The sequence below is a fragment of the Medicago sativa genome, chromosome 7, assembly GCF_051527215.1.
Source record: "Medicago sativa cultivar Bolivia chromosome 7, Bolivia_mono, whole genome shotgun sequence".
NCBI lineage: Eukaryota > Viridiplantae > Streptophyta > Magnoliopsida > Fabales > Fabaceae > Medicago > Medicago sativa.
The window spans coordinates 15,605,762-15,676,399 of NC_140755.1; the positions used below are offsets into that span (position 1 = coordinate 15,605,762).

Sequence of the window (70,638 nt, forward strand, 5' to 3'; positions counted from 1 at the left end):
ACACCCTTTAACACCATAATTTAATTTTATAATAGTTTATAAATTCAACAGTGTATAATACCACGGTAGCATTGCAGAGGAACAGTTGCCATGCCAAATTCTCAAATATCCTCACTTGTCTTACAAAGTAGCATAGGGAAAAACAAAGACACTCACAATGTCAACCGATAATGGTGCTCTTAGAATGATTGGCAGGTACCTTGCAATAGTCCAACAGTGAGGTGGAGGAAATTTTAATAATCCTAACCGCTACTCAAACTCTAAATCAAACGAATTCATTTATTTTAGGCAATTAAACAACAACTTTTGGAACCCCTAATCGTCGCTAAAACTTAAATCAAACAAAATTTGTTTACTTATTTAATTTATTTTTAGTTATTTGTTTTAGTTTCATTTTTTGTTAACTGACTTGATTTTTATATCTTTTGTTTATTTTTTATTTTTAAAAAAGACTATTCTACTTTGTTAGTTGTTTTTGTTTAGTCCTATATTTGTTTTATTTCTAAATTTAAAATGAAAAAGATTATATTTTTCCTTGTTTTTTGTTTTACTTAGCTTCTAAAAATACCAAAAATATTTTAGTACTACTTTTGTTTAAGTTTTCTCATGAGGCTTTACTAAAGAATTCTTGAGTTTGTATCAAGTGTGGTGCAAATTCAGGTATCTTCCTATTTGACTCGGAAATCGATAAAACTATAAGAGCCATCCGAATATCCATGCGGATAGCTAAAGAAGAATCAAACAAAGCAGCCACTATTTTAATTCAAGACTTCTCATCTGACGAATCAGAGATGGAAGAAGTTTCTTGCATCACACTTGGAGATAACAGAAGATTTGACCACTTATGTTAAGGTTTATAGATGGTCATCTTTCTTTAACCGGAATCGTTACATATAATTTTTTTTCCATGAGTCTTTAATTTGTGAGGGATCCTTATGGTATCATGGTTAAGTTCTAAGACGCATGTGCGATGTCTTGAGTCAAATATGTGAGAGTGTAAGTCCTCACTCTAGAAACCATACCAATGTCTAACGGATAATTGTGGTGCAACTCCAAGATAACTGAGAGGAGCAATATCTAAGCGGATAATTGAGAAGAGAAAACTTCAAGATTCTAAACCAACACCATCAGAGCAACCCAAGCGGGTTTTATAGTTGATTTGATTTTTGTATCTTTTGTTTATTTCAAAAACAAATAAAAAGATTAGATTTTACGTATTAAGTTGTTCTCATTTTTTTTCTTTCTAATTTTAAAATAAAAAAATTCCATAAAAAGATTTGTTGGGATTGTCCCATGGAGATGCTAATAGTTCCCCAAAAGGAGTAAACCATCATTTGAATCCTTGAAAGTGTCACTCGGCATCAGACCAGTCCCTGAATCAATTTAATGAATAAAAAACTCCCCAATGTATGTTCTGTTAGTCAAACACATCCAAAACGTTGCTGTTAACGACGTTGATGTGTTTGTTAGACTTGCCAATTAAGCTGCATTGTTGGCCTTCCACATTGGCAGGGACTTAATTTCATATGATAATAAACATTGCAATGGTCATTTGTGTCCCTCCTTTATTGTCACTTCTCTTCTTCTCTCCTTCATCAAACAAACAATCTGCAATCTTAGTTTCAAACCCTAAACCCCATTTTCGTCCCTAATTTCTCCTCTCCCATTTTCAAAGTCAATACCCAAATTGAATTGAGTATGAATATGGTGGGGGTGGGACGATGCACAGAAACACCATGGGCAGCAGAAAATCACCTTCTGGTTCTTGAAGTATGATGCCAGTCAGGAACATGATTTCGGGCTAGATTTGTTTCTATTCTTTCTTCATTTTCCCCTTCCCCATTCATCTCCCTTCATCACCCATACCATATTCATCTAAATCCAGAAAGCTCCATCCACCAATAATTTGTATCAATCCCAAATTTGTTGTAGATTCCCACCCCGAAATTCCCATCATTTGTAATATTTTAAAGCATTCATTTCAGCCTAATTTCTAATAGACCGGGAAAAATTTGGGGTTATTTAAAAAAGAAGAAAATTTAATTAGAAATTTGATGTTGTTGAGATTGTTGGTGTTGATGAAGTTTAAATTTTTGTTGTTGCTACTATTAATGAAAATTTATTTAGAAATTTGTTGTTGTTGCTCTTTCTATCTCATCATTTCAGTGTTGGGGATTTGTAGTAAGTTTTTAGCATGGATTAGGTGATATTGTTAGAAGTGGGATTTTGTAGAGTTTTTTTTGCATCCGGAACTCTTGGATTTTGATTATTATATGCTTTTGTTTTGGATTAATTAGTTGATGGTTTTGAAACGGAGAGAATTATAAACTATCGATTTTGAGTGTTTGGATCCAAAATTTGGGATTTTGTTGTTGTTTTGTTGGGTATGTTGATGCTTGATGGAGGTTCAAGAGAGGGAAGGGGAACATGATGAAGATTGATTTTTTCTCATCTTTTCCCATAAGATGAAAGATTCATTGCTTTCATTTTGGTCTCTCGCATATGTGGCCATCCAGTAACAGAGCATCATATGATATTTTGGCTATCTTTTTAGTATTTTTTTCTTTCCATTTGAATACAATAAAATGAGAGTTAGATGATTTGCAAATGATTTTAGAAACATATTGTATTGTTTTTACTCGAATCTTTGTAATTCTGTTTTATCCTAGATCATGCAACTCCATGGTGTTTTGAGTGTTTTGTACTGAGGAATCATGTAAATCATCAAATCAAGACATCATGTGAAGGATCAAGGATGAAGAATTGAAGATCAAGGGTTCTTAGAAGGTTGTTGAAAATAATACAAAGTGAAGAAAATTCATTTCAAGTTCCTAGGAGTTTTCAGACGAAAGAACAATCAAAAACGGGAAGAAAACACAAGAAATCGCAGCCAAGGAGCTGCCTCAGGAGCCATGTGCCTGCACCTATGTGCCCTGTGCCCGGTAAAGGTACGGGGAAGCATTTTGCTACTCTCCTAGGCGCCATGCGCCTGGTACCGGGTCAAAAGTCATTTTTTTCTTGTTTTCCAAGCTGAATCGGCGAAAAAAGCCTAGTTTTCTATACTTAAATCCTAAGCAACCTTATGCTATACATAGAGACCCTTGCACACTATTTTATTCATTCATAAAAATTGACGGTTCAGAGCAAGGGTCAAGCATCAGAGATTCAAGGCGAAATTTCTCCTCCTTTTATTCTTGCTAGGGTATGTTTTTCTTTTGTTTTGTTATGATGTTTGTTTCCATGAACAACTAAACCTCTTGATTAAGGTTCCATGATGAACCCCTTGTTATTTGTTTGAATTTATTAATAAAGTTTTTATTCAGTTTATTTCTTTTATTGTGTTGAGAATTAAATTAAATTGCTGTCTGTTCTTAATGCTTTTTGCAACTGGTTAACTACGAGAGTAACTTTGTAAATCGATCTGTAGGGTAAAAGTAGGAACTGACAACCCGAAATCTCCAAGTTCATTGGCCTTTACAATGACTTAATACTTTTTAGGTTAAGTTTATGTTGTCTCGGTATGCTTTTCCTTTGTTAGCGTAGTACATGACCCCGGTTGGTCCTACACAAGCTAACCTAGGAACTTAGAACGAGTAGTATTGTCGTTGCACATTAAATCAATGACCACGAAATAAATTGTTTAATTTCTCAAAAGGTAAATTCCATTAAAAGACGAAGGGGGGATTCTAGGAAACCCTAATTGTTGTTAGTCATCTGAATCTCAAAAACCTAATATTGCATTGGGCAGGGCAATTAAACCCTGCAATTCTAATCATCTACTATTTTCCGTTTTAAAATAAGTTTTGCTAATTATTGAGTTGAACAACAATCCCTGTGGAGAACGATACAACTTATTATTTGTTACGATTTTGTGCACTTGCCAATTCCGTCCATCAACGTGGCAAAAAATGGGACACATCATCATAGTTAACACCAAGTTAACGTTTCAAACTAATTTGACTAACAAAACTAACATTGAGGGAGTTTTCATAATTTCTATTGATATAGGGATGTGCGTTAAAACAAGTGACACTTTCAAGGACACAAATGGGGGTTTACTGACCCCAAAAGACATTGGACCACTAATGCGTTCCTCCACATCGACTCATGCTCGATGTCTTCGAAATGTAACCATGCATACATATATTATTGTTTTATGTTATTGTAATTGTGTTAGATTCGCTAACTTTTGGTTATTAAGAGTGAAATTATCTTTACCCTTTAAAACCTTCATTCTATAGTAATAATGCATGCAAAAAGTTTTTTAGGTACTAACAATACCTGGAATTTAGACAAGCGGCTGAAATTGTCTTAGATGTTTGTGTAGGTTGTGATTCTATTTATAACGGAATTAGGTTGCTGATATTTCTGCAAAATAATTGTTTTACGATTTGTGTTATTTGTGCAACTTGTGTTCTTCCAGAAACTGCAATATAAGGGTGGTAATTTTTACTAAAATAGGGGATTGTAACGATGGAATTAGGAAGGGTAAAATGTAAAATGTTTTTTCCTCTGATTTTTGTTTGTGATTCTGTTTTGGATGTGTTTTAATCGTAGTCATGGTTTTCATTTGTGTGAGGTATAAATCTTTGTGGCTTCCTAATTGTACCTTGAACTAACACTATCTATGATTGATATATTTTGTTTTACTATCTTATGCAACAAGGTATCAATGAAGATGATGAAAAGAACATGTAGATGATTAATTTCAAAAGGATGACATATATGATGAATTTCAAGAGGACATCGTAGGGGATGCATTTCAAGAGGACAACATAGAAGACGTTGATTTTCATGAGAACGACATAGATGATGAATTTCAAGAGGACGACGTAGATGATGATGAATTACAAGATAAAGTTGAATGATGTTACTTGAAAGCATTCAATTTGAACAAACTATGTATATTGCTAGTCGTGCACTTAGTATCAAGTAATGTTTGAACTTGTTTACCAAGAATTAATGTTTGAACTAGACTTTATTATAACACAACTTTTGTTATTGTATCGTTCAATCTGATCTTGTTTGAATTATAATCAATTATATTTTAAAAATAATTGCAAAATGTTTTTATTTTTATTTTGAGTATACAATAAAAAATAGTTGCCTATAAGCTATGATGACATTTTTTTTTTATAAGTTTTCTTACTGTTTCACTATAAGGCAACAATTAGTATTTATAGCCACCTATGGCAACATTTAAAAATTGTTGCCTTAGATGCCACAAATAATCCACCCATATTCTTATGTTTTAGGCGATGTTTTAAAAGAGCGTGCCCTAAGAGCATGACAAAGGGACGCCTTATGCAGTAGGCAACACTAACAGGAGACGCCTGAAAACTTCGCATATTCTTTCAGGTAACATTTTTCATTGTTTTGGCAAATCAATTATTGTTGAAATGGAAAAGTGTTGTAGTGGGTGCTATTGTTGGAAATGAAGATTGAAGTAGCAAAGCCTTTGGAATTGAATGTTGACAACAAATGTGCAATAAATCTTGCAAGGAATCATGTCTCTTATGGTCGTAGTGAACATCTTAAGACAAGGTTACACTTCATTAGAGATCAAGTAAGTAAAGGGAGACTGGAACTGTTGCATTGTCCTACTGTTATACATGAAGCATACTTTCTAACAAAAGTCATGAAGCATGATATGTTTGAGGAGATGACGAACAAGATAGGTCTCGTATCTTTGGAGCATTTGAATTAAAGGGGCATCTTGAGTCTAATTCAAACGTGTCTGTTTATTAGTGGTTAGTTAATATTGTTAAGAAGTTATTACAAGTTAGCTTGCATTACAATAACAGTCTATATGTATAAATGTTTGATCTATTGATGAATAAACGTAGTGCATTCATTTTCTCTAAAATTCTCCATATTCTCTATTTGGCTTCCATTTAAGAGTGGTCTAATAATTGAGTCTAATTTCTATTATACATGAGTCAACTTAGAAGCAGATATCAAAAGTAGTGACTGAAAATACCGGGGAACGAGAATTGATTGAAAATTTTCTAGGAAGACTTAAAACGAAGTAAATAAAAACAAAAACTAATAAACCCAACAAAATGACGCTAATTGTTATTATTTTACAACTGTCACAAACAAATTAACTTTATCTCATGATATTTTTTTAGGGTATAAAGATTAATGCATTTCATTTGTTAATAAGTGATAAATACAAGACGGTACATCATCTAATAATTTAAGGCTAGCTTTCAATAGGACCTACAGACATCCTCGTTCGCTTGTCTCTGACTAAACTCTATTTTTGAATTATCAAAATTAGACTATACCTTCATGATATTTATACATTCATTTTTTTATTACGAAAATAGACTCTTTATGGACAAACAATGCCTCTATGTTGAAAATCGAAAAACACAAAATATATTGATAATAAAAGAATGAAAAAGAACAGAACCCAATTATTACCACATATTGTGAAACACAAAGAAACTACCATATATTGATCCATAAATTCATTTCTTACCCCTTCTAATAATTCCGAAGTTTGAACCAAGTGAATGCAATGCCTAACCTAACTAAGGTATAGCTTTACTTCACTTTTCTCACCGTTTCTCCATACATTTCATAAAACACATTTAATTATTTTACATGATTATAGTTCATTGAAAAACCAGTAATAAATTGACACGTTTGGAATCCATTTTAAGGTATGTGACGACGTTCTGATACACTAGCTTACATCTGTCTTCAACAGTGGAAAATGACACAAACTTTTTTCACTTTCATTTATTATAACTCTTACACATTTCACAGCTGTCACCACGCGCCACTATCCACCACTCAGATTCGAATCTAAATAGAAACAAGTTTTGAGTGTAACACACGCGCTGTATATGCATCTGGGATAAAGTTTTTATTACTATAAATACCATAACATAGAAAAGTATGGGAAAAAGAAAGTTACATGAAACTAGAAACCCTAAGCTAGGTTCACTTCGATATTTTCTCTGGTGGAGATTGAAAAAATATATAGAAAAATAAATAAAAAATAAAAATCCAAAGGTTAATAAAGGAAAGTTTATAGAGTACAATGACTCAAAATATACTTTACTTTTTCTTTCATCTATAAAATATCTCATTGTTTCTCTTATAGTTTTCATATGTTTCCTCTTTCTAGGGCTTGAAGTTTGTTTCATTTCAAGTTGAAGTATTAAACTTTCTAATGTTTTCACAAATATGGTTGTATTAGGGTACTGACCCAGAAAAGAAGAATCATCATAAGGTACCAAAGAAGAGAAGGAAAAAACAAGAAAAGTGAAGAAAGAGGTAAATATTGTTCAAAAATAGAAAAAAAAATATATAAATAATTGATAAAAAAATGGGAAGAGGAAGAGTTGAGTTGAAGAGGATAGAGAACAAGATAAACAGACAAGTTACATTTGCAAAGAGAAGAAATGGTCTTCTTAAGAAAGCTTATGAACTTTCTGTTCTTTGTGATGCTGAGGTTGCTCTTATCATCTTCTCTACTCGTGGAAAGCTTTATGAATTTTGTAGCACATCTAAGTATGCAATCTTTCTCTCTACATATGAATTTTTCTTCTTGTTTTTAATTTTATATTTTTGTGTTTTTTATTTTATAATTTGTGAAAGTACTTTCTCTTTTTTGACCTATTAGATCTACATGTACTTGCTTCATTATTTTAATTATATTTTATTTAGAGCTAGCAAAGTTATAGCTTCTTCTTAAACATTTTTAGTTATTTTTTAATCAATTTTTTGTATCATTTTTATAATTATTTTTGTCCATGAATTTTGATTTGATTTTTTGTGTGTGATATGTTGCAAATGATAACAGATTTATCAGATCTAGTAAGATTGTACATGATCTGATGAATATCTAAAATGTTTATGTCCTTTGTACGGTTACTTTTGGTTTAGATTATTGTTGACTGTCTTTGTTTTATTTTTAGGAGGTTTTTTGAGATTAGGTTTTAACCTTTTTCATTGAAACATTGCTTTAGAGCTTATAAATTTTAGATCAAGATTTTCCTTGTTTTTTTCTTAAATCTTAAATTAAATTTTAGATCATGATTTTTATTAATTTCCATGTTTTCTTTGGAAGCTTGGTTAGGTGACTCTTGATGGACAAATTCAATTAAGTTGTTTATCTTTCTGGATAATACTAACTACTTCTAGTTATTACACAAACATTCCTCTGAACCATAGAGTAATGCATTTATTAAAATTAATATATATTTATATACTTCTGGAAAAAATTGTCTTTTGTTTATGAGGAACTTTTTGCAGAAAGGAAGGGGCTATTAGATAATAGATAGGGTGAAGATACTAGATGTAACAGTGTAATATACAAATTTATTTTGACTATGATGTCACTTTGACACTTTCAAAGTTTTTCTTTTAAATCCTTGAATTCTTGAATTCACTGATTTGAAATCTGTTGATATTGCTGGAAATTGTGCTGGATTTGCTAATATATCTATTGCAAATATTATAAGGTTATGAAGAATCTCATTGATTTATAAGTGTTTCAATCCATGGAAAACAAATGTTTTTTTTTCATTTGTGATTTTTTTTTATTTTAATAAATAATCTTGATTCATGAAAGAAAAAAAAAACATTGTTATTGTTGTTTTTATCAATTTCTGATTGAAATTAAAAAAAATGATTTTGATAACTTTTAGTAAAAATAAGGAATATTGAAACTGGTTGGATATATATTTTGTGTTTTTATTTTATATTTTTAATGATATTTATAAAAGTATCATTGAATTTTATTTTATTTTAGACATCTAAATATAATTAATCTCTTGTCTTTGAAGATTTATTCATTTGATGGAAACTGGGCTTTAGTTTTTGATATAATTTTTTAAAATAGATTACTGCTCTTTCCACAATTGTAATGTGTATTATATTTTTTCATTTTTGACGATGCACAAGAATGTTATTAAAATGGCACAATATGGTTCATTTGTTGTTGACATCACTATGTAAACACGGTTAACAATTTAAGTAAAGGGAGCTAATTGAATTTAACCGCATGTGTCAGCAACTCGGTGTCATGTCAGTAGACACCTGACACACCTTCAATGTAAATTGTCTATGCTATAAAGATAATTCATAATCATAATCATCAATTTGACATTTTTTTTCTTCCTGGTTTGTTGAAACAGCATGCTCAAAACTCTTGATAGGTACCAGAAGTGCAGTTATGGTGCTGTAGAAGTTAGCAAACCTGCCAAAGAACTCGAGGTAGCTATTGCTTCCATTTATAATCAACATTGATATTTGAACACATATCTGACATTGTATACCCAACACCGTATAAAATACACTCATTTTAGTGCGTTCGGATTCTGAGAAAAGAGAAAAGGTTAATATAGAATCAGAAACTATATCGAATGTGGTCGGAATATGTTGTTTGATGTCAACTTCTAATGTATAAAAAACATTTCAGATTTATAATATATAGTATTACAACTTATCTTACAATATTTATTACATATTGTATTGTTTTGTATATGTTTTAGTTTTTTCATTTGGTTTTTCTTTTGTTAAAGCAGAGCAGCTACCGTGAATACTTGAAGCTGAAACAAAGATTTGAAAATCTTCAAAGAACACAGAGGTGAAGAACTTTACATTAAAGTTTTCATATTTTTTATAGTTAAATATTTGCCAATATATCAACACTATTAATTGTGTGTGTATGTGTATGTATGTGTCTCCAATATTTCAGAAATCTTTTAGGTGAAGACTTGGGGCCACTAAGTTCTAAAGATCTTGAGCAGCTTGAACGGCAATTGGATTCATCTCTGAAGCAAGTGAGGTCAACAAAGGTATTTGTTTCAGAAAATAGAGAGAACTTTCTTAATTAGTCGTAACACTGGTTATTAGTATCTTACAATACATGAGTCATATCTCGATTTAATGCTAAATTGAATGATCTATGAAGCATAGACACATACATCAGACACGATACTGACACTTCAACACCAGTAATAATTTGAGAAAATGAATTATTTGATTGTACTCACGTACTCACATGTGTTGGACACCGACACATGTTGAAACCAAACACGTTTTGATTACAGAATGCAATTCATATGAATCTCTAGCGTGTATCTGATCAGACACGACTCTTATCTTAATTTTTTTTTCTTCATTATAATGAATCCCAATTTACTATGATGAATCCTAATTCATTCTAATAATTTACTAACTAAATTTCGTACCACTTTTTTTATCATCTTTGAATAGCTTCAATTTTTCTTTTGTTATTTGGTACATGACCTAAATTTGAATTATTTTATGGTTCATATATGATATATCAGTTTATAATTTTGACATGTCACTTTATTTTTATACTTAGATGACATTTTTATTGACAATGTATCTTACGATTCATAATAAGATTGAATTCACGATTCTGAAAAAATGTATTCCAATTCATGATTTGAATCTCGTTTTGATGATCATTTCCAGCAGCTCAATGTAGTTTCTTTTCATTTGATTTCACATTTCCTTATTTAGTTTTTCCTTATGCAATAGCCTCTCCCCTTGAATATTAATTGTGGTGTAGTCCTGTTGGTTACATTGAACTGTTTGTGATATCAATTTGCAGACACAATTCATGCTGGACCAATTGGCTGATCTTCAAAATAAGGTACATGGTTTGACATATCTAAAGAAATTAATAAAGCATCTTCTTTGGGTGTCTAACAATTTCAAGCTATTGTTTTGTTACAGGAACATATGTTGGTTGAAGCAAACAGATCCTTGTCAATCAAGGTAAACATATTATGCCAGTATACATGATATTCATCTCATATTTGTTTTGAATTGTGGCAGTTGTTATGCTACGGACCTTTATATTGCAAGAAAATGCAGTCGATGCAGATGAAATCGCGGTTGTGATTTCATTGCAGAGACCTAAAAAAAATTATGTTGCAGCCGCAGTTGTGGTTGTGGTAGCAATCACACGGTTGCGGAATGCAATTTAAAACAATGGTTCTTCCCATAGCTAGAAGAAGATTAGGTTTGTTGCATGCTTCTATATCTTGCTGCATAACTATGTACAAGAAATATCTATTATGGTTTTAAATTGCACTTACAGTCACAGTTGCACACGACACAGACACTGACACGCCTACACCGTTAATAATTTGAGAAAATCACATAATTTAGTGTAATTATATGTGTTGGTGTCGTGTCCGGCACCAGGACACACCTTGTCCGAGGAGTGTCCGTGCTTCATAAACCATCATACAGCAACCGTAATTGCAGTTACGGACCACAATTTAGAATTGGTCTTAGCCTTAGTTTAATAAATTATATATGCTATCTTTTCTGTTAAGATATTTTATTACTCTTTAATTTTCTTCAAAAAGTTCTAAGATTGTTTGAGACAGCGAAGAAAGAAAAGAAACTTTTAGATGGAAATGTTACTATGAATTGTTCAATATCTCTTCAAATTTAGTCCTTGTGATAATATATTTGACTATAATTTGTTTCAGTTGGAGGAAATCAATTCCAGAAATCACTACAGGCAATCATGGGAAGCTGGTGATCAAAGCATGCAATATGAGGCTCAGCAGAATGCTCACTCTCAGAGCTTCTTCCAGCAGCTGGATTGCAATCCTACATTGCAGATTGGGTAATATAGTAATTTCTTGAACCTCTTGAGTAATAATTTATGAGTCATGTTAACAAGTACCCTAAGGGCTTTTAAGTATTCAAAATTAGAAATGGTTTATGAAATTTAGGTAGAAAAAGTTACTTTTTGTTGTTTCAGTGTATTGAATGCGCGATTTTTAAAATAAAGTTTTCAATTTAAACTTCTTAACAAATGTCTTAAGGACACTTGTTAGCATTTTTCATAATTCATTGATTAATGTTTTAAAAAACGGACCAAAGATCAAATGAGTGAGACCTCTAGGTAATTGGTTCAATTGGCTCAATTGATTTAACCAAAGTTGAACCAGATGACAAATAAATAGATAAATATTTAAAAAGAATAAACAAATAAATAGAAAGTATAAAAAATGAAAACAGATTGAAACAAACACCGTTGAACCGTTTTAACCTGTAATCAACTGTGGTTCAATCTGATTCAACCTGACTACATTATAATTGGATCAAACCAAATAGTAAACCAACTTGTTCCCAGTTCAACCGATTAAATCGGTCAGTTCGATCCAATTTTTAAAACATTGCTTTCAGTGTTCTAATAATTTTTTAATCCATCTTTATATATATGTTTTGACTTGTGTCCCTATCTTTCAGTTCTGATTATAGGTACAACAATGTAGCTTCAGATCAGATAGCTTCAACAAGTCAAGCTCAACAACAAGTGAATGGATTTGTTCCTGGATGGATGCTATAATTGAGCTAAACTCAGTATTTAGCTTGCTACACAAAATGGAAAAGCTAATTAATGGTGCTTTTTCAAGCTAGCAAGGCAATGTGTAAATGATAATGATGCTACTTTGCTTCTATTGTTTTTTATTTTAAGGTATAAAAACAGCTATATGACTTTAAGCTGCTAAACTTTTTGCCATAGACATATGGCATGCAAGAAATTTATAATATTGAGCATCTTTGATTGAATTAATGATTTTGTTTATTTTTTTATACATACAATTAGCAAAAGAAATTAATGACGGAAAAAAATGAAATCACTCACTAATTTCCTGTCGCAATATTTAGTGACGGAATTAGAGAGGGATTTCACATCGATCCTCTTTAAAAAAATTTCTCGCTAATTTTTTGTTTTTTTAGTACATGTCAACAAAATATTTGAAATCCCTCAAAAAACAAAATATTTGAAATACCATTTCATTTTTGTGCAGAAATAATATAATTTTGAAGTAATAATAAATTTATGGATGATAAAAGGAGATAGTTACAAGGATTTCAAAAAAAAAAAAAAAGATTTAAAGAAGAAATACTTATATGAACTCATGAGATTTCACTTTCACACCCCCTTCCACGAGAATAAATCTAGAGGAATATCTGAAGTTATTTTATTCTTGCAAATTTTACATTGGGAATAATTTTTTAATCTTCTAAGAACATGAGAATAATCATTTACTATCTTTATATCTCTAAGAATGGGATTCTTAGATTTCAAACAAATACACATTATACCCAAACATATAAGCAACAAACATACCCAAGGGATTTTAATGTCATCAAATCAATTATATTCATGATTTGTGACATACTTTGTTTGGATAGCTATTTGCGAAATTGAACTTCCATTACAAAAATAATCATTAGAAATGATAACATGACCAAAATTCGTACTCCCCCTAGTCTATGATCTTGAGTATAAGAAATTAGAAAAAAGAAGTTATAGATGGTTCAAAATATAATTAATTTTATGACTATTTGCTCAATAATTATATGGTTATGTCAATATATATTGGTCAAAAGGGTTTCACTATAAAACAACAAAAGCAATATTTCTAAAAAAAGGAAAAGCAATATTTATGCATGAAAATGGATTTAATGGCAAAAGGAAAGGCCCAGAAGTACTACAAACAAACGGTCCAAACAAAAGGCACAACCAGTAAAAGCAAAAGACTATTACTTTTCCCACCCTATTCAATACTCGCGTGCCTTGTAAAATTCCAAAATACCCTTAGGATTATAAAATCCTAATCCTATACACATAAATTTTCAGATTATATAATCTGAAAATTCCTTTTACTAGAATTTAAATACACTTTGGTTTATTTTATATTATTTAGATACCAAAATCATAAAATAAATGCAAAAATAATACACATAAAATCTCATTTTATTAATATAATTGATACATTTACAATAATGTATGTTTCTTGTATAGGGAAGGGGGATTGAGGTCAAACTAAATCTGCTTCAGAAGCAGATGGAGGTGATGGGGTAAAGCAAAATCTGTTGGGGGGGCTGGGGTAAAGCTAAACCGGTAGTGCAAGGTTGGAAAGGGACTGGGGTAAGGTATGTTTCTTGTCTAAGGCGAAAGAGACATTGATGGTCAACCTTGCACCCAGACAAATCAACATGACACCCAGACAACCGCACTTCTTTGCAGTGCGTTGCCATCCCCATTAACCGTACATAAAATCCCTGAGTTTTCAAAGAGGCCTATTTTTATGAAAGGCCAACGATGAAAACACATTGTTGCAGAAGGAAGTGGATGAGAGGGGGTGATGGTGTGAGTAATGGTGAAAGTTTGGAGGCTGTTTATAGGAAAAACTTGTGCATAGAGTGTAACTCCCCATAATGGTGAGTCAAAAAATGTGTTTCAAAGAGGTTTTTATCAGCCATTAATGCTAGTAAAAACCTTTGAAAATGTGTTGTTTGTGGTGCAGACCACCGATCAAAGAAACTGAATTAGTTCGGATTATGTAATCCGAATTCCTCCCATGGATTCCGGATTATATAATTCGAATTTATTCGATATTGTGTAAAATGATGGAAACCGCGCAACTTAAGTAGGGTGAGGGACATTTCGGATTTTATAATCAGAAACATGATTTTTTTTCCTGTGGTCCACATTGTATTGACAATTTCTGTGGTTCAGGACGTCCAGAGACCTCTATAAATAAATTTCCATGTTTTCATAACCGGAAACCACACAAAAAAAAACATGGAAAACTTTATCTTTGATCTGAACACCAATCTAACTGCAGTTTACTACAACGGAGGGAAACCACCCCATTTGTTCAAGATTCCCACCGATGCCACCCTCTCCGAGTTGAAGGGTCAGCTGAATCAAATTAACCTCAAACTCAACTATAGAGACACATGGAGGGTGGATGGTGTTGAGTATCGACGTCTGTCGACCGACTCAGTCGGGAGTCTGCGGTTCAGCCGAATGAAGCTCATGAACGACGACGATGTGAGAACCATGTTCTCGATCTTTGGACAATACAGTACTAGAGAACTGATCGAGTTGGACGCTTCGTTGGTCAGATCTGTTGAACATATTCAACAAAGTTTGATCCGTCCCAGGAACTACGAAGAGATCAGGGCACTAATGGACGCACCACACGACGACATTAATTTAGATGATCCGTGATGATGTGCTATGTTTTATTTAATTACGTATTTTATGTTGTTTTTATTATGCCTTTTATATTGTTTTTATTACGTGTTAGTTATATCTTGTTGAACTAAGTTGTTTTATTATGTTTTAAATAATATATATATTATCTAAATTTTCATTATGTCTTACTTTACACCAAAGATGTTCATTTAAACGCTAAAATAATCTGAATTCAACTCAATTTTATAGGGTGTTGGTACAATTCAGGTTATATAATCTGAATTCCTTCGGCATAGGATTCTTTTGTGTGGATCATATTGCACCGATAGTTTATGTGGTCCACAAAGTCCAGATACCTCTATAAATAAGTGTTTCCGGTTTTCATCTTCATTTCTAGCAAATCACACAAACACACCGAAGAAATCATGAAAATCTTTGTCATTGTGCTAGGGATCTTTCTCATGCTGTCGCAAATGGATTGCTCTCTATTTGACGGCATGATGAAGATCTTCAGCATGCTGTCAAAAACATATAGATAGATAGATACAAAGAGGTTCTAAGTCTTTATTTGTCAAAAATACCAAGAGGTTGCTATGAGCTAGATCTTGGTGCCTTGGCGATATAAATATCTCAGTTGGCAAGACAGCAAGATCTAACTCAATACAATCCTCTTGAAACACCTTATCTTTCATCGTTATGTTGCAGATCTGAATCCGAAAAGGTTTTTATGAACTCGATCCAGTTGGCCTACCGATAGAAATATGTTAGTTGGTAGGTCAGCTGGATCGAGTTCAAAAGCACCTCTTCGAACACCATCCTAGAATATTATGTTGTTTATGTTTGTTTTAAGTTGCTTACTTGTTTTTTTTTATGCATTTTTTTAACTCTTTTCTATGTCATGCATTTTTTTTAATTATTTTCTATGTTATATTCCATGAAAACCCTCCAAAAACACATTCTGGTGCTGTTCGGATTATATAATCCGATTTTTTTTTTGTGATTTTCGGATTATATAATCTGAATACACTTAATTTTTTTGGACGGTGGAGTTTCACCAAAGGTTTGGCCGGTTAGTGGAGTGTTTAATGCATTTTTTGGTGGTTGGACGGTAGAACACGTTTTATTTGACTGTACTTATGATCTAGGACTGGTTTAAGGCTATAAATAGGCTTGCTTCTTCAACAATTTTCTTTATTCTTCACTTCACCTCTTTTCTTACTTTTTCTTTAACATTTTTTAGTTTTTTAGGAGTGTTTGTGGTGTCATGTTCTTTGTTGACCGTTCATATAATCCCTGCAATTGCTTTGCAGCTTATGTGGGGATTATATAACAGTCAACAAAGACTTTTGACATCAAAGAAAACACAAAAAATCACAGATCGTAACTTTTTGGATTTTATTTTCCGAATAATGTTATCAATCTGATTCGAATTATATAATTAGGATCAGGGGTATTTATGTCTTTTTTGCAGGGCACGTAAGAATGCAGCAGGGTGAAAAAAGTAATAGTCAAAGGAAAAATCAAAACCTTCCAGACACATACTACATGCTAGTCTCTTAAATATGTGGTCCCTTACCTAGTATTGAATCTTTTTATCCGTAGACGAAGTGACAAGTACTACATAAAACTTATTTACACAATTTTGAGGTTTCATATTTAAATATGGTTGAAGATAGTTTTGCAATATATGTATTGTCAGTTGAGCTAGGTTTTATGGGTAAATCTGCTTCGTTTTGACATGCCTCTTTATCAGCCCATCTAAATTTGGGTGTGATAGGCTCAAGTAGGTGAGTTGTGAAGGTGAGAAAAACACAAGAAGGGGGGGTTGAATTGTGTTTTCTTTTTCTTCGTTTTCTCCTAAGCTGAAACACACTGGCCAGAAGCAAATAGAGACTGCTTCTGAAGTGATGTTCAGGACTAACTTGCAGCGGATAAAAACAGAGAGAGAGAGAGAGAGAGAGAGAGAGAGAGAGAGAGAGAGAGAGAGAGAGAGAGAGAGAGAGAGAGAGAGAGAGAGAGAGAGGAAAGACACAAAGCAATTATACATGTTCCTTCCACAAACCAGAAGTAGTCATGTCCCCCTTGCACTTCCAAGGAGAGTTCACTATAATGTAATATCTGATTACAACTGCTCACTGCTACAACTAGCAAGAGACTTCAAATTGCTCAAGCACAACTGCAAGAGACTTCCTATGCTCCTGAACACAATCAAGAGACTTCTATTGCTCAAGCACAACTGCAAGAGACTTCTAATCAAACAGAATTACAAAGAAAAATGTTAGAGGTTGAACACTTGATATACAATCAATGGTGTTCACAATACAAACCAGATACAGACTCTTAAGACTCTAGAATTTCTAAGATATGAACTTTGAAACAGAAATTCTAAGTGAACTTTGAAATGCAGAATAATTTCAGCAGAGTTTTGACACTTGTAAATTGTTGTTAAGTCTGATGCCAATCTCCAAGTCTTCACTCCTTTATATAGAGGTGTGAAAGAGACGTTGTGAATTGCCAGCACATCAAAAAGAGTCGTTTGAAGCTTTGATCAATCACCAATGATCTTTTGCCTGATATGGTAGTTGTCCTATGAAGGATCAATTTCAAATCCATTCCCATTGTGAAGGAACATCGTTGCAGGCAAAGCTGTTTTTCTTGTCCTATAGCAGAGACAAAAACAGAGTAGTGGAGGTAGTGGTTGTACACTTCGTACAATTGTACTTTGTCAACGCTTTTTGAAGATAAGCATCCAATGCCTTCAAATCCATTCAAAATGATCGTTGCTTTACATTTCCAGTCTTTTGCAATGCTTAGACGAGTTAAAATCCATTGAACAGCCCTTGAAGCTTTAAGTCTTGCATCTCCTGATGAACTTCAGCTTCTGATGAACTTGCTTCTGATGACGTCATCACTTCAGGAGCACTTTGTCTTCAGGAGCACTTCTCTTTAGACGCTTTAAGCTTCCTTTTTGTTGATTTCATAGCTCTCTTTTGTTCATCCAGAACCTATTTAAGATGTAAAATTTTGTCTATGGTCCTGTACACTTGAACAAATATTAGCTAGTCCAATTGACAATTTTTAATACATTGTTATCATCAAAACTCTCAAAAGTTCATTGTTAAACACATTTTGTTCCAACAAATTGAAACTCACACCCGCTCCGACCGCTCATGAGTTGGCGGTCCGACGGATTGCCTTGTCAACAAAAAAAAAATATAAACGTGTTGATTTTTAGATGAGTGGACCTATAAAAAAATCAATAATCCACTAAAATTAAAGTTTATCTACGATTTATAGGGTAATCAATCGTACAACTTGGATTATGCTCTAGAAGTTCAATCTTATCGTCCTTTAATAGGATGTTTATATAAAATTTTGTCAAAAATATTAGCTGATATAGTGGAAAATGTATTGGGAAAGTTAACATAATCATGCCATAGTGCCTTCATTTCAAGGGAAACAAATTCTAGTATTTAATGAAATAAATTTTACAAGTATGAATAAAAAAAAAGTTTTACAAGGATGAATAAAAAAAAAAAAGATGTTTGATAGTGAAGGTTGATTTCGAAGCTTTCCACCGGGTAAATTGGCAATTCTTAGAGAATATATGATAAGAAGAGAGAAATAAAAATAAACAATAGAAAGGGAAAAAAAAACTACTCCCTCCTATCTTAAATATAAGCAAAAAATCAAATTTATTTGGTTTAAATTTAAATCAAATACATTTGACTTTTTGTTTAGATTTAATACTGGAGGGAGTATGCTTTAGAATATGTAACGTGGACTCAATATATTTATACTCTATTATATTATTGGGGAAATGTTAACTTGTGTCTTGGGGTACAATAAGAAACTAAATGTAGAAGTTTTTTCTTGAAAATTATGCATTCAATGTCTTAAAATTTTCAAAAGCTATCTATTCACTATAAAATTCATTTTTTAGTTCTATTTTAAGTTTGTTAACTTGCGCGCTTAAGACACAAGTTAGTATGACCATACATTAATATGCTAGCATTGGGCAACTCAAAATTGTGGTTTGGATGCATGCCCAAACAAGTTGGCAACCTTAAATTTTGTAGTTTTATTGAAGGTGCCAAAATTAGTCCTACGGACTTTCTTCACTCATATTCGAAACCTTAAATTTTTTAGTTTACCTTAATCCCAAACAAATCGTGCCTTAAGAGTCTAAGTATTAATTATGACCATTCAATTTCATGGTCCCATACAATTATGCTTTGTACGAGCCCTAGCTTATATCCCTATAATAGTTCCTTCTTTCAATAGAAAAAAAAGGACCAGAGCATGTACTAATAGTTTTTGTTTAAATTAGAAAGGAGGGGACCAAACTAGAGCTAATAAATCGATACAACAAAAAGAATTGGACCACATAACTTGCTGTATTCTTTTAATGTATACGTATATATACTAATTATAAAGATGAAACTTTTTTGTTGTTGTGCTGATTATGGACCACAAAGGCATAGACTTTGTTGTCATAACAAGAAGGTAACATATTTCATGCTTTATGCCTGTTTTTGTATATCTTGATATATTTTAATTTTATTCGATATATATCTAGGATGGAGGGATTTGGACTTCATAAGTCAATAAAGTATGGTTATTATTCAACTAAGATAGGACAATTCAAATATAAAGTAGTTAAAATAAATAGAGTAAAGCTTGATTAAATTTGGACCATCTAATCTTAATTAGACGACCACATATATATCCGGACTGCATTCAACCTCAACACCTATGGAAGCTAATAATTTACACTCACCTAAAATGTAGAACATGCATGTTAGCAATATGCAACTTTTTGCTTGGACAAAGATATTTTTTATATTTTTTTATTTGGCTTTCGCACTGATTTCCGACCCACCAAAGGTGGGCGACTAATCCGGCTCATGCGTAGATATTTTTTATATTTAAAATAGAAGAATGGGGACAACAATGGTGTTGGGGCATTTTCCACTCCAATACTCATTATGTGTGGAAAAGGTGGGAATGATCACTACACTAGCCACTGCAAGGGGACTGAAGTTTTCTACTTCAAGTGTATCGAGAGTATAGATACATCAGTAGGGGAATGCCTAGAAGGGAAGGGTGGAACTGAGCCACTACTGGGCTCTATGATTTGGGTGCAACTCATTCATTTCTTGCTTATGGTTGTGTTAAAGAGATGAAATTTCGTGTGTCACATCTATCCAACACAGTTGGTTTGTATCCAAAATGGCTTGATCTCTATCCAACCTGGCTCGTAAGCCTAGAGAGAATAAACTCTCTTAATCTAAAGAGACACTCAATTTTTATAAACTTCAATACGATATTACAAGGAATGCTTAACCCTAGTTATAGCAATCTTAGATGCTTTAGATATAGCTACAAGTAAACCAAAAATTGAGTTGACATGGAAACTTGTTTGGGGCAACAACTCCTAGGAAATATCATGCATTTGTGAGGGCAAACCCCTTAGTTATTGATGACAGTCATTCATATAGTCACTAACAAAAAAGTCATCCATATAGTAGTTTTAGCGTTGTTTATTAGCTATTTTAGAGTCTTTTTAGTATATTATCAATTATCTTAGTTAAGTTTTTTTTTAAATAAACCGATGGGTATGCATGGATGAGTAAAATCAAGTAGGAGTTGAAATCGATGAGCGCGATGAATTGCTAATACGTGCTTTTTTTTTTTCTTTTTGGAAATGATGACTTAGTTTGTGATGATTGGCTATCGGAAAATTGGGAATCAACATGCTTCCACATAAATGGGATTCGACCCGTAGATGACTCTTTTGGTGTAGACCCCACCCTTTTCTTTTCTCCCTTGGTTACCACCTGTCTTGGAGGTGGATACAACATTGTGTCTTCTGGAAATGCTAGTTGATGCATCACCTCTTTGATGTGAAGTTTCATTTTGTAGGGGACTATTTTGAGACGTTCTTGAATACCTTTTCACTCCTCCATCACGAAAAAAAAAATCATCAACTTCTTACTCACATACGTAACCTTTGCAAATGAGGATCTATGTCATCCAAGCGAATAGGAATTTTTTTTATCTTCATTGCAATAATACGTGCACAAGGCAACCCGTACGATGTTTAATCACACAACCACAATTTTTCTTAACAAAGTCGGTTGTCTTGGAGCGTTTTGCTTCCTCAAAGATAAAACTCAACGCGGCTCTATAAACACAACCCTCCAATTCAAAGCGCAAAAAGTTGTCTTTGTACCTGTGTTCTAAGACTGTACGGCTCCTCCCAAAACTTGCTTATATCTTAGGCAGTTGGATAGCCAACATTTTGTCTATTACATCTCAACATGTTGCCAAATCTCTCACACTATTCCTCAAATATATTTTTCAACTTCCCATGAGCCGATTCAACAATGTTGGCGGTTCTGCAGCCTTGATGCAAGACACCGTCTGTCCACGCCCTCACAAATTTTTCCTTAACATTATTCAATATTGTGGTTCCAACATAGTCAAGGAACTTTGGGAATTTTTTTCATACATCTCGGAATTGCATTATCGCATTTGCATATGAATACATTGTAGGAGATTCAACCACGTCATCCCAACCGTCTGACCACGTCATGCCAAGCAAATTATCTCGCTCTCGCCATCTATCATTTATGAAAAAATGAGGGAGTGTTTACTTCATTATCACGAAGTTTGGAAACACCGGTAGGTTTCACTTCAACGAATGCTTGAATGAAAGTTTTGGCATCAACCGAAGCTTCAATGGTAGGTTTGACATTAACAAAACTTCAATGGAAGCTTCAGTGATGGCCGGTTTTGATATAAATAACTTATGTAAGAAGCCTAAGGAAAAAAAAACAAAATTGACTCCAAAATTCAAATACTGACCCCCATGCAAGTTAACTCACGTTGGCACCTCAGCGTGAGTTAACCCACTCTACGTCTATGCCTCCAAAATGATGAACATAGCAGAAAAACCAGCAAAATATAAATAGCTTGGATGATGCATATTACCTGATTTTTGACGTTTGATGAGAGTAGAAACTTGCTTCCTGACGATTTTCAAGGATATGAGCTCAAACTTTTTCACCAAAAATTCGCACTTTTAGGTGTTTTAGAGTTGCAGATGGAAACAATTGTGTGTTTGAAGTGTGTAGCTGCTGGTGTTGGCCTAAAAACATGAATGGATCGGAACGTGAGTTAACTCACACTCGGTAGAACCAACGTGATTTAACTCACGTTGGAGTTATTTTATGAAGTTTGGGGGTGGGAATGAGCAAAACTGTATGGGAAAAAATAAATTTTCTTTAACCAATACATCCTAAACCGATAAGTTAAGGAGTCCAGGCCAATTTGTCCGCAAATTATAATTGAATTCTGCTCTTCTCCCAGCACATTTTGCTCGCGTCCAACTGAAATACCGAAAATACCCCTGCGTTAGTTAAGTAACGCAAGTATTAAAATCTGCGCATCTTAACATGCGCTGCGCAACTTAACTCACGCTGGAATTAACACTTGCGTGAGTTAACTCACGTTGGAATTAACACTTGCGTGAGTTAACTCACGCTGCGTTACTTAAGTAGCGCAGGGGTAAATTGGTAATTTCAGTTGGGTGCGAGTGTTTTATGTTGGGATAAGAGCAGAATTCATTATAATTAGCTTTGATGGGTTGATTCGAGTCCGCCTCATGTTTGTTTGCGTTTAAACGAGCTAATCTGCATACCCTAAAAAATAAATAGACAAAAGATCAATTTTTGAATAAAAAAACTAGGATTCTAAAAATGTGGTATTTAAAAAAGGTGAAAAAATTAAAAATCTACTATTGAAGATTTGACATTGTAATTTTTTGAGAGTACCGTAATTGTAGCTACATGTATCACAATTCACAACTGAGTCTTGAATCTGTAGACATAAACCACACAACTATAAATAGTTTAACACGTGCGGACCAAAATATAGTTTAACACGTGCGGACCAAAATATAAATGGACCAAAATTGTGAACTTAAAAATGAAGAAATGGAATGGATAAATAGGGGCGTCACATTCTTTCGAATTCAAGAAAAATTGATAAGCCGAAGGATGAGGATTGACACAAAAAATGTGATTTCTTGATAATATCAAAGGTGGTTCAATCCAAAACCACGAGACAAAGCTCTTAATACACATATGTGTAAGACAAAGCTCTTAATATACATGTGTAAAATTCTACAAAATTCAACTTGTTTTATTTCGTAGGAAAACTTACAATTTATAGAGCACTTGCTCTAGTGAACTCAAAGGACCCTAATAAATTACAAAACCACCTAATACTATTTTTAGATTTGAAATAATAATAAGTCCTCGTGAGCTTAGCTCAGTTTGTATGGACAATGCATAATAATATGCAAGGTCTACGGTTTGAACCCTGGCCATCACAAAAAAAAAAATAAATTGAAATAATAATTAATTCAAATTATTTCCAATAAAATCAGTAAACAAGTAAGTGAAAATTCCATAACAATTATTGAAATTTTACCCCTGTATAGATAGGGCCGCCACATTCTTTCGAATTCAAGAAAAATTGATAAGCCGATGGATGAGGATCGACACAAAAATTGTGAAGAAAAAAAAAAAGTAAGTGAAAATTCCATAACAATTATTATTTAAATTAAAGTGCTGAAACTTTCTCCATTGAATGTGATAGTAGCTAAAGACTTGCATGAGCTGTAGCAAATTAACTCAAAACCGTTGAATCTTCAAAACCGTTGAAGAGATTGAACGCATCAATTGGCAATTATGAATCACTCCTTCATATCCATAAACGTGAGCTGTACCAAGACCAATAGCTACAACATGTGAATACATCCACTAAAATTAACATGTGTGACCTGCTTGCCAAGTTAATCCCCATGATACATACCAAGCACGTTAATTAACAAAACTAATTCGTCGATTGCTCCCCAAAATTATGTATAAAACGTGAATAACCCCCATCCAAGGGCATTCAAGCATAAATTCCTGGACCAATAGAAATAAGGGTTAACGGTGTTTTACCTCTGTAATGTAGATTATTTGCAGTTTACCCTGTAAAAATAATAATTTATATTCCATCATTGTAATTTGAAGATTCCTTGGTTTTAGACCTTCATGAATTTTGACTGTACAAAATCAATGATATGGCAGAGGGTAAACCGAAATTTGGTCAAATTACAAAGAGTGAAAGTACCATAAATTTTGTAATTTGATGTCATGAAAGTTGAAAACCAAATAATCTTCAAATAACATGGATGAAACCTAAGAAAAAAATTTACAAAGGGTAACCAAAAATGACATATATTACTAAGAAAAAAATTTACAAAGGGTAACCAAAAATGACATATATTACTGGAGGTAAAACACTATTAACCTAGAAATAAAAAACCATTTGCTTCCAAAAAGGCCAAAACCATAGATTAAAAATATAATAAAATATTCACTTTTTTTTTGTTGTGTGTGCATTTTTTTACAGCATCCTTCTGCATGTTTATTTAACTTTTGATTTCATCAGATTGACATATTTTAGAGCAGTTCAAAAAGAGCAATTTGAGTGTCGTTAAAGAGCCAAATAACAATTAACTTACACTGAGCCAACGACAGTTAAAAAAAGAGCAATTTGAGAAGTAAAAAGAGTAACTTTCTTGAATTAGCACACCGTAGAGAGGAGAAAATTGAAAAATTTATTGTGACTTGTAGATAAAAAGAAGTGAAAAAGAGAGTTTCTTTTTAATATATCAACTCAACGGGTCAATCCGCACCGTCCTATTTTTTAGCGGATTTGGCTGTACGGGCACCTACTAATTGCGGTTCAAAATCTCAAGTCACCCCGCTAATTAAAAATGTCAGGTTAAACGAGCTAACCTAACCGGTCCAACCCATTTTGTCATCCTAATTACCAAGCACGTTAAATAACAAAACTAATCCGTGGATTGCTCCCAAAATTATGTATAAAACGTGAATAAAGAATAAAATAGAAATAAAGAATCATTTGCTTCCAAAAAGGCCAAAACCATGGATTAAAAAATCACTTTTTTTTGTATGTGCATTTTTTACAGGTTTCCTTCCGCATGTTTAGTGAACTTTTGATCTCATCAGTTTGACAAATTTTAGAACAGTTCAATCAATTTTAAAATCGGTTAAATTGATTTTAAAAATGTCAAACAACAGTTAAGCATCGTTGAAGAGCCAAATGACAATTAATTACCGCTGAGCCAATGGCAGTTAAAGAAAAAGTAATTTGAGAAGTAAAAAAAGTAACTTTCTTGAATTAGCACACTTGTTAAACCATGATCTACATGTCAAAATTGCAAATTGTTGTCTTAACAAGCATTTTTATTTTGTGTACTCTCAACAAGAATTTACAAGTATACAAGTATTTTTGATATATATAAAAAGAAGGTACCTTGAATATTTGTTGTCTTGTTTTGAAAGGTAAAACGCCAAACACTGAAGCCTAATCCTATAGAAGGGAACAGTGAGTGAGTGTGAGAGGCGCCGTCAACCAATTAGAAGCAAAGGTTGTGTGTCACAACATAAACACAACAACAAAACAAACCAGGTTTCCCGTTTCTCTAAAGTCTTATAATTTATAATATAAAGATTACAAAATGCATAACATACCAAAGGTTAATGTAACATATATCAATATCAATGCCACCCATATCATAGTACGGTATGTCCCCTCAAAGGCCTCAACACCATGCCATGTCAAAGACTAGACCATCAACCAACTCTCACACTTTCTACCAATAAGAGCTAGACAACGCATAGTACTCAAACTATTTTAACCAATCATAACTAGACAACACTTGTACCATTCTAATCCTAGTTTCTCAGTCGTTATCTCTTTTCCATTCGTTTCAAAATTTATTCTCACTTTTTTGTCCCATGAGTGACCACTATCCTCTCTCTCTCACTCTATATCAACTCAAAACCTATCTATCTATGTAGATTTTTCATTTTTCACGTCTCATTTAATGTAATTAAGGAACAGAAATTTCAAACCAATAGTAAAAGAATTGGAAATGTAATATAAAGTACTATATTACAAGAGAGATGTGAGAGAAAAAAAAATAGAATTGAATTATAATATTACATTGAAAAAATAATAAAAATTAATAGAAATGTGAAAATATAAAAAATGTAATGTTGAATTAAATTAAGCCTTTAACCATCATAAAAAAATTAAATTAAACCTTTAGATGTGTTCTTAAATTAGCACTCTCTCATATTTGACCACTTAATTATAAAGTACTCTCCCTAAAATATAGAACTTAGTTGACTGAATTTCATGAATTGAAAAATTGTGAATAATATTAAATTTATTTATTAATGAACAATTAACATAATGTTTTCTCATTCACCCTTTCGAAAAGAAAACACTTTATTATTAGCAAAAAATAAAAAAATCACTTTAATCTCATATCATAGTATTTATGATTTAATTTTACAGACAAAGATGTAAAATAATTAAGGTATTTTAATGAAGAAATAAGTAATACAGTTTTTGAGGGAAAAATGGGAAGAAGTCCTATAAAAATGGGCAAATAAATGTCTCAAGAGTATTATAAACAGAGTAAAAGAATTATTATATATCCGGGACATACTAGATAGTCCATAAACTATTTTTATTCAACTAAATTAAGGAGTAATTTTATTTTATTTGTGGTGTTCAGAGTTCGAATCTCGAACCTTGCATATATTATGCATTGACCTTACCAACTGAGCTAAGATCACGGGGACAAATTAAGGAGTAATTTGACATACTTAGAATAATTTATGGATTATTCCTTATATAAGTTTTAGTTTTTTCTAACAATTATATTCTCACATTTTATTATTTTCATTCAATAAAATAAGTTATTTTAATTATTTATTTCAAATATAAGTTTCGGTCTAGATTTTAATTTGATCCCTTAATTTAAATTAATTTATTTACAATTTTATCATTTTTAACATTTAAATAATTGATTTTTTTACAGTACTCATATAAAATTTAGTAACTTCTATTATTATTTTTGTAAAAAAAAAAACCAAATTGGAATAGCACTCTAGTAGGAGATAATGATAAAATAAAATATCTCAAAAAATTGATAAAAAAAAAATCATCAATAAGAATTGAACTTGATACCTTAAGATGATATAAAACACTTACACACGATACACATCAACTATTTAGCTAGACCGACAGTGGAGATAATAGTTTAATATACTTTATTTTTGGTGAAAAATAATTTAATATACCTTTCTTTGTAGGAATAATGATTTAATATAAATATTTTACACTATAATACTAATTTGAATAAAAGAGCAAAAATAGAAAATGTCCCCATCCTAGGCTATTAATTAATTAGACACCACCCATTTCTTCTCAAACTCTTCAATTCCTTCAGGTGAACAATACTATATACTCTCTATCTACTCTTTCTAGGGTTTCCTTCTTTATACATCTTTCTTTATATGTAACCACTTGTGTTGCTTTTTTTAGCCTATATATCTCTTTTTTTATTTTGATTATTCCTTCTTTCTCATCAGAACAACAAGAACAATTGGTGGTAGCTAGGTTAACCAAAAAAAATCATTCATCATGGGAAGGGGTAGGGTTCAGCTGAAACGGATCGAGAACAAAACAAGCCAACAAGTAACTTTTTTCAAAAGAAGAACTGGACTTCTCAAGAAAGCTAATGAAATTTCTGTTCTTTGTGATGCTCAAGTTGCTTTGATTATGTTCTCTACCAAAGGAAAACTTTTTGAGTATTCCTCTGGACCAAGGTTAGTTAATTAATTAGTTTGCTTCACCTATATATATCCACTTTTTTTTATTTCCATTTTTGGGGTTATTAATTTCTATATTTCATATATATACTTTTGATTGTTTTGGATCCATCTTTTTCCCCCACCATCATCAAAATCTAGTTAAGGAAACTTTTGTTTTTTTAATAATAAAAAAATAATATATACATCCTAATTAATTATTATTTTCTTTGTTGTTGTTGTCATGTGATGTATGTCAATATATTTACATTTTTATTATAATCAAGATATGTTAATTAATATAGATATATACAATTTTTGTTTAAAATCATTACTCTTGTATCATCTTAGGTTTTTTTTTTTTTTTTGGATAAAACCCTCTCAAAAAAATAAAATTAGATACAAGATTTTCTTTTGTGGGATACACCATAGGGTTTTAAATATGTTGATGTTTTATGATATTCTTACCTAAACTGAAATATAGCACTGAGTTTTGGTCAAAATTTAAATATAGCAAGCAATACTCATGAATGAGTACTTGAAGTTGCTGTTTGATTGTACTTTGTTTCTCTATTTTGGGGTCTGGTCACATAATCGTGCTTCACTATCCAACCCTTTTTCTATATATCTATCTTTCAACCCATACTTCTGGAAGATTTTCCTTGTAACTTTTTTGAAGTGTTTGTACAATATAAATCATTCATAGACATGACAATACATTCTTCACCTTCACTGTCATATATAGTGTCACATTCAATTCAAGATATATAAATACGTGACTTAGCTTGTTGGGGAGGAAGGTTTTTTTTTTCCCCTCTTTAATATAAAATATTAAACACATTGGTATAACTATTTTAGACATATAATTTTTTTTTCCATCATAAAAATAGTGATCCAAAATCTGTCTAAAAATTAAGACATCCAAAATTCAGCAAAATTTTTAGGCATATTATTGTATACAACACAGATCAAGTCATTCTCTTGGTGCTACTACATATAAATGGTACTTATATAGATGATCAAATGTTGGATATATAGATCAACTTGTTTGAGCTAACAATTAAAGGATCAAAGTTTAAACCCTGATGATCAATGAAAAATAAAAATTAATATACAATTAATATACTAACATTTGTCGATAAAAGATAAGCATCCTTAAAGATGAAGTACCAGATATAACTCAAGTTATGAATAAAATTAAACTTTTCTTTATCTTGGTTTTCTAGATAAGAGTTTGAAGTTTGTACTATTTTCAGACTAATGGAGTAATCCAAAGACGTGCCTGCAAATTTAGAGGCTAATACCATTAATATTATAATCTTGTAATGGATTGAAGTACCCTGATATTCCCTATATTTTATTTTGCTTACTAAATAAAATATATCATTCACTTGGTTATTTTTGTATAAATAATATATAGAACTAATGTATTTTTTTCAGGCAAATATAGAATTAAATTAAATCTACATATATCATATAATAACTGTATAAGTCTATGTATAACCTAAGATGTGTAATACCTGATATATATTAGAAGAGAAGAAGCTATAACCTAATAAGCTAGGTTTTCATAACCTAGATGCACCACCGCGAGTAAGAATCTATGAATAACCTAAGCAAGGCTACATGACCTAACTAAGGACTATACATACAAATTTATATTCCCAAATTTATATATGATAAATATATAAATAATGAAAACTGTTGGAAAGACAAGGTGCTGCAACAAAATATATTGCCTAAATTGTATCGTAGTATAGTACAAAAGTAGTAGTCAGAGAGGAAAAATAACTGAAGTAAAAGGCTTTCAGGCAGGATTCCTGGTTCCTATAGAAAAAAGAAGAAACAAAGCATAGTCATGTGGATTGAGAGGTTTTCTGTTTCAACAAAAATGTCATTCTTTGATATAATATTAATATATACTCAATTTAAGACAAATAGTTTAATACAATAATAACTAAAAAAATGTTTTGACTATAGGATATTATATTTCCTAGGTTATTACATAAGTGTCACAACGTTATAATCGACACGTATGTCATGTTATTCCAAATATCATAACTACTCTAATATTTTTTTAGAGGTAGCTACTCTATAGTTGTAAGTTGAAACTAAGATTACAAACTTTAATGATTAGAATGACATTTTAATATACTTTGGTTATCTTTTCAAACTTTAATTGCCTAAAAAAAAAATAACAACATTGAGATAAAAAGGCTCATCACTAACAACTCTTAATATATATGTTCTGTAACCGGTTAATACTTATTTATAGGGTTAGATAATGATAAGTTATTTATGAATATAATAGAAACAACAAGACAAAATATTGATTCCTTACTCATCTTGGGTAAGTTCAGTGTTCATGATGGCTTATTATAACAAAAGGGTTGATCATTTTTTACATCATATGGAGCTTTATTGAGAGGAAAGAGGTGCATAAATTTTGTAGGGAGGGACAAATCATAACTATGTCATCTCACATTTAAATATTGTTTTTGAGTTAGTTTATTTGGAGGGAGGTTAGAGATTTTGTTCTTGTGTTTTTGGACTAATGTATAGTAAGTAGTTGGTTTGTTTTATGTCATATAAATTGAGAGATATGTAATGGCTCTTGTACTTTATATTAATATTAATACATTTTGTTTTTAGGGAGGGGTTACTTATCATAACTATATCTCTTGTACTTTATTAAATTGAGAGATATGTAATGGCTCTTGTACTTTATATTAATACATTTTGTTTTTAGGGAGGGGTTACTTATCATAACTATAGCTCTTGTACTTTATATTAATTTTTTTTCTTATTTTACTAATATTTATTTTGCATGTGTATCCATGGTTTTGTTTTCTTCTTTTTAGCAATTAATTTATGGTGACATACCTGCCTAAAAAAAGTCCCTCCCAAATATGATAATTTATGTTGTTAGCCACCCTGTTTCTTTATTTTATTTTTTGTCTTCTAAATGTTAATGTATTGTGTTGATGCTTGCAAGCAAGGGTTTTTGGTACCAAGGCTCAATATAGTGGTTATGATGTAAAAAATAACAAATTATATTAATATAAACCTCCATTAGATGTTTTATTTATTAGTTTTATGGAGACCAAATATATCAAAGCTCAGTATAGCGTTTGGTATCCATATCTATTAGTTCTAAAATGTGTCAACTATGGAGACCAAAAAATTGTATCCTATAAAAGTTTTAAACACCATTCATTATAAAAAAGAAAAAATAATATATTTATATCATCAAATGAATCCAACAGCTAAAATCATGTATGTATACATGTTAAAAAAAATTGGCAGTAGTTTAGTTTGTTAATCTTGTGTAAACTCTATATATAGAGCATCTTGAATTCATTTTTTTTTTTGCATATTTTTTCAATCAATTGAATATGTGTTGTTCAGGAGCAATTCTAACTTGAGCATAATCCCAAATCAAATTTATTTGAACACACACTCATAAATGAAAAAAATTAAAAGAGAAAAGAATTAAATAATGTGATTTAAATAATTTCTCTTTTAATTTTTTACATTTATGTCTGTGCGCCCAAATAAATTTGATTTAAGATTTTGTCCAAGCAAGAATTTCTCGTTGTTCAATATATAGTCACATGAGTAATAATATACCCTTTAACTCTCTTATGAGTTTAATCTTCCTCGCTTTCATCCACAATAAATTTGTAACGTGCGTCTCTATGACACTCATTAAATCTCTTGTTCCCTTGTTTGAACCATACAAACCCTTACTATTTTTTTATACTTTTGCATGATTATTTGATGTATTATATGTTTGATAGTTTCCCATTTTAACCTATGAAACAGCATGGAAGACATTTTGGAACGATATGAGAGACAAAATCATACAGAACTTACTGGAGCTACCAATGAAACACAGGTACTTCACTTGAAAACATAAATTTCTATTGACATATTACAAAGAGAAACAATATATATAAACATGCTTGAGCTAACATGAAAGTGAATATATATGAATTATATTGTTTCCATGCAAATCACATAGTAATTGAGATCATTTTATTGTAGGGAAATTGGTCCTTTGAATACATGAAGCTCACTGCTAAAGTTCAAGCCTTAGAGAGGAACTTAAGGTACATATTTTTTAGACTTTGTTAGTTGTAAGATGAACAATAACAACTATTTTTAGCTTTTGAGGTTGTTCTAAAATTACTTCATGCTTCGACACTTGCACGGTGCAGCAGCTATAGATGATCCGAATTCCAAACTCTTCCACATGCATCTGGATCCTCTATTGCACCATGCAGCGGTTTGCAGGACCGTTGTATCTAATGGCCCTGTAGCCCGCTGCACTGTGCAGTAATTATAGGAGATCGAAACTCATAATAAATTCAACAATCATTTTGCACTCTTTGTTTTTACAATGAACACAATATCGATATGAAGCTATTTTCCTAGAGTGTTTTCTTTTTACTGGGAACTATTTATTTGCTAAATAGTATTCATCATTGACATTATCAGATAAGATGCTTCAAAATCAATAACATTATGGAAAAAAATAATACTATATACCTTATATCATCTTCAATATAGGAACTTTGTGGGAAATGATCTGGACCCCTTGAGTGTGAAAGAGCTTCAGAGTTTGGAGCAACAGCTTGACACATCGCTAAAGCGAATCCGAACAAGAAAGGTGAGAATGCTTATTCTTTAACAAGAAATAAGAAGAGAATAAATGAGTTCTTGACATCAATAATGTAGTATTAGTACATATAACATTTGATTTTTCAGCTGAGGATCAATTAACTGATCAATATGATTTTTGCAGAACCAAGTCATGAATCAATCCATCTCAGAGCTGCACAAAAGGGTAAGATATTTTTGTAAAATTGAATACTTATTTTAAGTACATTGAATGGCACAAAAAATTGAGCAGTATCAGAATGTCTTTGATATACATGTTTGGAAATGAATTTCATATGCAAATTGCAATAACATGTTAAAGCTAATTAAGTCATATATATAACAAACTTGTTTTATACTTCACAAGTAATTAAATCATATGCCATTTGAGTATATTCTTAGATATCATTTGTGAAGCGAAACTAGTTTTCATATAAATTGAAGCAAGATTTTCCACATAAAGTTTTGAGATATATATATTAATATAAAACTTTGCTATGTATATGACAGGCAAGGACATTGCAGGAGCAAAACAGCAAGCTAGCAAAGGTAGAATTCACATTTCCCTCTTAACATTTCAGTATACTATTAGGGTTTCAAATAAAGGTCTGCAATTGCGATGTGGGCCGCAACACAACTGTTTTGTATGTTGTCATAACCGCAATGCGACAATAATTGAGTCTGCATTGCCATATTTGATTGCGATTCTCCGTAATATCAAGAATCGCAACAAAGCTACAACTGTTATTTAAAACCTACCAGCCAAGAAAGGGTAGTAAAATAAAAAAATAAAAAAAACTAATGTTTTATTACATTTATGATTAGACAAAGGAGAAAGAGAAGACAGTGAGTGAACATCCTCAAAGATGCCTACAAACCATAGGCATAGGGCAATGTTCATCCACCCTCAACTTAATCTGTCAACCAGAGGTGCTACCACCACCACAAAGACTGGTTCCTTCTCTAAATCTCAGGTATTTCTTTTCCCTTTTAAGCATAATGTAGATCCTAGTATGATTTAGGAACTACATATCAATGTTTTTAAATAGCTGCACTACAGTGCTATAGTGTAGCAGAATTCGAACAAATCGTTATTGTTCTACGATATGTTATTTTGTATAAAATATTGTCAAATAACGACTATAGTGTCCCTATTGGTTAGCGGAAACTTAACAAACCGCTATATTCCATGATTTGCATTTCACATCATTACATACAAATATTACTCACTTGAGTTGGTCTGGTGATGTCGGCTTAAGACCTTAGAGTGTGCTCCTTTCAAAGGTCTTAGGTTTGAATCTCTCTGATACCAATTTCGGTGGATTAGTTTGGCTTCTAAACAAAAAATAATTACATACAAACATACATTCCTATATATACATGTGTGTATGCATGCATGTAGCAAATTTTGTTGAGACAATGTCAGCAAGCTATGTACATATTGTTGTGTTATGATGATAAAATGTGTGAAAATGATGTATGTATGGATGGTTGCAGTGGCACTTTACAAGCAAGAGGGTCATTGGAATTTGAAGAAGCAGGTGAAGCTCAAACTGTTCCTAGAAGCAATCATAGTCTCATGCCACCATGGATGCTCCATCATCTCACCAACTAGATTGTCATCTATGTATTTATGTATGTATGTGAAAGACATTTTATTATCATTATTATTATTATTATCATTATTATTCCTATTATTATCATTATATTAAATATGTATGATGAATGTGTAAGTAAGCCTTATATTAAGGCATCAACTCTTCTATTATATAAGGGCCCTACCCTGCTCTTCATATTGCAAATCAATGAGAATGAAGTCTTTCCTATATGATAGATTGTTGATTTGAAGTATAATCTTTTCCAATTTGAGAATACCTTATTTTGGTTATAAATGTTTTCTTTTTATACAAAAAACAAACTTATAACCATGATAAAAAAAAAAAAAATTAAGAAAATATATGTACATTAGAATAATGACACAATATGTTTTAGACCACAAGTATTTAGAAAAATCTATCTGTACAGCTTATATTTTACAAGATTTTAAGGTTTATACAGTGTTTGCTATGATTGTCATCAATTATAAAGATTCTGTCTGTCAAAAGCATTATTAAAATAACCATTATAATAAGTACTCATTGAACAAAAACCAATTACAGTCTTGACCAGAAAAAGAATAATCCAATTACTGTTTATTGAATATTCCTTGAATTATAAAGGGGTTGCTTGTTGCAACTGGTTTGGATGCTTAGTCACATGAAGTTTATGAACATATCTATATGCTTTCAACAAGAATTGTACTGTACTCCAAAACAGTGGTGAGTGAGTACTAAAGATTGAGAATTGGGAACATAAAAAGTAGAACACTTCTCTAACATGAGTCAATGATCTCTTTATTCAACATAGCCAAATTCTTTGTCTATGTACATTACTCTAAAATACATTATTTGGTACTAAGCTTCTATGTAAACAACAACACTATACACTGCATGATTACTTCTGTTGAAATAATAACACAGTTCCATGAATGAATACAACAGTTACATATATTTCATGAATACAGAAACAATCATGATTAATTCTAACTTCAAATGCTTTGTTAGATTTTACTGTTCTTTTCCTCCTCTTGTCCATGAGCACCACCAGCAAGCATGTACTCTCTGCAATCAAGTTGTTGATATAACATCATTATATGATTCGTCGAGTAATATAAATAAAGTCAAATCCTAAGAGATACTCTATGATTATAAATTTATCATAGAAAATAACTTAAGATACTCGAATATATCAATGATATTATAAGATATTTTCGAATATTCTAACCGTGCATAACTCTTTTACATTGGCACTGCATATCAATTAAAATTGCACGTAAAATACCTGAGTCTTCCACAGAGACGAGCTAAAGCATCGGATCCAGTTCTATATGCAATATCCTCAACTTTAGCAGCATTAGATAAGGTCATACTATCTGCCAGTACAAACTCACACAACTCCTTTAACGAAAAAGCGTCAGTCAACACAGCTGAATGGCCACCACCAGCAGCTAGTTTTCGAACCTCCCCAACACACCTGTGATGTCGAAACTTTAACATAAACCTTACACAATCATGTAGAAGATTCTTCAGCTAGAAACACATACCAGTCAACCGGTGACGGATACCAAGCATATGTAGATTTCTCATTTGCTGCCTGACCATAACTATTGTAACCCCATCCATGTATTCGGCCATCTCTCATACAAATAAGAGTGTGAGAATGTCCACATGCTACAAGTTGCACGCCTTTTGGAACAACTAAAACTGGAATGTTTCGGAAAAATGTCCGAGAGTCATTAGGGATACACGAGAACAATCCAGTGTCAGGGCCAAGGCCTAACTGACCAGATTGACCTCCACCCCAAGCATAAAGTGCTCCTTCCTGAGTCAACGCACATGTATGTACACCACCGCATGCTGCGTCTTTTATGAAAATACTATCGAGGGAAACCACCCTCCTTGGAAGTAACTCTTTATCCCCATACTGAAGTGAAGTATGTCCCAGCTGGCCCATATTTCCAAGCCCCCATGTGTAACTGCAAGATCCAGGGAAGGAACAAATATAAATAGTGATGAAACATTATCACAAGCTAAATTCCATAACTAATTTTTAATACGGCTTATGGTTCCCAAATAACATATAACTGGAACAAACCACTCCTTCCACAGCCTAGTTAAATACAAGTATGTCTCCATGTATCAGACGAGCAAAAGAAACTGAATTGAAGTGAAGTAGCTTGAGGATTTATGCCTCTGAATTGAGAATACAAGATTATCATTGTAAACAAATTATACCTAGTATTTATGATGCATGTACATGCACTACTATGCATATTTTAAGCTTAAAAATACCGTCAAAAAAAAATTAAGCTTAAAGATTTCAACTACTACTTAAAAAGTATAATGACCTTATTCAAATCATTGTTAAGGAGAGGCTATAGTGACACTATAGCGCTATAACGTAGCGGAATTTGAAGGAAAAAATCACTATTATTCTGCAATGGCTATTTAGTACAAAATATTGTCAAATAGCAGCTATAGCCACACTAAAGCCTTATGCATAGCAGAGTTTAAACAACCGCTATTTTCCACTGGCTCTAGGAATATATAACTATAGTTTTACAAGTCATAACTACGCCAAGGGTCAAGGGAACAGAAACTTGCATATCTAGATGCAGCATTTCCATTGTATTGTGTCTCTTCCGTGAGATTCCCTAATGTGTCATGCGGAAAACCACATTTCTCAAGGTTAAATTTATAAATATCTCCATCTAGAAAATCCTTTATATCACTTACACCTCGCCCTTATCAGAAATGGCTGCAGTGTGGTACTCCCCACATGACACTCTGGTAATCTTGACGAGCTCGGGGGCTTCATCAAGGAATTTAGCATAAGAACTTAGAATGCGAGCTCCCTGTAGTCCCTCACAAGTAACACCTCGGCCAAGTTGACCATGCTCGTTGTAGCCTGGTTTATGAAAACAGTAAGACAGCCCCGATAAGTAAGTCACAAAAAACCCTCATTTTGTAATGATCAAGTTTACTTTCCTATATTCAACCCATAAGGGAAATCATAGACATAAAATTTATAAATCATGCAAAAATAACAACATATTTAGAGTTTAGACAGACAATAGTGAATAAGGAAAGGCAATGACTGAATTACCCCAAGCTTGCAGTAGGCCATCCTCAGACAAAGCAACCACATGAACAGCTCCACAAGACACTTGCTTAATGGTCTGTAAGTAATGATATGAATAACGGAAAAATGGAAAATGAGAGATCAATAAACAGACAGAAAAATGTAAAAGATTACTATCATTATTGCATTGTTTAATGTTGTGTCCGGCTAAGAAAAGGAACGGAAACAGTTGCGCATTCTATTTCACATTTAATAAATTTAAACTAAATCATAACCCTAGGGAAATGAATTCACTTGTATATCATAATGGGTACAAACAAGAAATAAGGCAATAAGAAATTTAATAGAATAATTGCATTCACCATAAAGAAATGGCCAGTGGATATCCACTTGGATCTATTTGCATATAAACAAGGCAAATAATAAAATAATGAATGTATACGAGGATATGTTACATGTATATAGTGGTTTATGCTCAAACATAAACACTTACTGTGTTAGGTTCGAAGGCACCCCAAAACAGTCTAGGAAGATTCGATCCCTGGAGTATAAAAAAATAAGTTGAAGAAAAATCATATATGACAGATTGTGATATTAAGAACACCGCTTTAACCCTTAAGAAGCTAGTACCTGATTTTGCCCCCAAACCCAGAGCCTTCCAGTCGACACGGTACCATCATTTTCACGAGGTTCTGCAATGCAAGCAGAACAATGTGCACCACAGGCTACAGATTTTACAAACTCCGAATCTAATTGTTTGACTTTCTTTGGATGTTTCCTTCGCTCCTCAGTTCCATCACCAAGTTGACCAAACTCATTAGCCCCTGAGAATGGGATAACATGCATTAGCCTTTGACACTTGCCACTTTTATGTTTACTAGCCACGATATAAAACCATTAATAATAGCAAACAAACTTAAAATTAAAATTGTAAATTAAAAAGGGAAAATCTATTGCAAAACTAATTAACTTTTGACCATATAAATGTTATCAATCCCAGATAGCAGAGCATATTTAGCCATACGCATATGCGATTGAGCAGAAGAGAGTGGGTTTGTGAGAATCCACCACATGATAACTCGAAAATGAAGGACCTGTCGGAAAGTCACCCGTAGAGGAAGCTGGGGTAATGGGGACTCCGCTGGCGCAGCCAATTTGCATGTGACAGACTGCAATCTCAACTACTGCAGTGACAGCCACTATTTTAAACCGCTCCCTCTACTTAACTACCATAGTAACAGCACTGCTATAGCGCGCTTTTGATGACATTGATTGATATTCCCTACTAGTAATAAACTATCAAATGAAATCAACTCTAACTACAAGAAGGAAAGAACCGAATACAGAAAATGGTCTCTCCTGACACAAACCACATTCCATAATAAAAATGCAGTGGAAACTCCAACGAGTCAAGTTCGTCCTAGAAATATAGCAAAAATCCTTCTAAAGCAATGCTCCTTAGACCCTAGCAGGGTCTAGAACCCAAAATTGGGGTGTGAAGGTATGAGTAAATTATTTCAATTTTGTTCAGTTTGACTGATTAAGAATCATAGAAAAATAGCTCCAATACTATAAAACAGTTTTTGAATGAATACATGGAGTCATGAACAATGAGTAAAACAAGTAAAGAGTAAGAGAAGTCCAAACCCCAAGTGAAAAGTGAGCCATCCGAGGCTATTGCAGCTGTATGCTCCCGACCGCATGCAATATCCAACCAGCGTGTATTGAGACCAGCCGGACATCCAAACAGCTGAGGAGGTAGCTGTTTTGGAATCCTTAACTGATCGTCTTTCTCCTTTCTCCCTGTCTGCCCGGATTGATTATACCCCCACACATAAATAGCACTCTTCCTTGGAATACTAGCTGCCACGGGTTTTGTGGTCCCCAAAATTGCATCAATATCCATAGATTGTCTACCTTGAGATGCAAAATCCAACAAGTTCAATGTCTTAATAGCAGTCAATGATAATAAAAAAAAACACAAATTGCATCAATATCCATAGATTATTAACATTAAGATGCAAAATCCATTAAATTCAAATTCTAAACTTCAATCAATGATAAAAAAAAAAAGGCAAAATTTCTCTCATAGTCCTGTAACTTAATTTCAGGTATCAATTTCGTCCTTTAACTTTTTTTTCACGTCATTTTAATCCTTGACCCGTGTTAGCGTATGAATTTTCAAGCTTCAAAAATGGGTGAAGGACCAAAATGACTTGAAAGAAAAAAAAAAGATAAATGACTAAATTTTGATGTAAAATTAATTTAACAATCCACATGAGCAACTTTTCCTAATAAAAACACCAATTACATCAATAAGCTCAATTTCTTAATTTCAATCAATGATAGTAATAAAAAAAGCACAGCAATCAGCAATTGCATCAATAATTAAATTTTGCATAGATTGTAGACATTGGGATGCAATGTTGAATAATCTCAATTTATGAATTGCATCAATATCCACAGATTGTTGTCCAATAAGTTGAATTAATGATAATAAAAACAAAAAATATAACAAAGGTAGCAAAATAAAACATGATAGGAATATGAATATGAATGATAAATAATGGAAAAATAAATACTCTAGAGAGAGAGAGAGAGAGAGTACCTGGAAGGAAATGAAGATGAAGAAATGAAAAGAAAGAAAGGAAGAGTTTTGGTTTGTTTACCTTTATACGCAATCACGGAGGAAGGCAGGAAGAGGCAGACAGAACAACAGGAAAGGAATGCACACGGATGGTCGGTCGCGGTGAAGTCAGTCAGGACTCAGGACGAGAGGTGTCAAATGTTTTTCCGGTTCTTCAAAGGTTACCCACCAATTAGTACAGACATTACACCTCCCTCTTTTTTTTATAAAAAACAGATAAATTCATAAAGTCGTTGTATCTGATTGATAACATAGACTAAATACATTTAAAAAAAAAAACTAAATGAGTATTATTTTTTACTTTATATTTTTTGGTCAAACATTATATTTAAGTCCAATAAGAAAAATATTATTTTTTTAAGATATTTTTTTTTTGAAGAGGCTAAAATGGAATATATTACCAACTCAAAAAGTCTTTCCTAGCACAAGGTGTACATAGGAAAGACAAACAATGTCGAAACAATATTTACAAGAGGAACCTGTACATAAAGAAGCAAAAAAGAAATAACTATCAGCCTATGCCTAACAAGGTGAACGGACTAAGCCACCAACCATGATAGTTAAAGGGAAGAGTAGGAAATTTCTCCTTCAACCACCTAAAAGCGAGAGACTTAATCCTATCGACCACCTGACTTATTAAGCAAATTTTGTCGTTAAAATGCCTGTTATTTCTTTCTTTCCAGATTTCCCAAACTGTCGCAAACCAAATAACCTGAGATATAGAGCGGCGCTTCTTCGCGATACCACCACTGACACTAAATTGATTAAAATGATCTTGCACCTGAGCAAGAATGACCGCTGAGATGCCAAGCCATCTATAAATGAAATGCCAAACAGCCCCAAAAATATTACAATGCAAAAACAAGTGATGGGAAGATTCAATCGAACCACATCCAACCACACACATCCTTGAGTCACGATCAAGAACACCACGCCGATGCAAATTGTCCTTTGTAGGCAACCTGTCTCGGAACAAACGCCAAGCAAAAAGCACAACCTTTAACGGGACATCTTTATGCCACAACGAGTCAACAGGAACCGTTGAAACCAGTGGAGGATGAACTGATAGGAAATTATATGCACTCCGAACAGAGAATACATTAGATGATTCCAATGTCCACAACCATCTGTCATTCCTATCAACCTGCAAATGAACATTATGAAGTAATAACATTAGTTCTCCCACCTCCTCCTCCTCCCACGCAAACAACCTCCGCATCCACCTCCACGCGTCACCCTCTTGACCCCAACCTAACTGACTCATATCAAAAACAGATAATTCTTTAAACACCGATAGATCATATAACCTACTAAACCTAACCTTAAAAGACACCACACCACACCAAACATCCGACCAGAATAACGTATGCTTCCCGTTACCAAGGGAGCGTTCAACATGGTCACTAAACCACCTATCTCTACATAAAAGATAAATATCACGCCACCAGAGGGAACCCTCACGACCTCCCCCCTTCAACCGCCCACCCTCCATGCCATACCGCGCTGACAACACCCTAAACCACAAACTACCAGTATATGTCAACAACCTCCAACACCACTTCCCTAACAATGCAATATTAAACTCACTAATTCTCCTTACCCCCAAACCACCAACCTCCTTACTCCTACAAACAGTGTTCCAATCCACCCAAGCTATTTTCCTATGGTCATCACTACCCCCCCAAAAAAAACATTTTAAAATAGATTCAATAGAGGAGACGATACCTGACGGAGCCTTGAAAAAAGAAAGAGCATAAACAGGCAGCGATGACAGGACAGACTTCAGCAAAACCAAACGACCACCCAAAGACAGATGCTTCGATTTCCAACCCGACAGTCTAGTCTTAATACGACAAATAAGTGGATCCCAAAAAAACAAGCGCCGAGCGTTTCCACCAATAGGCAAGCCCAGATACACAAAGGGAATGGAACTCACCTTACAGTTCAGCACCATAGCCGCTTCTGACAACCAAGACATTGCAACATTCACATCTACTAACTGACTTTTCGAGAAATTCACCTTTAAACCCGACAAAGTTTCAAAAAGAATAAGAATAGCACGCATGGACCTGATATTAGCCCACGACTTTTCTCCCAAAATCAAAGTATCATCTGCGAACTGAAGATGAGACACGACGGTCGTGTTACCGTCACCCACCTTATAGACGGAAAAGAGATTATTGGCCAATAATGACTCCATCAACACATTAAAACCTTCTGCAGCTAACAGGAACAAAAATGGGGAGAGAGGGTCACCCTGTCTCAACCCCCTCCCCAAAGAAAACTCATCAGTTGGAGACCCGTTTACCAAGACCGAAGCAGTAGCTGTACCAATGCATTCTTTTATCCATTTTCTCCAAAGTGTCGGAAATCCCATTTTCCCCATAACCTCATCTAAATAACCCCAGTCTATTGAATCATATGCTTTCTCAAAATCCACCTTGAACAGAATCAATTCTTTTTTACATCTATGTGCTTCATCTACTATTTCATTCGCAACCAAAATGCCATCCAAAATCTGACGACCTTTTATAAAAGCCGACTGAGTGTCCGAAACAACGTAATCAATCACAGAGCGGAGTCTGTTAGCAAGCACCTTCGCCAAAATTTTATACATACAACCCACCAAAGAAATTGGTCTAAAATCATTCAGTCGTTGGGGACTATCTATCTTTGGAATAAGAGCAATAAAAGTGTTGTTCATACCTTTTGCCAATCTACCATTTCTGTGAAACTCTGACAAGAACCGCATCACATCATCCTTCAAAATGTCCCAAAAGTCTTTGATGAAACCAATGTTAATCCCATCAGGCCCTGGACACTTAAAGTTATCACAATCCCACACCGCCGCCTTAACCTCGTCCAGAAAGGCTTTATAAGAGCCACCCCATTTCTATGATTCAAAGTACGAAAATGCAAGCCTTCCATACTAGGCCGATGAGCAACATGAGGCTGAAAATGTGTCGAGAAATGGTTGAACACAGCATTACGCACATTTTGAACTCCTTCAACCAACCCTCCATTCGCGTAAAAGAACGAAATCGAAGTCCTTCGATGCCTATTTGACATAATACCATGGAAGAACTTAGAGTTAGCATCTCCTTCACGTAACCAATGAATTCGAGACTGTTGCCAACAAATACTAGAATGAATACGGGATAAAGAGAACAGCTCGTCTGAAAAACCATGAAGCTCCTCAATCTCTACACCACTTAAATCAACTGTCTCCCCTTTCAAATCTAAAGTTGCAATTTTCTCCTTTAGGGTCAAAATTCTTGCAGGAAGATTACTAGAATGACGTTGATGCCAATCTTTTAAAGCCAATTTGAGGAGCTTTAATTTCTCTTTCAACACATAGCCACCCCAACCCTCCACCTGAAAGGATAACCACTTCTCGCGAACAAAATTATTATAGCCAGGAAGAGACTCCCAACACTTTAACATACGCAAAGGTTTGGGTCCCCAATTTTCAACATCAATAGCAAGCACCAAAGGACAATGATCCGACAAACCACGAGACATAGCCACTGGGAGCAACTCGGCCAAGTCAAACACCATTTTTCAGACAGCAAAAACCGGTCAATGCGACTCATAGACTTCCCGTCACCCCGAAACCACGTGAATGTACGGCCTCGGAGAGGGAGATCAATGAGAACAGTACCTTCAATAAAGTTATTAAAATTGTCGCTCCACACTGCATTAAACACCCTTCCGACACTACGACGTTCGTCGATGCAACGGACCACATTAAAATCACCACAGACACAAACATTTTGATTTGACATAGCCCCCAATCTCAAAGATAAATTATTCCATAACATCTGCTGACGAGAAGCATCACACGGAGCATACACATTAAACAAAACAAACTCCTCTTCAGTCTTCACAAATCGCCCTAAAACCACCAAGACATGATCGAAAGAAATAGATGACCACACCTCGACCTCCTGAACATCCCACATAGTAACAATACCACCAGATGCTCCTACTGACGGTTGAAAAGAAAAATCAGCATTTATATCACCCCATATAGATTTACAAACAGACACATCTAGCACAGACAACTTTGTTTCTTGTAAACAGAGAAGAAAAGGTTTTTCCTTCAGCACCAAATTACACACCTCCCTCCTTTTTTCAACACTCCCTAAGCCCCTAACATTCCAAGAAATTATCTTCATGGCAAAAAAACACAACACCAAAATACCCCACCCTCATCATAACCCTCAACATCGATCTACACATCCTCCCCACCACCACCATGAGTTTTCCTCCCCACCCCTAACAGAACATCAAACATATTGTTTTTATCGCCCGCAAATTTAAGACCAACTTTCTTCCCAATATCACATACATCCTCAGACGCCTTCTCCTTATTAGCATGAAGTACCAACCAATTCTCCCAATCATTATTGACAGATGACTGGGACTCATTAATTGAAGCAACATCATTAGACTTAAGCTTAGCCTTAGAACCATCTGACACCGCCTTACGTAGTTTCATATTCCTTTGCAAGGCTCGAAGGACCTCCTTACGATCTTTTTCTAAAAGTCTTGCAATTCGTTTAATACTTTGAGCACAGTGACGTAAATAACCATTTCCTTTTTTCTTTTTAAATCTTTGCCCGCTTGTTGAAGAAGAAGTAACATTTAACTGCGGCTTTAACAACTTTGGGACCTCAGCAGCAAATTGTTTTTGTTTATTCACCCATTCCAAACTCCACGGACCAGACGTTGAAGCACGAACCCTACCTGGAGGACACGATAAAGTTCGCTTAGCAACCCGTGTTTTAACACTATTATGATTTTCCACCACTTCACAAGTCTGCGTTGTCATCTGCTCAAAACAGTCCACACTCGGCCTTAGCTTAGCAGCCACGCATGCAGCTGGTTCTTTTGACAAAATCTTCACATCTTGCGACAATGATGGTGCTGTTGGTCTAGATATAGAGGGTGACACATTATTAGAACCTGAGATTACAGGGGATGATTGTTTAACACTTTGATTATTAACCTCCTTATTCCAATCCTCAGACAAGTGATGTAAAAGATCGTCGACATCTCCACACCCTGCGACATCAGCATGAATTTCCGGTGTTCCATGAGATTCATCATCTAAACATTCCTCTTCATCAAACAGACATGCATCCTCACCCAAGGAGAAACCCCACTCTTCAATAATTTGAAAATCAAAGAGTACCCCATCTATCATTATTTGGGCACTTGTATTGATTATCTCTAAGGTTGTAGTGGACAATAAAATCCGTGCATAATCAAAACGGTCTCTATCCAAAGTGGTATCATCAACCTTCAGCAACCGGCCACAATCATAGACACATAATTTGAAAAAATCTATATTCCATGCATGAAGTGGCACACCATAAATCCGCACCCGAGCACCTCTTTCACGAAACAACGTTTCCTTATTCCACCGAACCGGTTTAGAAAAGAAATTATCAAAAAAATAAGCCGCTTCAGACAATAAAGAACTCACATCACCGTCGTCAAGAGTTCGCAAAAACACCTTATTTGCACCCAAAGGAATGATAACAAGTTTATCAAAACCCGCATCAAAAATCCTTCTTTGTAACACTGGTATAGAATCCCCATTCAAAACAGACACCACCAAACCCTTCGATGCCCAAGACATATCATCATCAGAAGAACTATACTTGGGAACATACCTCTGTTTCGATTGCACCACCGGACCTTTCACTATAACACCCGCCGACAACTCCTCCACCACCTGTTTCCCCGCTCCAACACCCTCTTTAGCTAACCCACCCATCTTTCTTTTTTCTCCCTCGTTAATTTTTTCTCCCTCTACAATTTTATCTTTCTCGGCATAATTTTTTCCTCCCTCAAAAATTTTTTCTCCCTCACCCCTCTCTCTTCCTACTTCGCGTTTGTTACCAAAACGGTCGTAACTCGACACCTTAGCCACCACCTTACAGTCCCCAAACCACACATTGTTTACAGCCTTTAACAGTTTATCAATATCTTTCACCTTGCTATACCGTACAAAACCAAATAACGCACCATTAACATTACGTTTCCTAGCCAAATACACATCTTCCGTAATTCCACAAACCTCAAAACCTTGCCTTAAAGAACTATATGAAATATTATCCGGAACATTGGTAAAGTAAAAAGATACAAGATTATGGGTTACTTTACCAATTGAAGCGGTTTGTAGTTGCCTTGGCTTCAAAGATTCTGCTGGTCCAATATTAACAGTAGCTGCACCTAACTCCTCATCATGAAAATCCGTATTTTTAATTGTGGCTACAGATAGGCGCCGCTTTCCTTTACCATTGCTCCCTTCTACAAAATCATCGAACTTGCCATGCTTCCTGACTCTAGATTTCGACCGTTTTTGTTTGAGTGGCAATCGCTCTCCATGCCTGCGTGCACCACCACGTGACCTACCATGACGTGAATACTGCATGATGACCTGCCCGTCGGAAGACAAAATTGGCTCGCAAAAATCCCTTGAATCCTCTGAATCATAATCCCACCATACTGAACCATGCCTATCCCTAACCCTAGACTGCCCGTGCGGCCTCGAACCTCCATGCCGATGATCCTCCCGAAGCCTGTCCCGTCCGTCTTCCACCTGTTCCAGCGCTTTCCCCCTTCGCGGTCTCACGTAAGACCACTCTCCCCTATACCCCCCATTTGGTGGCACCCTGCTTGGACCCCGACCCCCCCTATAGTACCTTTCTTCCGGTGAAGGTGAATACCGTCGCGGTGGCCCATGGTGGTGGAACCTAGGGTTACCGCTTCTCACTGTCTCTCGACCACGCTCTCTCTCACTCATGTTTCTCTTTTTTTTTAAGATATTAATTAATAGTAAGTGGACCACTTTATTCGACTTTGACTTTGTAAAATAGAATTTATAAGATAAGGTTATGAATATTTCAAAATAGTAATTAGTTCAGTTAAATTTTACTCATTTTTATGTGAGCGATTGTTATAATATTCTATTTATTTTTGTAAAATTGAATTAAAAAAATATGAAGCTACACATGAGTTGATTTTAAAGTAAAAACGAAAAGTGATGACGAAAAAAAATTTAGGGGATCAAAATTGAAGAAATTTTAGAAGGATTAAAAAGAAAAATCGATATATTTATAGAACTAAAAAGATATTTAACATTTATATCATTTAGTTTATTGGTGTCATTGGCATACTATATAATGTCATTGGATTTGACATCTTTGTGTTCCTTCAAATATTCAATTCTTCTTGTGGCAAATGTGCCACAATTTTGTTCCCTTCTAGTTCGTTTTATTGTCTCGTAATCTTATCTCTTCTAACTTATGTCCTATTTGTAATCAATGTAGTGAAGATATGTTACATGCTTTGTGGACTGACATGGATGGATGGACTATTCCATGTGAGTTGTAATACTTTACTTAACCGACTAGCAGGATCTCACTCAACGTTGGTTAGACTGTTCAAGTCGGGCTAGCTCAGCTCGTCCTCACTCAACACTGGTTTGATTGTTAAGTCAAGTCAGCACAACTCGTCCTTACTCAACATTAGTTTGACTGTTCAAGTCAGGCCAGCTCAACTAATCCCACTCAACACTAGTTTGACTGTTCAAGTCAGGCCAGCTCAGGTCGTCCTCACTCAACACTGATTTAATTGTTCAAGTCAGACAAGATCAACGCGTCATCACTCAACATTGGTTGACCGTTCAAGTCAGGACATCCAGTTCAGCTCGTATTCACTTAATACTGGTCTGGTTTGAGTTATGAATGCTTTCATTCCACATATCTTGTTCCGAAAGCGCCTCAATTCCACGCACCCTGACGGACGAGTTGCACCCTAGTCCACGCGTGACCATACTCAAACCAGACAGCCAATTGGAGGCTCTGGATCACAACTTAATGGGCTTTGAATGATTAATGAAAGGCCCGTTAAGTCAACACATTAAGGGTTATAGAAGGGGAACACTTAGGTGGTTCGAAGGACAGATTCATTATAGCCTAAACATTGTATTTTCACCTTAGTCATTTTAGAGTATTCTTGGAGCTCTTCACAGGCAGCTTACTAAATAGCTCATCTATTGTAATTCATGTTTACATACGTGAAATTGGTGCCCACCGTGGGGCTATGGTAAAACTTTCCAACGACCTAGCTTCATTTTCAATAAACTTATCACCATGGTAGGACACATACCAAACTGAACCTCATCTGGAACCGAGCTGGAAAACGAAGTGGGGAAGGGAGCTTCAGCTGAGGAAGATTGGGTGTTCTCGCAACAAATACATCATTGAGTATGTCAAACATTATGTCTATGAAATTGACACTCAAGTGTCATCATCTCTGCATCATGTCTTAAAAGCTTTTGCATATCATACATCTCCTATTGTTCAGCAGCATGCACGTATTGTCAGTTGGCAACGACCTAGTATGGATTCACTAGCTTTTAATGTTGATGGCAATGTATTCCTTGATTCCAACTTGGGAGGTTTTGGTGGTCTTATTTGTGATCATACATGTTTTTTTTTTTGCATGATTTCTTTTGGAAAATTAGTAGACCTTGCATTCTCCATGTTGAGATTTTGAGTTTATACCATGGTTTGAAGTTGTGTTGGTATAATGGATTTAAGTACGTGTTCTCTGATTCAACTATTGTTGTTGACCTCATCCAAAAGGATTTGAATGTACATCACAAACATAGAAATTTAATCATGGCTATTAAACAGTTTCGTAGAGATTGAGTGGTAAATTTACGACATACTTTATGTGAGGGTAACACTGCAACTGATTTCTTAGCTAAAAAGGTGATCTAAGTGATGATAATCTTTATTTTGTATGAAGCTCATCCTCATATGACATCTACCCTCGTAGCACACGTCATAGGCGTTGACTTTGTTCGACCCTTGCAGATGTTACTATTGTTTATTAGAATTTTATACTATTTTTTTTAGTAGAAAAACTTTTATGCTCATTTTGTATCAACATTAAACTCTTAAAAATCTCTCAAAAAATAATTAAACTCTTAAAAAATATTTTTAAAATGAATCTGACCTATCTCTCATTTTTTTTATTTCATAAAAAAAAAAAAAACAATACTGTTTTTTCGTGACAGAATAATTAATAATACTAATATCTAAAGACTGGTAAACAATCTGAAACGATGACTTTCCAACACGTTCGGAAAACAAGCAAATAAGACAATAAAGTCAACAATAATATTTAGATTTGTGTTATGTCTTTTTCTTTTCAGCTATAACATCAAATTCAACATTCAAATAAACAACAAATCAAATTCTCTGGCAAAACTTCTGAATTCTGGTACCTCTTTTCTCTCTTTATACTTCCATGTATTATTCCTATACCTCTCTCATTGCAACTTTGTTTATTCAAAAGTTGATTTTTATTTTTTGTTTCTTTCATTCATAATTGATCTCTTTTTCCATTGAATTTTGTATGAATTGTTGTTGAGTTTTTATGAATCATCATCTGATTATTTTTATTATTTTTTTGGGACAAGGGTGCCATATTTTCATTGAATTTAGATCCTTCTGAAACTTGTGTTCCCTATAGCTTTTGTATGTTCACATGGAGATTTTTATTATTTTAGTGTGTTTGGTTCTGCGGTGACATGCGTTGAATGAATTGATTTTAGTTAAAAGTAAACTGAATGTGAAATGATTTATGTTTGGATACAAATTTGTAAAAGTGACTTGTACAATAAGTTGGAGTATAAAAAATACGATTGAAGTCAAAAGCTATGATTTATAACTTCAAGTTAGATTTAATTTTAGAGGAAAAATAAATTCTACTAAAACAACCAAACATGTTAAAATCAATTATACACTTCTAGAATTAATTTTGACACCCCCAAAGTGGAACCGGTGTATGTTTGATTTCAAGTTTGGAGGAGATAATATTAATGCTAAAGGTGTAGAATTGATTTTGACATATTTAGATTTTACTTCCAGAATTGATTCCAACTCTTAAGCTAGAATTTGAAGCTTTCGTAATAAGAATCTAGACTCTTAAGCTTTTGTAATAAGAATTGATTCTAACTCTTTTGCCAGAATTGATTTATGTGGAGTTAGAATTGATTTTCAAAACTCCTTAAAAAAAGGGACTTTGGAGAATCTCACCTTTATCAGCTAAGCTTAGCCTTAAATTTTGAACAAAAGTATACATGTGTGCATTTTGGGGAAAATAGTTCAAAATGGAAAAAATAAATGTCTAAGGACATAAGGAGGAGACAAAATGACTGATGAGCCATGTTTTGTCTTAGTTAATAGATTGTTGTTCCTCCTTATCATAACAATCTTAACTTGTGTTATTTATTTGTGTTTTAGAGACATTGCAGATACAGCAGGATCATGACTGACACTAACAGTGCTCACTCCGAAAAGAAACTTGTCAGAATTGACATTAGTTCTGATACTGTATGTCCATGGTGCTTTGTTGGCAAAAAGAACCTAGACAAAGCCATAGCTTCCTCTAAGGATAAATACAACTTTGAGGTCTAAAACTCTCTTTCTGTGTGTATTTTGCGTTCTAAATATGTGTGGCACTTTCATTGTTGTCAAATAACGGCTATAGGGTAGCAGAATTTGAACCGATCACCTTTGTTCCGCGATACACTTTTTTATTACAAAAGTGCTGTTATAGCATTACAACGTAACAAAATTTTATCAAACTGCTATTTTCCGCAATTGACAACGGTGGTCATTTCATGTGCTAATTTGTTGTTTAACTGAATTCACAGATAATATGGCATCCCTATCAACTCACCCCCGATGCCCCTAAAGAAGGCATTGAAAAGAGGGAGTTTTACAGAAGCAAGTTTGGATCCCGATCGGATCAGATGGAAGCTCGGATGTCGGAGGTTTTCATTTTATTAATCACTCTCTCGATCACATTTGTTATTGTTGATTGTATTAATATTTATATTTCATCGGATCGGTGAACTTTGAGCAATTCATTATTTCCATTTTGTATTTGGCAGGTCTTCAGGACAGTCGGTCTTGTTTATAGTTTGTCCGGACTCACGTAAGTGATTATGGCATAAATGCTTATATATAAATTATTTCTTTAATAAAAGAGAAAATAAAGTCAAATTATTTCAGATAAGCTATCTTCAAATAGTTTATGGACATGTCGTAAGCTATTTCCATAAGCTCTCACAATGAGTTTCACAAGGGCTTATGTCAGTGAATAAACTCAACTATGTCAGTCCAAACAGGCTCAAAGTTTGATAATGAGCAATGAACCACTTTAAAAGTGGAATCTTGTCTAACTGAGGTCAAACTAACATTGTTTGAATTATCTCACACAGGGGAAACACTATGGACAGCCACAGGCTTATATACTTTTCTAGACAGCAGGGTCTTGATAAGCAACATGATCTCGTTGAAGAACTTGGCCTTGGTTATTTCACTCAGGAAAAATATATTGGTGACCGGTAAGTACTATTCTTTTGTTTATTTTCCTTTTTTTTTTTTTTGTTGTTGTAGGGTGTTCTATGTTTAAACTTTAAAGATAATCAATGATATTCTTCAAATTCCTTTAAAAAGCTATAACTGTCATGCGTTTTCGCATATTCGACACTAACATAACACTGACACTTGTGATTAGATACAATCAGTTGAATTATTATTAGTGTCTTATGTGTCATGTTCGGCGTGTGTGTTAATGCTTCATAGATAGCTATATATCAATATGGATTTCAGCAGTTCAATTATTCTACTTTTTGACAGATCAATGATCCTGAATTGTCACTTTTCAAGAGTTGATTTTTCTTCTTCTCACTTATCCATAACTAACGAAAGACACATTTGATTACTAAATTGAGTAATTAAAGATGCATTTAAGTATGTTTCTATAATTTTGATATATTCTGAGAGTATAATTACAACGCCTCACATTTAAGGACCACAATGATTATTGCATGACATTTGAACCAAGTGTCTTAAAATCTACTTCCTAAAGTAACAAACAAGCATTATCCTTTTAAATTTGAATGCAGGAAGTTTCTTCTGGAAGCTGCTGCCAAGGTTGGTATAGAAGGGGCAGAGGAGTTTCTTAAGAACCCCAACAATGGGCTCAAAGAGGTAATTTTTTTCAATATAAGAAAAACTCCTTTATGCTTTATTTAATGCATGAGATTTTGAATTATTAGGTGTTCTAACTTCCAAATGCTTAATGTATCTTCTTCCTTTTCAAGTCTATAACAAATTGGCAACATGGCCATTTTAGTTGCTAGGCATTCACACATTTTTATCAGTTGTGCAATCAAATCTGGATTCTCTGTCGCCAAGGGATGTCGATCATTGAATGAATATCAGACAGTTTGTTATTTGACTTTGTCAAAACTAGCTTTAAAATACATTTTGAAACATAAATCGTCTGATCTTATCTAACGGTCTAAATCTACGAATGTGTTACTATAGAAAATTCATATCACCTACCACAATAGATATCATATGCATTTATCATGTTCAGCTTTAGAAATTGAATATTCCATCACTGCTGATCTTGTTTCCCATGACTCTCTACCTAGGTGGAGGATGAGCTTAAAACATACTCAAGAAACATTACAGGGGTTCCATATTATGTGGTAGGTATACAAAATATTAATAGTTTTATTATAGGTACACAGTGATCAGCAGAATGACTCATTTATTCATTTTACAGATTAATGGAAGTCAAAAATTAAGCGGTGGACAACCCCCTGAGGTCTTCTTGAGAGCTTTCCAAGCTGCTACAAGTTGACTTTCAGCTCCTCAAAGTTTCTGATCACACTGTCTTCTGTTACAATCATACTTTGGAAATAAGAAGCTAGTGTCATGTTGTATTGTATTAGTGGTCTAGCACAAGTGGTCGATGTGCGGTGTATGAGTGTTGTAAACTTCAGGGTATCAAATTTGATTCTTAATCATCAAAAATAAAATATTAAGATGTAAGACAATTTTGAAGTCTTATACATTGTTGTTTATCATCAATAATAAATTGAATGACTTTACTATTTAATTTATAAGTCAGTCAATACTACTTTGCCTACTCGTGTGTTTGGGTGAGTGTTTTATGAAAGTAATTGAGTGAAATTTATTTATAAAATTCATATTGTTAAAATTTAATTTGAAGTTTCATGTAAATTTTTCAGCGTGACTTTGCAAATCTAGTACTTTAAGAATCAAACCGAGGTTCAAAGATAATTTTGCAATAGTACCCAAACATATATATTTTACTAAAATTACATTTAACATGAGGATTATATATTAGGCTTGGAGAAGCACACAGTGCATGGAGTTGCTGATTCTTAATTTTTATTTGGGTTAATACATTTTTACCCCCTGTAATATAGGCGAGTTCCGGTTTTCCCCCCTGTAAAAAAGATTCTTTCGATTCCAACCCTGAAATATGAAGATTCCGTCGAAAACACCCCTGGTCAAATCTGGCACACGCCAGGTGCTGATGTGGCGCGCCACGTCATCTTTTTTGATGATGTGGCACGCTGACTGTATAATTTTTTTTATTTTTTATTTTTTTAATAAGGACACGTGGCATTTCCTATTTTTTAATAAAAAAATATTTTTTTAATAAAAAAAATATTTTTTTAATAATTAAAAAAATATTTTTTTAATAATTAAAAAAATATTTTTTTTAAGTTTTTTTAAAATAATAAAAAAAATGAAAAAAAATTCTGGAAAAAAATAAAAAAATACCGAAAATTTTTTAAAAAAATTGGAAAAATTAATAAAAATGAAAACAAAAATCTGGAAAATTTTAAAAATAAAAAGTAAAATCTGGAAAAATTAAAAAAATGAAAACATTATGGAAAAAATTAATAAATTTTGAAAAATTCATATTTCCAGATTTTTTCAATACCGGAAAAATGAAAAAAAATAATATTTTTTTCGGAAAGTACTTGTCATTCAACCGTATAACATGATTTATATACCGGTGTCAATCAATATACATTGTATCCTGTTATTCGGACATGGTTTTTATAAATATGAATAATCTTCAAATTTTTGAAAATGACCAATCTTGAAATTTTTGAAAAAAGATTAATCATATTTACAAAAACTAAATTTTCGAAAAAAAAAAAGATAAAAAAAAATATGGTATTTGAGTCAAACATAATTCATATTTTTTTCGAAAAACATACAAACTGCTCAAAACATTTTTTATGTTAGTGTCTACTAGTTTCAATGGTATTTGAGTCAAACATAATTTATATTTGTTTTACTATTTGAACTTCTACTATTTAAATATTTTTTTCGAAAATTCATATTTTTTTTATCTTTTTTTTTTCGAAAATTTAGTTTTTGTAAATATGATTAATCTTTTTTCAAAAATTTCAAGATTCATCATTTTCAAAAATTTGAAGATTAATCATATTTATAAAAATCATGTCCGAATAACAAGATACAATGTATATTGATTGACACCGGTATATAAATCATGTTATACGGTTGAATGACAAGTACTTTCCGAAAAAAAATATTATTTTTTTTTCATTTTTCCGGTATTGAAAAAATCTGGAAATATGAATTTTTCAAAATTTATTAATTTTTTCCATAATGTTTTCATTTTTTTGATTTTTCCAGATTTTACTTTTTATTTTTAAAATTTTCCAGATTTTTGTTTTCATTTTTATTAATTTTTCCAATTTTTTTAAAAAATTTTCGGTATTTTTTTATTTTTTTAAAAAAATTTTTAAAAAAAACTTAAAAAAATATTTTCTTAGTTATTAAAAAAATATTTTTTTTTATTAAAAAAATATTTTTTTATTAAAAAATTGGAAATGCCACGTGTCCCTATTAAAAAATAAAAATAATTATACAGTCAGCGTGCCACGTCATCAAAAAAGGTGACGTGGCGCGCCACATCAGCACCTGGCGTGTGCCAGATTTGACCAGGGGTGTTTTCGACGGAATCTTCATATTTCAGGGTTGGAATCGAAAGAATCTTTTTTACAGGGGGGAAAACCGGAACTCGCCTATATTACAGGGGGGTAAAAATGTATTAACCCTTTTTATTTTTGGCTATTGGCCTAGTGGCCAACAAATACTCGAATAAACACACACACACACAGAAAGGGAAATGTGGTGACCTGGGTTCGAACTATGGACCCCACATCCAATGCCCTTACGATAAGAACCAAACGAATGAAGTTAAGTTATTTGTATTCTCATTGTTGCAGCTAACATAAAATGGAATATATTATTTGAAATTTTACAAATGATTGAATGTAAATACAGAGCACCCCAAATATTTGTGTACATTATGTTTGGCTATTTGTTGTTCCACTTAAAATACAACAGTCTTCTTTACCTCATAAGGTAATACCCGAAGTTCACAATAGGATCTAATAGCCTTGGAAAGACATTGTTTCTCAAGGTTTTGTGATTTCTGCACAAAGCTCTGCAAGTTATCTCTGTGTGAAACTCTCTCAACCTGCAAATGAGATTCAGCCATGTTACCCTCACATAAATAGTATCAAGCCAAAATTTAGACTATTTGACAGCTTATATGAAAACAATGTGACTTTATTTTATCTTTTGTTATATAAATAGTGTATACATAAACAGTTATGTAACAAGCACTTATGCTATAAGCATTTAATTAAGTTCTTTATAGCTATAGCTTATAAGATATCATGGAGAACTTGTCGAAATAAGCTGAAAACAGCATCTGAAAATGCATAAATTGTTTTCATAAGCACTCCCAAACAGACCCTACGAATAGGATATATCAAGCATTTGCACAATACAGGCATGCTTGATTTACAGTCTAGCCAGCAACACATCAAACAAAAGTTACAATGAAAAGTGATACATATTAAGATAGTATGCATAGCCTCTTAATTGCACCACCCCTAGTATGCACAGGTTCCTCTCATTTGCATTATCCCTTGCCTCATGCAACCCACATATATAAGTCGCTAGGCGGTTGCATGTCAACTATGGTGGCTTGCATGAGGTAAGGGATAATGCAAATGAGAAGAACCTATGCATACTAGGGATGGTGCAATTAAGAGGCTATGCATACTATCTTAATCTGTATAGGACTCAAAAATCTTTTTTTTTTTTTTTGAAGAAGCTAAACTAGCCCCACCCAAATTGGCACCGGAGACAATCGAACCTAAGACCTTGAGGAAGAGCACACTCCAAGGTCCCAAGCCAACACCACCAGGCGAACCCAAGTGGGTTCTATAGGACTCAAAATATATTTTTGGATGCTTGCACTGGTATAACTTAAATGATTAATGTGCTAAATCGATTTTTCTGCAGTAGTATATATTCCTAGTATGCTAAGGTATATATCACCTATGCTCAATTCAGATCAACATTATCACTGTCCTGAAGGGGAGGAGTACAAATCCCCTTTGAGACAATTGTAAGATGCTCATTAGTGCCACTTTAAATAAATATCTCCTTTTCCCAATTTTTGCTTAAGAAAAATCAACATTATCATTCACATCTTATTGCTAAGGAAGCAAGGAAATGTGAGCAACCATGAAGCATGTATAGAAAAATTTATGTTCACCATTTGTTCAATTATTGGTCCGCTGTCAAGTTCTTCGCTCACAAAGTGACTTGTCGCGCCAATTAATTTCACACCAGCCTCAAAAGCCTGCCAAAACAATACAAAATATTAAACATGTAGACAAATGTTAAAAGGAATCAGAAAGAGCAATAACAAAGGCATAAAAGTGGCAACGGTAACAACTTTAGCAGTCAAAGTGCGAGAACACCAACCTGTTTAGATGGATGACCACCCTTGAATGATGGCAACAAACCATGGTGAATGTTAATTATGTCATTCCCGTAGCTCCGTATAAAGTTTCCGGAAAGTATCTTTACATATAAACCAATGCTGTTAAGTATGAATGATAATAACATTTGATATATAATAGATAAAAAAGTTTCTCTAAACTGATGAATAAACCATCATTTAGTCCCTCAAGTATCACTCTCTCTACAATTTAGTCTCTAAAGTATATACAAATAATTAGTTCTCAAACTATATATGAAATTTGTCGCTTTAGTCTTTGCTATAAAGATATTATGAACTAACATGACGAGTTCTCATGTACTTTACGACTAACATAATGGATTTAATATACTTTAGCGACCACTTATTATTTTTATGTACTCCATAGACTAAATTAGAAATAGAGTGGTAATTGAGGGACTAATTTATGGTTTATTCATCAGTTTCTCAAATTTTCATAAGTCTTAGAGGCAGTGAAGACTAGACGAGCCATTTCTTCCAAAAATCATCCAAATATTAAGAATAAGTTCAATTACAATTTTCAATAATCACATTCTTTCAAATATTAGAATCATAATACCATGCAGAGAACACAAATTCAAACTACTTAGTACCTGCATATATCTTGCAAGTACTAAAAAATCAGTGTTCTGAACAAGCTCCAATATCTCCCCTTCTCTTTTATTTTCGTTTGTCGTGCTTAAATAATGATATGGAATACCATGCCTTTCCAGAAAACGAATCACGTGGGTGTTTGAATCTCTATGATGATTACTGATCAATACACACATCATATAAGACAATTAAAATGTGAAAAAAATAAATATAAAAGAGCCATAAATTCATTTATTGGTGTTATTTCTGAAATTTCACCTAATTACACAGGTGATATCCAGTGGAAGTTTTCCATCCTGCCATCCATGTAATAAATCAACCAGGCAGTGATCCTGCAGCAAAAGAAAGAATAATTCAACAAATATCTATCTACATGGATTCGCTGCAACGCAATAATAATATCATGCAGTCGATTTCGGCCATTGATTCTAGATCAAACGGCTTAGATTATATATTCAGTAAAACAATATTAAACAATCAGGTCAACTGATTTAGATCGGATGACATAGATCGGTAATTGTGTGACGCAGACGCAGTTACTGCAGGTTATATGTTTCCATGATTCCATGGATGTAAACAACTGTGTAACATGAAAAGAGTGATAATAATGCACACCTGCTTTGATGCCAGAACAGCTATTTTATATTTAGGATCCAGAGCCGGCACCCTCACGACAGATCTTGTTGCATTGAATGCCTGGGAAAGCTTTAGGAAATCCTCCTCCATCTGTATCCGTGGCCATTTAACAGGATCAAAAACAAAATCACTGCAATGATCAACACAAGTAAATGCAGCTGTAGTCATTGTTCTGTTTCTATACACTCGTTTAAATCGCTTACTACTTTTCCCTGGCATGCAAGTGTGTTTAGATCTGTCTTTCTTTTAACTATGCATTGGATTATGAAGCTCAACTCAAGCACTCACATTGAGATCAATTGGACATCGGAGCTTGTTAAAGCATACAGAAATATTAACAATATCAGTTTAGATTAACTTCCAAGAAACACTTATGGGGAAAAATGGCAATAGTTATCAGATTTTCAAACAACTACTTGTATGATATGAACTGAAATTAGTTTCTTTATTTTTAACTTCTTTGTTAAATTCTATAAGCTTAAAAAAAACGTTTGTATTGGAAGAATCATAAATTTATTTTAATCAAGAAGCTCGGTATATGTTAAAAGCTAATCCAAATAGATCGTCAGTACCTGCTAAGAACGATCTCTAAGGGCTAATCTGAAATCAGATTAAAAGTACTAAAGAGGCAGAGGTGGTAACATTAAGGTCATCTTTGGATAACAACTTAATTCAGTGTTTACGTATAAGCTATTTCTATAACAAAAGGTAACATAAAGTCAAACCGTTTTCATAAAAGCTATAGGTTGTTTTCACTTTTCATAAGCTATCCTGGAAAACCAATGAAAATAAGCTGAAAACAACTAATGAACATGTCATAAGATGTTTGCATAAGCTAAGAGTTTTACAAAAGCAAGCTAATGCAAGTAGATAAGTCCAAATAAGACAATTCAAACAGGCCCAAATGACATTTGCTTATCATATAATTGCTCATGTATTATACATATGTATAAGCTATTTTTATAACAAAAGATAAAAATATCCTGAAAAGCTAGTTTCATGTAAGTTATAAGCTGTTTTCATATAAATTATAAGTTTTCATCAACTATCTTGAATAGCTTACGGAAATAAGCTGAAACAACTTATAGACAATTCTTTCAAATCAGTCTCACAAGTGTTTATGTCAATAGATAAATAAGCTCATCTAAGTCAATCCCCTAAGAAATGTCTAGAAACCCAACAAGAAAGAAGACAACATTGATTGTGTTTGCATGGCATGATAGAAACAAAAAAAGAATGAACAAAAGAAGGTACCTTCTAGAGTAAAAAACATGCTTGTTCTGAGGAACAAAAACATCAGCAGCTAGAATGTTTCCACCTCTAGAAGCAATACATTCAGACAACTTAGCAACAATTCCAACAGCATCCTATTACCATCACAAACCACCCAAAAACAAATTCAATTTCCATTGCAAAAAACCAAAGAAACCCATTTTCAAACTCAATAAAGGGTCATCAAAAAAACCATTACTTTACGAATTTCCAATAGAAAAAAGCATGATTGAATGTGAATGAGTGAGTGACTTACAGGGCAATGAAAGACGTGGATTCCATGGCTGAGTGATGGTGATGGTACTGGTGGTAGATCTATTGATTTGAAGGAGAAGTTTCTGATCTTGTTGCTGTTGGTTAATCCCAATACCTGGGATACTCTTCTTACCACCATGCCCATTCTCTCTCTATCTCTGTCTAAACCACATGAAGTTATTTAACTCCATCACTCATAGATGAGGTCAAATATTATAAGTTTTTTTCTTCTTTTTTGGTGTCAAAATAATAATATTACAAACTTTGGTTGTTGATAATATCATTTTGATCCAAATGTGCAACGAATAATCACGATAGTCTCTGATTAAGCACTTTGTTAGTCAAGATAGTTTTTTATATTAAAATATTTCATTAATATTGTTATATCAATCCTTCAATATACTTATTTATTATTATATCAGTCCTTATAAATACTTATTGTCATTTCAATCTCTATATGAAAATAATTATTGTGCGTATTGAAAGATTATTTTGATTAACGGTGTACATGGGTTGGGTCAACCCAAAAAACCCGGTCAAAACCACCCAAAAAAAGTGGGTTGTGTTGGGTAATTGGGTGAGTATGATTTTAAAAGATGAAAATCCCATAAAAACAGTGTGTTTCGGGTAAAACGTTACCCAAACCCAATAAGTCCAAAAAATAGTGGCTTTCGGGTAAAACCTTACCCAAATCCAATAAGTCCACTTACCCAATATTACCAACATTTTTTTTTATTTTCATAGGAAAGAAGGAGAATACCAAATGTTTTGGTCATAATTAAAGTTTGATTTCCAAAATTCACACAAGACGTTCTCTATATCGAAAATCAAAACACGATAAAGTCACAAATTAGGATGTTGCACTTTTTTGTTATTTTGATGTTAATGCAATTTTATACCATGCAATTTTAGTTTGTTGCAAGTATTTTATGATAAAAATATTATTTGATATAGTCATTTACTCTTTTATGACAATAAAATATAGTGAAAATAGGCTACACAATCTTTTTAAGAAAATAAAAAAGTTGAGTAAATTTTATGAAAAAATACAAGGACTCATCATTTAGTCATTCAATATTAGCAAAAAAAGAAAAATAATTTGGGTAACCCACTATCCAACCCAACCCAAATCAGAAATTAGTGGGTTTACTCACACCGACCCAACAGTGTAATGGGTGGTTATTTTAACTCACCCAAACCGGATTGTCCTATAAGGTTTGGGTTTGGTCAAACTCAACCCATATACACCCCAAATTTTGATGTCAGATACTATTTTAAAATTTGGATGCATTATGACTAGAGCTGTCAAAACGGGCGGCCCGGCCCGTTTAGGCCGGCCCGGTCGGGCAACGTGCTATTTAGGGCCGGGCTAAAAAGCCCGATTTAAATATGGGCTTGAATAATTGAGCCCGAGCCCGGCCCTATACGGGCTCCCGGGCTAACGGGCCAGCCCGGCCCGCACACATATATATATATATATATATATATATATATATATATTTTCCCATTCTTATGCTTTCTGTTATGTTCCTTATGTAAGAATGAGACATGTTCTTCTGTAAAAGTAACCTGCAAAATGCAATTCCAATATAATGCAATATCAAAGACATGAAAAAAAAAAGAGAAACTGATTTAGATTTTTTTTTGGAAAGAAAACAGTATAGAAAAGCTTTTAAAACATACTATAGTTTTACTGGTACAAATTGTATGCATACCCAACAATAGCATATCAAATGCTTGCAGTGTCATGTGAAGTTACAAATTTGAGACGGGCCGCCCAAAGACAACAAAAAAAAATTGTAATTTTTGGCGGGCTAGCGGGCCGCTCGTAGCCCTAACGGGCCGGTCCTAAGGGGCTACGGGCTTTTTCGGGCCAATTCGGGCTGCAATTATTCGGCCCAGACCCTGCATTTTATTCGGGCATTTGGGCCGGCCCGCACGACCCGGCCGATTTTGACAGCTCTAATTATGACACTATTGTAACTACTCATTACACATTCAAGAACCAAAATGATTATTGTCCATATTATTATTATTATTACTACTACTAAGAGAAAATTAGTAGAATACAGTCATTAAAAAAAAATATAGAAGAGGACGGTGAGATGAAATGATATTTTACTTTACATAATATAATTTGCATTTTGTTGCATTTCACTTTATTTTATTTATTTATTAATTTATAATTATTATTATTTATTTATTTTGAAAGGAAAGGAATATGTTTATATCATTTCTAGCATTTCATCTATACTATATACTATAAATGAACAATATACTATAAGTTAAAATCTCTTTTTTAAGTTATACGGAATTAGTTTGAAATAAATTCTACTCCCTCCGTTCTTTTTTAAGTGTCTTTTTAAAAAGTTAACACCAAATTACCGATGTGTATTTTTGCACATTTTCTTCCTATTATGTCCTCATTTTAATCTACCAATAAATTCTTATTTTTTGCACACACTTTATCTTTCCCATAAATTTAATATGTTATCTTTCTCTTGTAACAAACAATTGTCAGTTATTATCTTTTTCTCCAACAAATTTCTATTTTTTTTGCGCACTCTCTCTCATAACAAACAATTGTCAATTTTCTTCTTTTTAAACATTCATGGAGTCTTTTATTTTTCTTCTCTCTAATCTGTTCTTTTACTTTGCACTTGAAATTTTTAATAATTACTACTCATCATATTTATAAAATTTTAACTCTTCTTTGAACCATTGTTTGTAACAAAATTTTGTTTAAATTTGAAAATAACAAGAAACAAACTTTTTTTTTTTTTAAAGAAACAAACTTTAGTTTTCCAAATAGATAGCATTAATTAGTTTTATTGAAAAATATAAGAGTAATTGACAAAGGGTATAATTGACAAATCGTACCCTTGAAATACCAAAAAGACATTTAAATATGAACGAAAATTTCATCTTAAAAAGACACTTAAAAAGGAACGGAGGGAGTACTATTTTGAGTAAATTTTCAAAAAATCCATTTTTTTTTAAAATCTAAAACAAATGAGCCCAATAAAACCCTAATCAATAAACAGTTGAGAGCTAACTTCTAATGGAGATGTTAGGAGCAACCCATTTGTTTGTCTCCAGATAAACCTAACATTAAATTTGTTAAAAGATGTGATAAATAACCGCCTACAATAGTGAATGATATTGTAGAACTCGTTGTTATTATTGTTGTTACCATTAAAAACGTCGACGACAATCTTCGAATCAAGAGAGAAATATGTGTTATTGAAATTCAAATCAGCCACCTACTGCAGCGCTTGAAAGAGTACTAACGCTTCACCGACATTCGCCAAACACAATGGGCAGAACCATGTGGTTTTTTCTAACACAAAACACCCTTCAGCATCACAAATACACATGATGATACCAATCTTATTACTAGTAAAGGTGAATGATGCATCCACATTACATTTAAATCTAACTAGGGCGGGTAACTGCCATCGTGCACCGTGAGTATTGCTCGGTCTTGGTGGAGAAGTGGTAGTTGTTGTTGCGGTTCTGCACAACTCTTATAATACAAGCTTTCAGTCTTCTAACATATGCACAACACGTTTAAAAAACTTGGGTATTCGTTTCATCTACTTGTTGCTATAATTTCCTGTTTCGACGCTTCCAAAGGCTCAAAAGAATGGTCGCAAATAAAGGAATATGTTGTGGTTCGACCGTTTTAATAATGTAAAAACAATTGTTGCCGAGATATCAAAATCCATCACAGCTTGCTTGACATCGGCCCAGAGGTTCGTTGTGTGCCATACCTAAATTGATTGGCGACATGTAAAAAGAGCTTGCAAAGTATATTCAATATTGTCGTTGCATATAACACACTCAGAGGGGCATGTAACACCTTTACCAAGAAGACGAGCCTGGGTAGGAAGACAATCACGACATACTCTCCAAAGATTTTTCAACTTTGGTGGTGCAATTAAACTAAGAGAAATAATATTTCCACAACCATTTTGTGACAACTTTATCTCTCGTAATCACATTATGTTTTTACTTTATCTCTCTGTTACTTTGACTTTTGTATGAATATATGCTTTTTCTTTGTAAATTTATGGTTGTCCTATAAGTTATTAATCAAATGGTTGTTCAATTAAACTAATGCGATACTAGACGATTGGTTTATAAAAGAATTGGCAAAAGAGGAATGGACAAAAGATGGTCTTCAAAGGCATGCGGGGTGTTTCCCACCAAACTCCAACAGGGTCAAGTCATTGGCAAGCAGTCAGCCAGCCATTGTTTGTATTATTATTGGTACCCGACGTTTATATTGAATATTAAATAAAATTTGCATGATATTAAGAGTTTTAGTCAAACACGTGATGTTCAGCTACCCTCCAATATGCACTCTACTCTCTTCATATAAAACCATATCACCCTAAACATCTTTGCACCACAACACTCTTCAACCCTTTCCTTTTCTACAGCAAGTACTAAAACTCATTGTGTTGAAATTTCAGTACTACATTTTATTAGCTACCAAAGATATCAAAATGGTGAGTGTGTCTGAAATTCGTAAAGCTCAAAGGGCAGAAGGCCCTGCAACTATCTTGGCCATTGGCACTGCAAATCCTGCAAATTGTGTTGAACAAAGCACTTATCCTGATTTTTACTTTAAAATCACAAACAGTGAACACAAAACTGAACTCAAAGAGAAATTTCAACGCATGTGTAAGTATTTTTTACCTCTATTTATCATATTTAAATACTTGAGTAAAAAAACATTTTAGAAGCTTGAGTTCACATTTATTTCTCTAGTGTTTTTTTATGTGAATTGGACTAATTACCACTTTTCTAGGTTCCATTTCAAATATATGTATTCTTAATATATATGATCACCATATTTAAAATACGTTACAAATGTCATTATTTTTAGCAGTCACTCATGATATTAATATTGCCTACCAAATTGATACACATTATTTGCATTATGAGTCAATTATTATATTGTCAAAAAAAAAGAGACCAGTTATTATTTGATTGGTTTTGGTATTATCCTAAAATTGTTTACTGATATCATTTCTTTATAACTACTTCAGGTGATAAATCCATGATCAAGAGGAGATACATGTATCTAACAGAAGAGATTTTGAAAGAAAATCCTAATGTTTGTGAATATATGGCACCTTCATTGGATGCAAGGCAAGACATGGTGGTGGTAGAGGTACCTAGACTAGGGAAGGAGGCTGCGGTGAAGGCTATAAAAGAATGGGGTCAACCAAAATCAAAGATTACTCACTTAATCGTTTGCACCACAAGTGGTGTCGACATGCCTGGAGCCGATTATCAACTCACCAAACTCTTAGGTCTTCGCCCATATGTGAAAAGGTACATGATGTACCAACAAGGGTGTTTTGCAGGTGGCACGGTGCTTCGGTTGGCCAAAGATTTGGCTGAGAACAACAAAGGTGCTCGTGTGTTGGTTGTTTGTTCTGAAGTCACCGCTGTCACATTTCGTGGCCCCAGTGATACTCACTTGGACAGCCTTGTTGGACAAGCACTATTTGGAGATGGAGCTGCTGCACTCATTGTTGGTTCTGATCCAGTACCAGAAATTGAGAAACCTATATTTGAGATGGTTTGGACTGCACAAACAATTGCTCCTGATAGTGAAGGAGCCATTGATGGTCACCTTCGTGAAGCTGGACTAACATTTCACCTTCTTAAAGATGTTCCTGGGATTGTTTCAAAGAACATCACTAAAGCATTGGTTGAGGCTTTCGAGCCATTGGGAATTTCCGATTACAACTCAATCTTTTGGATTGCACATCCCGGTGGACCTGCAATTCTAGATCAAGTGGAGCAAAAGTTAGCCTTGAAGCCTGAAAAGATGAATGCAACTAGAGAAGTGCTCAGCGAGTATGGAAATATGTCAAGTGCGTGTGTTTTGTTTATCTTGGATGAAATGAGAAAGAAATCAACTCAAGAAGGATTGAAGACAACAGGAGAAGGACTTGAATGGGGTGTGTTATTTGGTTTTGGACCAGGACTTACCATTGAAACGGTTGTTTTGCGTAGTGTAGCCATATGAAATGCTTAATTATTTTATTTTTCTTGTATCAATTTTCAATTTGTTTAATTTTTATGTAAGGTTGAAATTTCATCTAGTGTTCAAGATGTACCATCATATTAAAATAACACAATTGTTATTAGCTTTATCTTTTAACAATTGTTATTTATTTGACTAAATATCATTTATAATAAAGAAGCAAATCATGTCTGCATATTAACGACGATGTATATTTGACTAAATATCATTTATAATAAAGAAGCAATTGTTATATATTTATACAATTGTTTGTAACTTATGAATTAAGATTTATAATGTATTATTGTAATGTGTGTACTCTTCTTACTTTAAGTGTTATGAAACTAATTTTACATTATCATAGGCATGTTAAATCCAAGTAGTTCTAATGGTGCAAACACATATGTTGAGGATTTGGATATGCTAGCCAGCATCCCCTTTCACAGGTCTCAAAAGGAGGCATCTATCACAGGACCTTCATCTGCAGCTATGAAGAGTGTATCGAAAGAGACAAACAATCCTAGTACTGCTGCAATGAAAAGTGTAAGCATATTAAGAACTCAATAAAGAAACTTATTTCATGAAAAGACGGATAGGAGTGATGAGGAAGAGCAGAACCTCGAAGGAGATATTGAGGAGGGAATTTATTCACTCCTTTTATGTCAAGAAGGCAGAAAAAGTACAACAAGAAGAAACATGCTAATAAGCTAAATGATACAGGGGTTCAAATTTTGGTGTAACTGTCATGTTGACAGTTCTTAATTTTGCAGTTCTTAATTTATTCACTCCTGTTATTTTTTTTCTTCTGTTTTTTGGAAGGCTGATAATTCTATCTTAGTGGGATAGATTTGATTGTTCTGTCTTTCTCTTTTGTAGTGGAAATATTTGTGCAAAGACTTAGTATAGTGGAGGAGTGTCTATAAGATCTAAAAGAGCAGCTAATGATTCATCATGCTTTTGATTTGCTGGTAGTTTGTCACAAACAATTAGCAACAGACCATTAAGTGTAGGGATAGGTTTCTATGGAATGGGAAGTCCATTGAACATCAATTTTCTTCTTCTATATGGCAGGGTATTAACAACAACTTTAATGTGGTTTTCAATAATTCTACCTGGCAAATTGTAACTGGACAAAACGTGCATTTTTTTACAGATAAATGGCTCTCTGCCCCTCTTGTGGAGTAACTCAACATCCCTCCTTAGTTGCATGCATATTGTTTCGGACATTCAAATTATATATCTCAAGGACTAGGGAATGTTCCCAGTTATTTCAATGGAAAGTTATCTTTCACTGTTGATAAAATTTTATAAACTTCTTTGTCTAAGGATACCACCTTAGGTCATCTTCATGAAAATTGCTGTTCACACATTAGAGAAGGCTGGGACACACATGTAAAATACGCTTTTGCCCCCTCGGCAGTTAACTGCCGAGGAATTTAAAATCCGACTGCAGTTAACTGCCGAGGATTTACTCGGTAGTTAACTGCCGAGGATCTTCTGCTACAAGACTGGCAGAAGCTCTCTCATCTCCATTATTCATCACATCTTCAAATTTTTTTTCTCAAATCTCTCTCACAAATCTCTCTAAAAAACCCAACCAAATCCAACCAAATTTATTAAACAAAATCACAAGTAAGTAATTATAATGCTATTAACTTAAATTTTAGTTGTTATAAATGTTTTTATTTTTTAGTTTTTGAGTAGATTTATTTTATTTTAGTTTTTGAGTAGATTTACATAGTATAATTCATTTTTAGAGTAAAATGTTTGTATGATGTTTATGTTATAGTTTAAAGTTTATTGGTTATATTTTAATTTGGTGTTTTAAATTAATTTTTTATTTTAGTTTTTAATTAGATTTACATGTTATAAATCATTTTTAGATTAGATGTTAGTTGATTAATTTTGTTAAAATGTTTGCATGATGATTATGTTATAATTTAAAAATTTTAGGGTTATTTTTTAATTTGGTGTTTTATATTTTTTATTTTATTTTAGCAAGACTATATGATTTATTTTAAGAGTAAATATAATTTGAATAATTTTGCTATATTTTACGTTAATTTTTTTTTTTTAGACAATTACATTTTAGGGTTATTTTTATGATTTTTAGAGTCTATGTATAATTTGCACATTAAGTGTTTGATGAAATGTTTGAAAGAGTTTTTCATTGATTATTTTAAATTTCTATGTGCGTAGATTTGAAACAATGGCCGGATGGATCGACGTTCATGCAACATTCAACGGAGGAGAACCTCAAAGGTTGAAGGTTCGGTGCCTTGATGTAACGTTAAGAGATCTCAAGGATCAACTGAATGAATTCAACCAAGGAGTCAACCCAAGAGACACAAGAAGGGTGCAAAATGTTCGGTATAAACGTCCAAAGCTCGACGAGGGGAGCGTATCATTCACTTGGGTGGAGTTAAAGAACGACGAAAACGTGACGAGTATGTTTTGGGAGCACACCAAGTTCCAGTGGATCGATATGCGGGTGACGTTGCTGAGATCAACTGAAGATATCATCAACAACTTGATTCCGCTAGAAGATCGTCATTAGTTAGGGTAAGGTGCATTCAAACTACAACAATTGTCTTACCTCTGAAATGGGGTGATTCAAACTTGGCAAACGGCTAGGACTCAAGCATTTTGCCTCGCGTTCATGTTTTTCCTTTGAAAAGGTTAAATTCTTGTTAGACTGATTTAGATGATGGTATTAAGTGTCAAGGAATGGACCTCATTTCGTTGGCACTTGAATACCATCATCTAAATCAAATCTGACAAAAATTTATTCTTTTCAAAGGAAAGCATGAACGCGAGGCGAAATGCTTGAGTCCTGTTGTTTGGCAAGTTTGAATTTACCCCATTTCAGAGGTAAGACAGTTGTTGTAGTTGGAATGCACATTCCAACTGCAACAATTGTATTACACTGGATGGGGCAATTCAAACTTGTTAATCGGCAGGTCTCCAACATTCGATGGGCATCTCGAACGATGGTATTCAAGTGTCAAGGAATGGACCTCATTTCGTTGGCACTTGAATACCATCGTTCGAGATGACCATCGAATGTTGGAGTCCTGCTGCTTAGCAAGTTTGAATTTGCCCCATTCAGTGGTAAGATAATTGTTGCAGTTGGAAGGTACATTCAGGAATGTAATGTAATTGTTTTTTTTTTAAATACGTCGTTTATGTAATGTAACGAAACCTGTATCGCAATATTTATTCGAACGAATTCATGCTATTGTAATATTTATTGGAATTCACTCTATCGCAATATTTTAAATAACATAAAATAATTTTTAAAGAATTTCTAATAATTTTCTACCACAATTCTATTCTAAACAAAAAAAACAAAAAAAAAAATTTAAAAAAAACAAAATCGGCAGTGCCGAGGAAAACCTCGGCAGTTTAGTACCGAGGAAAACCTCGGCAGTTTACTACCGCTGGTTTTATCATTTCCTCGGCAGTTAACTGCCGAGTCGTCCTGAAGCCAGAATTTGCAGAACCTGTTGAAGGCAGAACCTGTTACATGTGTTTTTACACATTGTAAACACATTGTTTCGATGCCAAACCATAAAGCTAGTCAAATAAAATTACAAACATAATTGAAATTGAAAATATAATACGAAAACGAGCAATTGTCATAAAAAAAATGTCATCGAAACAACGTAACTACACATGTACTGGAAGTACTAACAAAACGGCCAAATGTCATGAAAATACACCAAGTCCTAAAAATAAATCCTAAAAATAAATCCTAAAAATAAATCCTGAAAATACATGTTGTCCTATTGCTGGTCCTGGTCATGCTGGTGCTGCTGGTGCCTCCTCCTCGGTCTCTGGGCTCTCCTCCTTGTAATGATCGGCGCGATCTGCTGCCTAACATCCTGCAAGGCCGCATACAACTCCTGAGGGGTCATGCTCGTCACCTCCTGACCCAAAAACTGATCAGCATGGGCAACAGCGCCGCTAACCATGTCATAGGTGTCAGGGGAGCTTCTCGCCTCGTACCGCTCCCACTGCTCTGCAACGATCTGCACCTCGTTTGGAGGCCTCGGAACATCTCCCGGGAGAAGTGGCAAAATCTGAGGGTGAGACACAACCGTGTACCATCGTACATAGCCCTCTGCCATACGCCATGGTTGCTCTCCTGCCTGCTCACCCCAATCAGCCGCCTTAAGCGTGCGAGGGCGGAAGTCGAGGAAGGCCTGCACAATCTCAGCTGGTGTCAGCTCTGCAATATCCGTCGGAGGTCTAGGGACCGACTGGACGTATCCGTACTGCCTCAATACCCTCTCCGGGAGGTGGCGGTACACCCTAATATCGCCGCACATGATCCAGCCAGAATACCAGAATACCTCCTCGAACGGCTGGAACTCCCTGTGCCCTTCGTACGGCCTCCAGCATACGTCATCAAACGTAATGCGATCAAGCAATGACCGATACGTGGCCCCCTCTCCATGACCCTTCTGAAGAGTCCACCTCGCCGCAAGCGGTAAATTTTCAATGTAGTCTGGGTTTGGATCAACAGTGTAAAACTTAGGGAAGTGCGACAAAAACCATGCCTACATAAACCATACAAATCACATATAAATAAATTAAGTTAACTAAAAAAATAAAATTTACAATTAACAAAAAAAATATAACAAAATATAACAAAATAATAATAGTTAACAAAAAAAATTAAAGTTAACAAACAAAATATAACAAAATATAACAAAATAATAATAGTTAACAAAAAAAAATTAAAGTTAACAAAAAAATATAACAAAATAATAATAGTTAACAAAAAAATTAAATTTAAATTTAATTTTTACTTACAGTGAGCAGTATCACGCTTCCCCCAAGCTGCCTGTCTCCGGGCAAACAGGCATGAGCTAACTCATCGTACAGGTATGCAAGTGCCATCCCTCCCCACGAATAAGCACGCATCCCCGCGTAGCCGTCCGCCATAGTCGTCAAATAGATCAATTGGATGCGCTTGTTGCTTCTATCCCCAAACAACAGGCATCCAACCACGTATAGAAGGTAGCACTTCACACAATAAGTCCTAACCCTCTCCAGCTCCTCTGGATCCTTTGTATCCGCCAACAAGTTAGCTCTACCAAGGTGCGTCGTATAGAAATCCCTCAGCTTTGGATAACTAATGTATCCACCATACTCTGTATTGCAGATTTTCTCTGCCTCCTTCCTCGACGCACCCAAGTGAGTCATCAGTAGTGCCTCTCCCTCATGTCTCAGCATCTTCTTCCGGTGGCCCAACATCCGCCCTTCAATCGGGACATGCATAAGACATGCGACA

General features: G+C 33.7%; 9 protein-coding genes across 15 annotated transcripts in view; 5 read left to right on the plus strand and 4 right to left on the minus strand.

Moving 5' to 3' along the window:
- Positions 1-7,032: 7,032 nt before the first annotated feature.
- LOC146904550 (agamous-like MADS-box protein MADS2) lies at positions 7,033-12,588 on the plus strand. Of its 3 annotated transcripts, none has more exons than XM_085723311.1 (8): positions 7,033-7,527; positions 9,156-9,234; positions 9,546-9,607; positions 9,719-9,818; positions 10,604-10,645; positions 10,729-10,770; positions 11,496-11,635; positions 12,265-12,588. In XM_085723311.1, the coding sequence occupies exons 1-8, from the start codon at positions 7,343-7,345 to the stop codon at positions 12,362-12,364; spliced, it is 750 nt and encodes a 249-aa protein (XP_085579437.1). In that variant the 5' UTR covers positions 7,033-7,342; the 3' UTR covers positions 12,365-12,588. The 3 variants fall into 3 exon arrangements, with proteins under 3 accessions (XP_085579437.1, XP_085579436.1, XP_085579438.1); XM_085723310.1 differs by having other exon boundaries at positions 7,075-7,527; positions 9,543-9,607; XM_085723312.1 differs by having other exon boundaries at positions 7,165-7,290.
- Positions 12,589-14,614: 2,026 nt separating this feature from the next.
- LOC146904551 (uncharacterized) lies at positions 14,615-15,046 on the plus strand. The gene has a single exon (XM_085728312.1). The coding sequence runs from the start codon at positions 14,615-14,617 to the stop codon at positions 15,044-15,046; it is 432 nt and encodes a 143-aa protein (XP_085584438.1).
- A 12,299-nt stretch (positions 15,047-27,345) lies between these two features.
- LOC146904552 (agamous-like MADS-box protein FUL-L) lies at positions 27,346-34,255 on the plus strand. Of its 2 annotated transcripts, XM_085723309.1 has the most exons (9): positions 27,346-27,404; positions 27,547-27,783; positions 31,591-31,663; positions 31,813-31,877; positions 32,338-32,437; positions 32,573-32,614; positions 32,938-32,976; positions 33,253-33,401; positions 33,925-34,255. In XM_085723309.1, the coding sequence occupies exons 2-9, from the start codon at positions 27,599-27,601 to the stop codon at positions 34,040-34,042; spliced, it is 771 nt and encodes a 256-aa protein (XP_085579435.1). In that variant the 5' UTR covers positions 27,346-27,404; positions 27,547-27,598; the 3' UTR covers positions 34,043-34,255. The 2 variants fall into 2 exon arrangements, with proteins under 2 accessions (XP_085579435.1, XP_085579434.1); XM_085723308.1 differs by lacking the exon at positions 27,346-27,404 and having other exon boundaries at positions 27,414-27,783.
- Positions 34,256-34,804: 549 nt separating this feature from the next.
- On the minus strand, positions 34,805-39,901 carry LOC146904553 (Regulator of chromosome condensation (RCC1) family protein). 2 transcript variants are annotated; one of them, XM_085730447.1, is made up of 9 exons: positions 39,777-39,901; positions 38,755-39,020; positions 37,738-37,931; positions 37,601-37,648; positions 37,132-37,204; positions 36,762-36,933; positions 35,570-36,001; positions 35,308-35,499; positions 34,805-35,087 (listed from the first exon to the last, which is right to left on the minus strand). In XM_085730447.1, the coding sequence occupies exons 2-9, from the start codon at positions 39,011-39,013 to the stop codon at positions 35,027-35,029; spliced, it is 1,431 nt and encodes a 476-aa protein (XP_085586573.1). In that variant the 5' UTR covers positions 39,014-39,020; positions 39,777-39,901; the 3' UTR covers positions 34,805-35,026. The 2 variants fall into 2 exon arrangements, with proteins under 2 accessions (XP_085586573.1, XP_085586572.1); XM_085730446.1 differs by having other exon boundaries at positions 38,755-39,024.
- A 4,087-nt stretch (positions 39,902-43,988) lies between these two features.
- Positions 43,989-46,571, minus strand: LOC146904554 (uncharacterized). The gene has a single exon (XM_085728313.1). It carries the CDS (start codon positions 46,569-46,571, stop codon positions 43,989-43,991), a length of 2,583 nt encoding a protein of 860 aa, XP_085584439.1.
- Positions 46,572-48,963: 2,392 nt separating this feature from the next.
- Positions 48,964-52,762, plus strand: LOC146904555 (Thioredoxin superfamily protein). Of its 3 annotated transcripts, none has more exons than XM_085730449.1 (8): positions 48,964-49,089; positions 50,086-50,253; positions 50,499-50,618; positions 50,739-50,782; positions 51,069-51,194; positions 51,759-51,843; positions 52,293-52,349; positions 52,427-52,762. In XM_085730449.1, exons 2-8 carry the CDS (start codon positions 50,110-50,112, stop codon positions 52,502-52,504), a joined length of 654 nt encoding a protein of 217 aa, XP_085586575.1. In that variant the 5' UTR covers positions 48,964-49,089; positions 50,086-50,109; the 3' UTR covers positions 52,505-52,762. The 3 variants fall into 3 exon arrangements, with proteins under 3 accessions (XP_085586575.1, XP_085586574.1, XP_085586576.1); XM_085730448.1 differs by having other exon boundaries at positions 48,964-49,060; XM_085730450.1 differs by having other exon boundaries at positions 48,964-49,060; positions 50,097-50,253.
- Positions 52,763-54,907: 2,145 nt separating this feature from the next.
- On the minus strand, positions 54,908-59,476 carry LOC146904556 (formyltetrahydrofolate deformylase 1, mitochondrial-like). Its single transcript, XM_085730452.1, has 8 exons — positions 59,295-59,476; positions 59,021-59,133; positions 57,746-57,896; positions 57,389-57,462; positions 57,130-57,289; positions 56,500-56,598; positions 56,288-56,374; positions 54,908-55,195 (listed from the first exon to the last, which is right to left on the minus strand). Exons 1-8 carry the CDS (start codon positions 59,436-59,438, stop codon positions 55,049-55,051), a joined length of 975 nt encoding a protein of 324 aa, XP_085586578.1. The 5' UTR covers positions 59,439-59,476; the 3' UTR covers positions 54,908-55,048.
- A 4,227-nt stretch (positions 59,477-63,703) lies between these two features.
- Positions 63,704-65,519, plus strand: LOC146904557 (chalcone synthase 2-like). The gene is made up of 2 exons (XM_085723630.1): positions 63,704-63,982; positions 64,351-65,519. Exons 1-2 carry the CDS (start codon positions 63,805-63,807, stop codon positions 65,340-65,342), a joined length of 1,170 nt encoding a protein of 389 aa, XP_085579756.1. The 5' UTR covers positions 63,704-63,804; the 3' UTR covers positions 65,343-65,519.
- A 3,437-nt stretch (positions 65,520-68,956) lies between these two features.
- The window catches only part of LOC146904558 (protein MAINTENANCE OF MERISTEMS-like), a 2,731-nt gene continuing 1,049 nt past the window's right edge, over positions 68,957-70,638 (minus strand). The window contains exons 2-3 of the mRNA XM_085723631.1: positions 70,158-70,638; positions 68,957-69,901 (exon numbers count right to left, since the gene is read on the minus strand). The exon at positions 70,158-70,638 is cut by the window's right edge and continues 242 nt beyond it. Coding sequence (XP_085579757.1) covers positions 69,125-69,901; positions 70,158-70,638 — 1,258 coding nt within the window. The 3' untranslated portion in view covers positions 68,957-69,124. The remainder of the gene's footprint in view (positions 69,902-70,157) is intronic.

Excerpts from the sequence above, each read along its gene's own strand:
- LOC146904554 (XM_085728313.1), bottom strand. The coding sequence starts at position 46,571 with ATGAGTGAGAGAGAGCGTGGTCGAGAGACAGTGAGAAGCGGTAACCCT.
- LOC146904550 (XM_085723310.1), top strand. The coding sequence starts at position 7,343 with ATGGGAAGAGGAAGAGTTGAGTTGAAGAGGATAGAGAACAAGATAAAC. Across the intron at positions 7,528-9,155 it reads GAATTTTGTAGCACATCTAA|CATGCTCAAAACTCTTGATA; the intron begins GTATGCAATCTT and ends TTGTTGAAACAG. Across the intron at positions 10,646-10,728 it reads TGGCTGATCTTCAAAATAAG|GAACATATGTTGGTTGAAGC; the intron begins GTACATGGTTTG and ends GTTTTGTTACAG.
- LOC146904555 (XM_085730449.1), top strand. The coding sequence starts at position 50,110 with ATGACTGACACTAACAGTGCTCACTCCGAAAAGAAACTTGTCAGAATT. Across the intron at positions 50,619-50,738 it reads TGGAAGCTCGGATGTCGGAG|GTCTTCAGGACAGTCGGTCT; the intron begins GTTTTCATTTTA and ends TGTATTTGGCAG. Across the intron at positions 51,844-52,292 it reads CCAACAATGGGCTCAAAGAG|GTGGAGGATGAGCTTAAAAC; the intron begins GTAATTTTTTTC and ends CTCTCTACCTAG.
- LOC146904556 (XM_085730452.1), bottom strand. The coding sequence starts at position 59,438 with ATGGGCATGGTGGTAAGAAGAGTATCCCAGGTATTGGGATTAACCAAC. Across the intron at positions 59,134-59,294 it reads TCCACGTCTTTCATTGCCCT|GATGCTGTTGGAATTGTTGC; the intron begins GTAAGTCACTCA and ends TGATGGTAATAG. Across the intron at positions 57,463-57,745 it reads CTGTTCTGGCATCAAAGCAG|GATCACTGCCTGGTTGATTT; the intron begins GTGTGCATTATT and ends CTTTTGCTGCAG.
- LOC146904552 (XM_085723309.1), top strand. The coding sequence starts at position 27,599 with ATGGGAAGGGGTAGGGTTCAGCTGAAACGGATCGAGAACAAAACAAGC. Across the intron at positions 27,784-31,590 it reads GAGTATTCCTCTGGACCAAG|CATGGAAGACATTTTGGAAC; the intron begins GTTAGTTAATTA and ends CCTATGAAACAG. Across the intron at positions 33,402-33,924 it reads GTTCCTTCTCTAAATCTCAG|TGGCACTTTACAAGCAAGAG; the intron begins GTATTTCTTTTC and ends GGATGGTTGCAG.
- LOC146904557 (XM_085723630.1), top strand. The coding sequence starts at position 63,805 with ATGGTGAGTGTGTCTGAAATTCGTAAAGCTCAAAGGGCAGAAGGCCCT. Across the intron at positions 63,983-64,350 it reads AGAGAAATTTCAACGCATGT|GTGATAAATCCATGATCAAG; the intron begins GTAAGTATTTTT and ends TAACTACTTCAG.
- LOC146904553 (XM_085730447.1), bottom strand. The coding sequence starts at position 39,013 with ATGGATATTGATGCAATTTTGGGGACCACAAAACCCGTGGCAGCTAGT. Across the intron at positions 37,205-37,600 it reads GTGCCTTCGAACCTAACACA|ACCATTAAGCAAGTGTCTTG; the intron begins GTAAGTGTTTAT and ends CATTACTTACAG. Across the intron at positions 36,002-36,761 it reads ATTTCTGATAAGGGCGAGGT|TTACACATGGGGGCTTGGAA; the intron begins GTAAGTGATATA and ends TGGATCTTGCAG.
- LOC146904551 (XM_085728312.1), top strand. The coding sequence starts at position 14,615 with ATGGAAAACTTTATCTTTGATCTGAACACCAATCTAACTGCAGTTTAC.